At 44.1% G+C, this 72,089-nt stretch overlaps 1 protein-coding gene across 1 annotated transcript; it reads left to right on the top strand.

The window, feature by feature from the left end:
• The first annotated feature begins 28,148 nt into the window (after nucleotides 1–28,148).
• On the top strand, nucleotides 28,149–69,662 carry PRPF3 (pre-mRNA processing factor 3). Its single transcript, XM_040333629.1, has 16 exons — nucleotides 28,149–28,275; nucleotides 33,727–33,902; nucleotides 37,996–38,129; nucleotides 39,841–39,978; nucleotides 45,189–45,269; nucleotides 50,859–51,076; nucleotides 52,622–52,928; nucleotides 53,049–53,215; nucleotides 56,311–56,393; nucleotides 56,482–56,625; nucleotides 57,671–57,770; nucleotides 60,638–60,751; nucleotides 63,037–63,155; nucleotides 64,556–64,639; nucleotides 66,415–66,476; nucleotides 69,193–69,662. Exons 2-16 carry the CDS (start codon nucleotides 33,758–33,760, stop codon nucleotides 69,337–69,339), a joined length of 2,043 nt encoding a protein of 680 aa, XP_040189563.1. The 5' UTR covers nucleotides 28,149–28,275; nucleotides 33,727–33,757; the 3' UTR covers nucleotides 69,340–69,662.
• The last annotated feature ends 2,427 nt before the right edge of the window (nucleotides 69,663–72,089 follow it).

The following is a 72,089-nucleotide window of genomic DNA, read 5'->3' as shown; positions in this document are numbered from 1 at the left end:
GAAGATCGCTCTCTAAAACGGTAAGTACTGCTTCGATTTTAAAAAAACTACCCGATTCCCCTAGACAAAATGAGCCTCAATCTAATGTTAAAAAATTCGGGTGATCTCCCGCTTTAAGGAGGCCTGCCCCCTGTCAATCCAAGTTGGGGATTGGTCAGGGCTCATTAGAACACCCCAAACAGCAACACCTCTCCTCTCCTCTCCTCCTTCCTTTCCAGGAAATTCTAGAACATTCTTGAATGAAGGGGGAGGCCTCAGTAATGCTGCCTGTGAGTCACCAGCTCTGCTCTGAGTTACTCCCAACCCAGATCAAAACACAACCAGGCTTGACTGCCATACTCAGGGCCGGACTTACCATTGGGCTTGACTGGGTTCAAGCCCATGGGCCCCGCCTAATAGGGGGCCCCCTTTAAAAAAAAAAAAAAAAATTTAGAGACCGGAGGCCCCCCAAGCCCCGGACGGCAACCCCCCTTTTTTTATTTATTTTTTATTAAAAAAAATGTTTATTTATATATATATATATATATATATATATATATATATATATATATATATATATATATATATATAATTATTATTATTATTAAAGGGCCCAGAGGTCTCAAGGGCAACCCCCTTTTTTTTAGGGGTCCGAAGGTCCCCCGGGCCCCAGACGGCAACCCCCCTTTTTTTATTTATTTTTAATAAAAAAAAAAAAGTTTTATATATTTTATATATATATATATATATATATATATATATATATATATATATATATATATATATATATATATATATATATATATATATATCTTTTATTATATTTTATTATTATTATTAAAGGGCCCAGAGGCAACCCCCTTTTTTTTATATATATATATATATATATATATATTTTTTTTTTTTTGTTTTTATTTTTTTTATATGTTTATTTTTTTATTTTTGTTTATATATATATATATATATATATATATATATATATATATATATATATATTTATTGAAAGGCCCTAGGGCCCCAGATGGCAACCTCTCTTTTTTTATGTATTTTTTATAAATGTTTATTTTTTTTTTATTAAAGGGCCCAGAGGTTTATTTTTTCTTTTTATTAAAGGGCCCAGAGGTACCCAGGGCCCCAGATGGCTACCCCCTTTTTTTATATATACTGTATATATATTTTTCTTTATTTCTTCATTTTTTTGTAAAGGCCCCCCCGCTTCTCAATTTGCGGCAGCCCCCCCGCTTCTCAATTTCAGGCGGCAGCACTCCCCCCCCCCTCCCCGGTTCTCTGCTCCAGGGGTCCCATGCCTTAAGCTGTGTAAGGGGTAGAGTTGCCACCTTTTCTTCAAGCCAAACCCGAACACTTTAGCGGCACAGGGCACATTTTTTTCATAGAATACACAATAGGATTATAAAGACCTAGGGCACCTATGGGTGCCTCAAGGAGAGTGGTAATGCAGCGCGCTGCGGCAAACAGTGGGTGTGGCCAAACTGCTCTTGCTGATATCATGGCTCCCCCTCAGTGATGCCAAACCTGCCCCCAGACAGCGGCCCGCATCTCCTGAATGGCAACAGATTTTTGTTTGACTACCTCAGTTACTTGGGGAGCCACAGCCCAGTCTAAATAATGTGTTCGGGGTTCAGGCAGACTGAAACCCGGACACAAGATCCCAAATCCGAACTGTCCGGGTGATTCCTGGACAGGTGGCAACCCTAGTAAGGGGCCCCAAAATTCCTGATGGCGGCCCTGCGCATACCTCCCAACACGCACGGATTCTGCGGGACTTTCCTGCACAGACAGCTTCTTCCCGCAGTCCCGCGAAAGGGTTAATTTTCCCGCACTGCAAGAGGAGGCAGCACGGAAGCAGGAGGAACCGGTGTGTGGAGGACTGTGGCTGCTGAAGGGAAGAAAGCCGACAGCCGGGCTAATGACAGTCTGTGGCCCTGGCCGTCGGCACAGGTGAGGCACTCCCCCCCGCTCAACAACTGCAAAACCCCCCCAGGAGGAACCGGAGCGTTGTGTGGATGTCTGCTTAAGGGAGGAGAGCCCCCCCCCCCCGCTCAACAACTTTAATGCGCCCCCCCCGCTCAACAATTATGATCCCCCCCCTTGCTCAACATCTTCGACCCCCCCCCCTCAATTCTCGGCTCCAGGGGGCCCCTTCAACACTCAAGCCCAGGGGCCCCCACCACCCTAAGTCCTGCCCTGGCCATACTAATTCTAGTACACTAGAGGGTGCTACATATGCTCAATACTTTATTTTCTTTGGACGGATCGGTACTTGCTCACCTACCCAAAAAGTTTTGCTATTTTTCCCATTAATAATAAGAACGGCTGACAGAATCTTCCAGTGCCACTAATCTCCTCCAACCAGCTTGTCCCTGTATCATCAAATGAAAAGGCCATGGTGAATAGCAGCTTCATGATTTTACTGTCCTCCCCCGACCTCCTTTTTATTTCTTTCATCACTTTTTACTTAAATAATATTCCTGCAACTATAGCCATTGGCCCGGATTCAGTAAGATTTGCGCATAAATTACGGAGGCACAGGGCAACGATTTTGCCCTGCGCCCCCGCAAATTTGCGCCCCTGCCCTAGATTCACGGAGCAGCAGCTCCGTAAATTGCGAGGGCGCGCCGGCAAAATTGCCCGGCGTAAGCGCGCGCAATTTAAATGATCCCGCAGGGGGCAGGAATCATTTAAATTAGGCGCGTTCCCGCGCCGATCGTAACGCGCATGCGCCGTCGGGAAACTTTCCCGACGTGCATTGCGGCAAATGACGTCGCAAGGACGTCATTTGCTTCAAAGTGAACGTGAATGCCGTCCAGCGCCATTCACGAATCACTTACGCAAACGACGTGAAATTCAAATTTCACGACGCGGGAACGGCGGGTATACTTTAGCATTGGCTGCCCCTACTATTAGAAGGGACAGCCTTACGCTAAAGACGCCGTACGGAAACTCCGTAACTTGCGTACGCAGGGCCCGCGCAACATTGTGAATCGGTGTTAGTGTGCAATTTGCATACTATACACTGAGCACAATGGGAGCGCCCCCTAGCGGTCATCGCAAAAATGCAGCCTAAAATCTGCGTGGCATAAGAGCCTTATGCCACGCAGATTTTAGGCTGCAGTCGGCGTTACGATGTTCCTGAATCAGGAGCATTCGTAACGCCGGAGCAAGTCAGCAATTGCGCTGCGTAACTATGGTTACGCAGGCGCAATTGCTCTCTGAATCCGGGCCATTGATTATAAGGATACATAATAAAGGTTTAACGTTTAAAGTTATTTGTGGGCAAAAAATCTCCCCTTCTATTTATTCTGTGCGAATGGGTACACAATTGAATAATATTAGGCAATTTTTTTCCCTAAATCTAATGTTTTGCATCCATACAAAATAGAGTAAATCAGAAAAAATGCTGCATTATGACCACTAGTTGGAGCTAATGATTATAGTAAATATTTATTTCCAATGGTAATCAGCTCTATCTAGTGGCCATTATGTAGTATTTTCCTGATACACTCTATTCTGTATGAATGAATAACTTTGGACCTGGAGAGAAAATATCCTAGTTCCGTTTTAACCTTCAAAGTTATCCAACCCAAAACGAATGGAAAATGATCATGTTGACAGACACTTAGCGGTCACATGCGGCTAGCATGACTAATTAAATGATGTTTTTTGCAGCTCTCTGTGATGTACAGTCACGTTGATGCATTCACACCTTCTGCATGTGATCTATGTCTGCAAGTATAAACACAATTCTCTTCGTATTACATAAGTTGTTTTCCCCAGCAAACCCCTTACTCAGCATGTTCCCTGCAGTACACAATGGTTCCCATCCTCTATGGTTTTCATGGTAAAATAGCCGATTACTGTATCAATGTCCCATGCTTTGTGTGAGTTAAAGCTTGTCTGTTTATTAGCATGACATGTCTGTACATAACCTACCTTATGATACCTTAAAGCTACTTGAGGCTGCATATCAGGAGTTTGAATTAAATTAAATTTGAGTCAAAACAGCATTAAATCCAAAAACAAAAATTTATTACCGTATCTATGGGCGTATACCGCGCACTTTTTCCCCCTTAAAATAAGGGGGAAATCGTGGATGCGCGATATAAGCCGATACCCGCTTCCCGCGCTCAGTTTGAATGCCTGCGCCGACATATACCGAGTGTAGTACACTCGGCTACATTCGGCCAGGCTCGGCTTCGCTCGTGCTCACGCATAAACGTCACAGAGCGTGAGCACGAGCGAAGCCGAGCCTGGCCGAAGGTAGCCGAGGGTACTGCACTCGGTATACGTCGGCAGAGGCGTTCAAACTGAGCGCGGGAAGCGGCGATTCGACGGGGAGACAGCGCAGGAGAAGTCGGGAGGACACCACCGAAGCCGCAGATGGACGCCGGACCCGACGAGGAGGACACCACCGAAGCCGCAGACAGACGCCGGACCCGACGAGGAGGACACCACCGAAGCCGCAGACGGACCCGACGAGGAGGACACCATCGAAGCCGCAGACGGACGCCGGACCCGACGAGAAGGACACCACCGAAGCCGCAGACGGATGCCGGACCCGACGAGGCCGCCGATGGACGCCGCGCAAGACACCAAAACTGTAAGTACTAAAATGTTTTTTTTACAGGAATGCAGGTCCACATTAGAGGTGCGCGCTATAGGCCGGAGCGCGCAATACCCCGATAAATACGGTATATTGCAGCTTATACTGTCAATTCTGCCGTTTTGGCAAGTAAGAACTTTGAATAATGGAGGCTCTGGACACATGGACAATCTCCTCTTGTTTTCATGTGTTTTCTTGTTGTAGACAAGCTGCCAAACTTAGTTGCCAAAGCTGCTGTCATACAGTCTCTCTCTTAAAGCGGAGGTTCACCCGCACATGACACTTTTTCCCCTTCGCTTCATGCTCGTTTTGTCTAGGGGAATCGGCTAGTTGTTTTAAAATATGATCCGTACTTACTGTTTACGAGATGCATCTTCTCCGCCGCTTCCGGGTATGGGCTGCGGGACTGGGCGTTCCTATTTTGATTGACAGTCTTCCGAGCGGCTTACGACGGTCGCATCCATCGCCTCACGATTTTCCGAAAGAAGCCGAACGTCGGTGCGCAGGCGCAGTATAGAGCCGCACCGACGTTCGGCTTCTTTCGGCTACTAGTGACGCGATGGATGCGACCGTCGGAAGCCTCTCGGAAGACTGTCAATCAAGAAGGAACGCCCGCTCCCGAAGACCCATACCCGGAAGCGACGGAGAAGATGCATCTCGAAAACGGTAAGTACTGCTCATATTTTAAAACAACTAGCCGATTCCCCTAGACAAAACGAGCATCCATTTAAGGGGAAAAGAAAAAAAAAAACTTAATTGGGTGAACTCCCGCTTTAAGAAAAGGTGACCAGATTTTTTAAATGAAATCCGGGGACATATTTTTTCTTTACTAGTAATGGCAACAATCAGCGACTCTCTGCCTCACTACCTGTCAAGTCTTACTCTCCGGGCCCCGGCTACTACTGGATGGGGAGCGGAGGGAGATCACTCCGCCAGGAAAGGCAAGGAGATAGGCAGGTGGCTGGCCAGGATTTGAGCCAAGGCAGAAGAACATGCGAGCGGAGCTGAATGGGCATGCGCCCGAAACTGAAGAAATATTCCCTCCGCTCCGACCAGCAAATGGAAAAAGAAAATATGGACAGCCGCACTCCAAAAAACCTTGATGGTTGTCTTTATTTAAAAAAGTAAAAATGCATGAGAAGTCACAGCACACTACACAAGAGTAAAACAGCCGATGCGTTTCGCACTATAAATTAGTGCTTAATCATAGCTGCTCCGACCAGCACATGATCATCAGAAAGGGGCACAGACAATGGAAAAAATACAACCCCCCTATGCTAGTAGGCACAGCAGAGCGGGGGGGATTCAATTTTTTTTATTTTAATTCTGCATTGACTGTCTTTGAAATTGCCCCTGCCCCTTATTAAATCCAATCTGGGGACAAAACCGGGGACAGACTTGGTCCGGGAACAGTGTCCTCAATCAGGGGACTGTCCCCTGAAACTGGGGATGTCTGGTCACCCTATCTTAAAGCGGGGGTTCACCCGGACATACAACTTTTTACCCTTAGATTGATGCTCATTTTGTCTAGGGGAATCGGCTATTTTTTTTCTTAAATCGAAGCTGTACTTACCTTTTTAGAGAGCGATCTTCTCCGCCGCTTCCGGGTATGGGCTGCGGGACTGGGCGTTCCTATTTTGATTGACAGTCTTCCGACAGGCTTCCGACGGTCGCTTCCACAACGAAATTAGAAATTTTTACGTTGTTTGCGTAAGTCGTTCCCGAATACAGCTGGACGTAATTTACGTTCACGTCAAAAGCATGACGATTTGCCGACGTCATTTGGAGCATGCTCACTGGGATTCAGTCGCGGCCGGTGCATGCGCAGTTCGTTCGGCGCGGGGACGCGCTTGATTTAAATGATACACACCCCCTACCCGCCGAATTTGAATTCCGCCGGGTGATTTACGCTACGCCGCCTCAACTTTACAGGCAAGTGCTTTGTGAATAAAGCACTTGCCTGAAAAACTTGCGGCGGCGTAACGTAAATGACATACGTTTACGCCAGCAGAAAGATCCGCTGATCTTTCTGAATCTGGCCCTAAGTGCACAAATAAATAATAGGTGCCAATTGCAGATACAGGTAGGCCTTAAAGTGACACTAAAGGTTTGAATACAAAAAAAAAAATAATAAACGTCATACTTACCTCCACTGTGCAGTTCGTTTTGCACGGGGGTTACCTTGCAGGCGCACTCCTGAGTCCTGTAGTCGGCGTCCATAGCCGCCGACTACAGGACTCTGCCCCGCCCCTCGCATTATTGGAGTTGATTGACAACAGCGCGAGCCAATGGCTGCACTGCTATCAATCTATCCAATGAAGAGCCGAGAAGACCGAGCAAAGGAAGAGCGCGTTTGCGACGTGGGACTTTCCAGGGTTCAGGTAAGTAAAACATGGGGGCTGGCGGGCCAGTGATCGTAAAACATGTACCTTTACAAACCCATTAAAGCTGGTATAAAACTTACCCTTGGACAAGCCACAAGGCCAACAAAAAAAGTGCCCATGATTACTCTTGTTTCTCATGTACACAAATAACTCTCCTCTAACCATACTGACTTTCTCAGTAAAAGGCTAAGAAAGTCTGGTATAGACATAACATTTCTCGGGTTCAGGTAGTTTTTAGGTAAAGTTATTGTTTATTACTATACCAAAAAAAAAGGTGTACCCCTAGAACTGGCAGACTGAGGTAAAATCTTGTCCATATTAGCAAAATGTTCCTTTAATACATCTATCCTGGAATCAGTCTACAAGGTTCTCTTTTGGCAGTGGTGGGTTCCAGCTGGAATAGCCCATACCAACCTAAATTACAGTGACGAATTAGGATGCGGTCAATGTGGCGATGTACTACGCAGTTGGTAGTCCTGTCAGAAGTTGATGGCATTTAGGTCAAGAACATTTGGCCTCCTCCAAACCCTGTTTCATGTAAAAGTCCCCAAGAATATAGGGATGGCCCTCCTTCACCACACAAGTACAGGCCTTTTTTTTACACTAATAGAAATTTGCCACATGCTTGTTTCCGGCTGTGACGCAAATAATAGCCAAATCCTGGAAGAGGCCCACAGTTCCTTTTCAAAGATCAAAGATTGTGTGAATTCAGTGCTGGATAATGAGAAACCATGAGAAACCTAATGACTTGTAGCACCCTCCTAGGTAGGTTACATAGTTACATAGGGCCAGATTCATGTAGAACTGCGGCGGCGTAACGTATCGTAGATACGTTACACCGCCGCAAGTTTTCATCGCAAGTGCCTGATTCACAGAGCACTTGCGATGAAAACTACGCCGGTGGCCTCCGGCGCAAGGCGGGCCAATTCAAATGGGCGTGTGCCATTTAAATTAGGCGCGCTCCCACGCCGGACCTACTACGCATGCTCAGTTTCGCAATTCCCGTCGTGCTTTGCGCGCTGTGACGTCTTTTTTTAGAACGGCGACGCGCGTAGCGTACTTCCGTATTCCAGGACGTGTTACGCAAACGACGTTAAATTTTAATTTTGACGCGGGAACGACGGCCATACTTTATACAGCAATACGATTGCTGTGTAAAGTTAGGGCAGGTCAAATAATGACTAACTCCGCGGACCAGTTTCAGCAGACATGTTCGGTCGTGTGTACGAGGCCTTAGGGCAGGGATAAGCAATTAGCGGACCTCCAGATGTTGCCAAACTACAAGTCCCATGAGGCATAGCGAGACTCTGACAGCATCAAGCATGACACCCAGAGGCAGAGGCATGATGGGACTTTGTAGTTTGGCAACAGCTGGAGGTCCGCTAATTGCTTATCCCTGCCTTAGGGTTTACTACCTTGTGGTGCACTCCTGACTCCAACAGGGTACATCTGAGCCCTGGCCACAGGTGACCTGACAGTCTGATGTTCACATTGGCAGGTGGGGTTGGGTGGTGGCTTCTGTTAGAACCGGGGAATGATTAGCATTGCTCCATCAGGTTGGCTGTACTGTAAGTGATACTTCCAGGTTCGGATAAAACCCTAGATTATCACTACTGAGGAGAAAAAAGGGAGAGGGATAAATTGGTTCCAAGAGAGGAACAGTCCCTCCTCAGCATCCCTCTTTGTTATCTGATGTTCACATAGGCAGGTGTGGTCAGGTGGTGGCTTCTGTTATACCTGGGGATGATTGGCATTAGGCCATCAGGTTGGCTGTACTGTAAGTGATACTTCCAGGTTCAGATGAAACCCTAGATTATCACTACGGAGGAGAAAAAAGGGAGAGGGATAAATTGGTACCAAGAGAGGAACAGTCCCTCCTCAGCATCCCTCTTTGTCGTCTGATGATCACGTAAGCAGGTGGGGTCAGGTGGTGGCGTCTGTTTTACCTGGGGAATGCTTGGCATTGCTCCATCAGTTTGGCTGTACTGTAAATGATACTTCCAGGTTTGGATAAAACCCTAGATTATCACTACTGAGGAGAAAAAAGGGAGAGGGATAAATTGGTTCCAAGAGAGGAACAGTCCCTCCTCAGCATCCCTCTTTGTGGTCTGATGTTCACGTAGGAAGGTGGGGTCCGGTGGTGGCGTCTGTTATAACCGGGGAAGTATTGGCATTACTCCATCAGGTTGGCTGTACTGTAAGTGATACTTCCAGGTTCAGATGAAACCCTAGATTATCACTACTGAAGAGAAAAAAGGGAGAGTGATAAATTGGTTCCAAGAGAGGAACAGTCCCTCCTCAGCATCCCTCTTTGTGGTCTGATGTTCACGTAGGCAGGTGGTGGCTTCTTTTATACCCAGGTGAATGATTGGCATTGCTCCATCAGGTTGGCTGTACTGTAAGTGATACTTCCAGGTTCGGATGAAACCCTAGATTATCACTACTGAAGAGAAAAAAGGGAGAGTGATAAATTGGTTCCAAGAGAGGAACAGTCCCTCCTCAGCATCCCTCTTTGTGATCTGATGTTCACGTAGGCAGGTGGTGGTTTCTTTTATACCCAGGGAATGATTGGCATTGCTCCATCAGGTTGGCTGTACTGTAAGTGATACTTCCAGGTTCAGATGAAACCCTAGATTTTTACTACGGAGGAGAAAAAAGGGAGAGGGATAAATTGGTTCCAAGAAAGGAACAGTCCCTTCTCAGCATACCTCTTTGTGATCTGATGTTCACGTAGGCAGGTGGTGGCTTCTTTTATACCCAGGGAATGCTTGGCATTGCTCCATCAGATTGGCTGTACTGTAAGGCCCCGTACACACGAGGGGATCTCCGCTGAAAACGGTCCGCTGGACCGTTTCCCAGCGGAGATTCCTCCTCCGGATTTTGATCCGATGGCTTGTACACACCATCGGATCAAAATCCGCACGGAATACTTACGCGGTGACGTGTTGCGCCATCGCCGCGACGATGACGCGGCTACGTGCGCAACGCTGGAAGGTAAGTACTTCCACGCATGCGTCGAATCATTACGACGCATGCGAGGGAGGGGAGCGGACGGATTGATCCGGTGAGTCTGTACAGACGACCGGATCAATCCGCTGGACCCGATTCAAGCGGATAGATTTCTTAGCATGCTAAGAAATTTATATCCGCTTGAAATCGATCGGCTGGAGGAATCTCCGCGGATAAATATCCGCTAGGCCGTACAGACGACCGGATTTGTCCGCTGGAACTGATCCGCGGATCAATCCCAGCCGATAGATCCGGTCGTGTGTACGAGGCCTCAGTGATACTTCCAGGTTTCGATAAAACTCTAGATTATCACTACTGAGGAGAAAAAAGGGAGAGGGATAAATTGATTCCAAGAGAGGAACAGTCCCTCCTCAGCATCCCTCTTTGTTATCTGATGTTCACATAGGCAGGTGTGGTCAGGTGGTGGCTTCTGTTATACCTGGGGATGATTGGCATTGCGCCATCAGGTTGGCTGTACTGTAAGTGATACTTCCAGGTTCAGATGAAACCCTAGATTATCACTACGGAGGAGAAAAAAGGGAGAGGGATAAATTGGTTCCAAGAGAGGAATAGTCCCTCCTCAGCATCACTCTTTGTGGTCTGATGTTCACGTAGGCGGGTGGGGTCAGGTGGTGGCGTCTGTTATACCCGGGGAATGATTGGCATTGCTCCATCAGGTTGGCTGTACTGTAAGTGATACTTCCAGGTTCAGATGAAAGCCTAGATTATCACTACTGAAGAGAGAAAAGGGAGATGGATAAATTGGTTCCAAGAGAGGAACAGTCCCTCCAAATGACAGACAGGTTGGACTTGGAGCAATGCATGTAGACCAACATAATATAATATATTTATACAGACGTCCCCTACGAGGGGGTTCCCTTTAACAATAGATATTGATTTCTGTTTATAACCTAACCTGCCCTGCATCCATATCTCACAGCAAAGTAACCAGCTGGTGATATAATTAAACCTGAGGTGTTAGGACTTGCCTAGGTATGCTTGTGTAGCTGACAATTCCTTGATGTCAATAGTAGTAGCTGACGCACCAGGTCAAAAAAACAATGCCATGATTGCAGCCATCTACTCCAGCAAACAGCGTTATCTCCCAAAGACATCATACAAAGATTGTAAAACAATCCAAAGTATTTGAGAACAATAAGTTGGTGTATATTTGATATTGCAATTTGTAGTAAAAGTCGGAGGTAAGCGTGCCAAAAATGGAGTTTCTCCTGAATGCTATAGGGAGGGTACAATGTGCACATCTTTTGGAATGAGGAAAATTGAGAGTATTTATTTTCTTGAAGTTAAGAAAGTCATAAAAAAAATTTGCATCAATGAGGCATTACAGTGGCATAACAAGGGTCCTCCGTTCACACCTAGGGGATTTTCTGCTCTAAGCCTCAGCTTTAAAAATGCCCAACAAGACAAACCCCATTCATTTCAATGGCCCCTGTTCAAATCTGAGGGCCAGATTCAGGTACAAATGCGGCGGCGTAACGTATTGGCTTTACGTTACACCGCCACAAGTTTTCAGCGCAAGTGCCTGATTCACCAAGAACTTGCGTGTAAACTTTCGGCGGCGTAGCGTAAAGCCGTCCGGCGCAAGCCCGCCTAATTCAAATGGGGCGTGTACCATTTAAATTAGGCGCGTTCCTGCGCCGAACGTTCTGCGCATGCTCCGTTTGGAAATTTCCCGCCGTGCTTTGCGTGAAATTACGGCGCCCCGACGTGTTTGTGACTGGAGACGTGCGTAACGTACTTACGCAAAAAAAAAAAATTAAAATTCGACGACGGAACGACGGCCATACTTTAACATGGCTCGTCTAAAGTTAAGCCATGAAAAAGCAGGCCTAACTTTGCGACGGGAAAAAACGACGAGTGACGACGTAACGCACGCGAGTAGCTTCATGGATCGCCTTTCACCGCTCATTTGCATACCCGACGCTAGAAAACGACGCAAACTCCACCCAGCAGCTGCCGAAGTATTGCAGCCTAAGATCCGAAGGCGTACGAAGCCGTAAGCCTGTCGGATCTTAGCCAAAAGCCGTCGTATCTTGTTTGTGAATCACAAATTAAGATATGACGCGGCAAATTTGAAAATACGCCGGAGTATCAGTAGATACTCCGGTGTATTTCTTCTGTGAATCTGGCCCTGAGTGTTTTGTCGCCTAAAGCAAAACGCCCGTCGCTCCAAAAAGTACAAGAGCTTCTTTTTTGGCAGATTACAGGCGTTTAGGCCACGTGCCCCTCCCCCAAGACTTTCAGGGCAAGCCTAAAATGGTCTTACACCCTACTGGTTAAAGTAAATCCTATACCCACAGTTGATCCAAAGGAGCCCCGCACAGCCGTGCAAAATTCAAAAGTGATGTCTTCTGGTCATGCCCACGCCCGTGGACATACTGGGAGGAGATCAGACGAATTTCACAAAAATTTACTGACGGTATAATCCTGATCCTATGATTAAGTAACGTGTGTTTGTTACGATACGCGTGAGGAAGAGGAGGATTGCTGGTGACTTCATCCGCTCGCGGCCGCAGAGCGGAGACCCGATTGTACTACACGCTGTTTATACAGCTCTGTCTGTAAGGCCTGAATCACACTAGTGCGTTGCGTTTTGGAGCTCCGTTGTCTTTGCGAATTTCTCTATAAGGTGTTCTGCAGATCAACTGCGTTTTAGCTGCAGATCAGGTGCGAATTTGGAGACCTGGGAGAGGGGAGAGGGAGGGGGGAAGTGTATTGAACTGAATGAGACAAATACTGAAGAGAAATGAACACATCTGCAAATTCAGCTGCGTACCCATAGAAGATAATGGGACTGAATTCGCACCTGAGCCGCACCGCAAGACATAAAAACCGCACACGGTTTGGAGGCAATCCGCAGTGCGGATGCATCGCACATATGTGAACCAGCCTCATTGAAAACAATGTATTTTGAAATGTCCTGCGAATTAGATGCGGTTTAAGCCGCACTCAATTCGCATAGGTGTGAACCTGGCCTAAGTGTTTTAACTGTTTTTACTCATTAAATTGTGAATGGTCTTACGCTATGGAAGCCTCCTTGTGTTCTTTTTGAGTGCCATTGCTGGGATCAGGTCTCTGTTTATGCAGTGTAAGAACGGCAGGCTGGCTGTGGGACATCCTTCATTTACATGTTATAAGGCTTACATACAAGCCGCTTCAAGGTAAGGGGCTTGTATTAACTATTTCCATCTTCACTACTGCACTGTGGAAAGGTTTGGAGTCTGTCATTTTGGAAGCACGTTTTTTACTTTGCACTGAAGCACTCATCATGGAATCTTAATAGAAGTGAAGCACAGATGCACTTTATATTCATTCATTCTTTGTTTGATATTGCGTTCTTGACTATTGTATTGGATTGTTTTTCATTTTTCACGTTATTATTGCACTGGACACGTTTCTTTATATATATATATATATATATATATATATATATATATATATATATATATTATATATATTTTCTTCTATTGACATTTCTTGATATTTTTTTTTTTTTAATTCCTTGGTGAATTATATGGGACATTTTTCACTGCAGTCATTTATGGATTGATTTTTTTTCACTTTTATGCATGGATTGGAATGTTATTATTTATATTTCTTCCACTTTTTGATGTTTTTTTCACTTTTATGGATATTATTCATTTATTGCACTATGCACTTTGGATTGGTTTGAGCTCATTTGCATATTTGCACTATATATGTTATATGTTTATGAAGATAGCTACTGCTTGTTAATTTTATCTGAATGATTCCAGATCACTCGCTATTAATATTGTGCGGGTCACTGGCACATTTGTCTTTTTTATCATCATTTATCCACTCTTATTACTCTCCACATTACTCAGTTAATGTTGGGTGGGTATTTGATTTTATTCAGAGTGGACCACATTTTACACAGGAACCAGTGGAGCACATTTTCCTGACAACTTATTCACATTATGGAAATCGTTATTGGTATTTAGTTTTAATTAGATCCTGTTGCAAGCGCTATTACACCCCCCCTTGTCAATAATCCTCGATGACCCAGCGTACTTTCTTTTACATGCAAATGACACCCCCGCACACATATATAAGTAATCAGTCCTTCGCCACCTCCTGGACGCAGCCAAGGCGTGCATTCCACTCTGTTGGAAACCTCCACACTCACCGACAGTTGCTATGTGGCTGCGGAAAGTGGACGAGATCAACAGGATGGAAGACCTAATCCTGACAAATCAGGACAGAAGTGAATCATACTCCCAGACCTGGCAACGTTAGAACATTTTTACATACTCGGAGGAGGGACAGGCCCTCAGGGGAACCCATTAGGGTCTCCCGGGAGGGCAATGCACTAGGCAAACATGGAAAACATGGAAATCGATGGACAGCCGCACTCCGGATAAACTTGAGGAAGTTGTCTTTATTGATAAAAGTAAGACATGTACATCCAAAGATACAGTCACATAAAGGGACAGCCGATGCGTTTCGCACACAATTAGTGCTTAGTCATGGCTCTCCCGCTGGGGGCCATCCCCCAAGGGTGATTGGAACGCCTTGTGGTGCCGGTAGGTCGTATGCACCGCTGGGTAGAGGCGGATGTCCATGCTCGCAAACTCTCCCCCCCCCTTCTTTTCACCTCTGCTGCTCTTGGACAGTGCCTGTAGTCTTGCTTTTTCTTTCTCTGCTTTTACTCCTGCTGTTTTAAATAAAAAAGAGGGAGGTTGGGCCCGCTGGACCATAGTGAACTGACGCGTTTCAAGGGTACACGTTGGACACGCAAAGGCAGACAGGTGGTTGTGTCAGAGACCTGACTGCGACACAGATTATATGTATGTCTTCTGATACCCACACGCCTAGCTTAAACAGGGTTTGTTATAGAGATGTTGCTCACTAGCATAAGTTGGATTCTGCATATGTTTACCCCTGTAGATATTTATCTGTGGATGTCAACCTATTTGTATTGTTACTGTGGTTCATGTGGACCCATTTCCTGTTATGAATAAATAAACAATTAAAAAAATAATTTTTTATTCAAAAGGGACAGAGGCATGCTATGGGGGGGGGGGGGGGGGGGACATTTAAATGGTGGGGAGATTTCCTAGGCACCATGTTACATGTTATGCACCAAATACAGGTGTAAGATGTTGCAAAAGTAGGACTTGCATGCCTAATTTTTGGAGAGTAAGGAAATTGTTTAGTGCCACTTTAAGCAACTCTAGTAGCATCAGTAATGTAAAAAGTATCCATCCTTTACCCTGTCCAAACTATCATCATGGTACACTACTGCCATCTAGTGGCCAAATTGTAAATTGTAAAATACACTTTTCATTGTAAAAAGAACACATTCTGACATTCTGACATTCCTTTAACCACTTAAGCCCCGGACCATTATGCAGGCTAAGGACCTTGCCCCTTTTTGCAATTCGGCACTGCGTCGCTTTAACTGAAAATTGCGCGGCCGTGCGACTTGGCTCCCAAACAAAATTGACGTCCTTTTTTTCCCATAAATAGAGCTTTCTTTTTGTGGTGTTTGATCACCTCTGCGATTTTAATTTTTTGCACTATAAACAAAAGAATAGCGACAATTTAAAAAAAAATATATATTTTTTACTTTTTGCTATAATAAATATCCCCAAAATATATATATAAAAAAAATCATTTTTTTCCACAGTTTAGGCCGATACATATTCTTCTACATATTTTTATCGTGACTGCGACATTATGGTGGACACTTCGGACACTTTTGATGCTATTTTGGGACCATTGTCAGTTATACAGCTATCAGTGCTATAAAAATGCACTGATTACTGTAAAAATTTCACTGGCAGTGGAGGGGTTAACACTAGGGTGCGTTTAAGGGGTTAATTGTGATCCCTCACTGTGTGTGCTAACTGAAGGGGGGGTGGGACTTACTAGGGGAAATGACAGATTGCTGTTCATACCTTGTATAAACATATGAGCAGTAATTTCTCCCCTGAAAGAACCGGGATCTGTGTGTTTACACACACAGATCCCGGTTCTCGCTCTGTCACGAGCGATCACGGGTGCCACGCGGTCATCGCGCCCGCCGGGCCCTCGCATGGGCGCCGGGGTCGAGCGCCCCTAGTGGCCACAGGGTGAAGCGACATAACATGACGTTGTTTTACCCAGCCGAGCCATGTTGCCGCAGTAAAACAGTGGCGGCTGGTCGGCAAGTGGTTAAAGGCCCCCTGCCCGGCTACATGCACATATGAACGTAAGCACACGGTGACTGTGCCTACATTCAAAAACGAATATTGGGAACATATTTTAGGTATCGATATGTATGCCAGAGTGGAACAATAATTCTAGCACCATCCTCCATGGTGAACTCTAAAATGATGAGCTGTAAATGTATGAAAGCATTGCCTATGGACAATCTTGGATACCAAAGTTTATTGCCATTTGATGCACAATTCTAGTCTCGGTTCACACTGATGCGCTGTGGGATTCACAGAAATCCCTGTGCGTTTCCAGCACCGAACCACAATCGCACTCCGTTTATGCGAAACCGCTGTTAACAACATCCCAAAAACAGGTTGCAAAACACAGTGGCCCGGATTCAGGTAGATTTGCCCCTTTCTTGCGGAGGTGCAGGGCAACGTTTTTGCCCTGCGCCCCCGCAAATTTACTGCGCTACCCGCGATTCACGGAGCAGTAGCTCCGTAAATTGCGTGTGCGCTGTGTAAACTTGCCCTGCGTAAGGGCGCCTAATGTAAATGATCCCGTAGGGGGCGGGAATCATTTAAATTAGGCGCGCTCCCGCGCCGAGCGTAGAGCGCATGCTCAGTCGGGAAACTTTCCCGACGTGCATTGCGGCAAATGACGTCGCAAGGACGTCATTTGCTTCCAAGTGAACGTGAATGGCGTCCAGCGCCATTCACGAATCACTTACGCAAACGACGTGAAATTCAAATTTCGCGACGCGGGAACGACGGGTATACTTTAGCATGGGCTGCCCCTACTATTAAAAGGGGCAGCCTTACGCTAAACACGCCGTACGGAAACAACGTAACTTGCGTACGCAGGGCTCGCGCAACATTGTGAATCGGTGTTAGTATGCAATTTGCATACTATACACTGAGCACAATGGGAGCGCCCCCTAGCGGTCATCACAAGAATGCAGCCTAAAATATGCGTGGCATAAGAGCCTTATGCCACGCAGATTTTAGGCTGCAGTCGGCGTTACGATGTTCCTGAATCAGGAGCATTCGTAACGCCGGAGCAAGTAAGCAATTGCGCTGTGTAACCTATGGTTACACAGGCGCAATTGCTTCTTGAATCTGGGCCAGTGCGATTGGCTAAATCCGATGAACACCCATGCGATCCGATTCCAGTGCGGCAAAAAAAGGGGCATGCACCTGTTTCGTACGGGTGCGGTGCAATTTGAACCATATGTAGCGCTACCCCCGAAGGAGCCGCTAAATGATTTGCGACCGGCCTACTTAGTTACCCTGGCAGTGTCTAAGGGCTCTTTTACACGGAGCGGATCCGTATCCCGTATCCGGATCCCGCTGAGCTGTCGGCTGACAGGGCGGTCCCCGCACACAGTGCAGAGACCGCCCTGTCTCTCCTCCGCTCTCCCCTATGGGGAATCGGATGAATACGGACCGTCCCCATCAGCCCTCATGAAATGCATCCCCATCAGCGCTCATGAAATGCATCCCCATCAGTACCCATGAAATGCATCCCCATCAGCGCCCATGAAATGCATCCCCATCAGCGCCCATGAAATGTATCCCGATCAGTACCCATGAAATGCATCCCGATCAACACCCATGAAATGCATTCTGATCAGCGCCCATGAAATGCATCCCCATCAGTGCCCATGAAATGCAGCCTGATCACACAGAGCTCTGTGACGGAGCATGGATTTGATACCCGTCATACTGATTCAATGTACCGGCATGTATCTTGTTTTTTGTACAATTATCCTTTAAGGGGACGTGGTCAGGGGTGTGTCCTATGCCTGTATACTTTTGCTGATAGGTGTCCCTCATTCCCATCTCAAAAAGTTGCATACCCACCGTCAGGACAGAGCTCTGTATTGTTTACATGGGCAGAGTTCCGTCCTGTGTCTCTCCTCGACGTTCAGCAGGTGCCAGCGGACATCCATCGGCCGGCACCCGCTGATTCACTTCTGCTGTGACCAATCACAGCAGAAGCAGCACACTAAAGGCGGGCATGCCCCCCCTACCAGGAAGTCCAGAATCACGTAAATACAGTTGTGCTCATAAGTTTACATACCCTGGCAGAATTTATGATTTTTTGGCCATTTTTCAGAGAATATGAATGATAACACTAAATTTTGTCGACGCTATAACTTTTGCGCAAACCAATCAATAAACGCTTATTGCCATTTTTTTTACCAAAAATATGTAGAAGAATACGTATCGGCCTAAACTATGGAAAAAATGTTTTTGTTTTTTATAGATTTTTTGGGGATATTTATTATAGCAAAAGGTAAAAAAGATTGTATTTTTTTTTAAATTGTCGCTTTATTTTTGTTTATAGCGCAAAAAATGAAAACCGCAGAGGTGATCAAATACCACCAAAAGAAAGCTCTATTTGTGGGGAAAAAAGGACGTCAATTTTGTTTTTGAGTCACGTCGCATGACTGCGCAATTGTCAGTTGAAGCAACGCAGTGCCAAATCGCAAAAAGTGCTCTGGTAAGGAAGGGGGTAAATTCTTCCGGGGCTGAAGTGGTTAACGAAGACTGGGTGCAGATTTGGAAGCCCCGTCAGTGCCACCGGTGACAGCAAGCCACTGGAGGGCTTTGTTTTCAGTTAAAGTGGAGTTTCACCCAAAAATTGAATTTACGCTTTAAGTGTAGGTGACCCCCTGACCCACTTGGCATGTCATTTTTTTTGGGGGGGGGGTGGAGCCGATAACCTGTTTTAGCGGGGCACCCAGCTCCCACTTCCTTCTCTGGCTCCGCAGCGCCGGAAAGAAGATCACCCCCCGACAGCCGGGGATGACGTGGTGCACGTGAGGCACGCACGCCGAGGGAGGAGCAGCCCGCGCCACGGACCTGACCTGGTCACGGGGGATGGACGAAGCCGGAAGATCTGAGGATGCACCAGCGGCAGAGGCTACGACGCAGAGTGGGAGTCTGCTGAGCCGCTAGACTGCCGATCGTCCGAACTGCTCTCCCCCGCTGCTCAATTGGGATCCCCCTCTCCCTCTTCCCCCCCGCCCCCCCCGAAGGAGATAACGGACCGAGCGGTATAGGGAGGAAGGAACAGGAGCTGCAGATCTTGGTGGGTGCTCCTGGCTCTCGGCCCCCCCGCGGATTCCGACGCCTCTCCCGGCTACCATAAGCCTTGAACAGCATTCAGGTAATATCTATGCTTGTACATACACTGTATCGCGGAAGTAGCCTGTATAGGCAAATTGAGCAACGGGGACAACCTGCAAACTGAGGGATCGGTAAGAACTGCAGTATACCACCGCTGCCTATGTCTTCTTATTTCTCATGTCAGAATGCCATATGAGATAGCATGATATCAGAATAACCTCCCAACAACTCAAGTATTTAGTTGACAACTTACTAACCAAGTTACAACTTTCCTCTACATAAATTCCTCCACCATATTAATGGCTAGCTGTTTACAGGTCACTTCGCTATAAATGCTGACGGTGCCCGTACAGGGAAGGGGGGTATTGTCAGGTGAAGCATACCTTGGGATCTGCGGTCTGGCCCTTTCCAATGCTTTTATGCGCTGACTTATTCAAGAGGCATTTGTAACTCGAGACGCATTGCGTCCTTTCCTGAGAAATTACAGTGTGACAGGGTCGGACTACTTGCGGGAAAGCTTGACTCCATGAGATATATCTCATCCACCCTAGCCCACGGCATATAAACTCTTTAGCCCAGTGCGCGGGGTAACGGAATCGGATGGATGGATAATAAGGCGAGAACGCAGTGAGAGGAGAGAGTGTGTGATTCTGAGGCTGTTCCTGTACGCGCAAACCCTTAAAGGGCACTAAATTACCTGCATCCACTCATAAGCACATAAAAATTTCGGACATACTCCAACCATAGCAAGCTGTTGCCCAAGCATTCCTCAGTATCCCCAACCCGGGTGGATACCAACGTTAAAAGGGGCATTGCCGTTTCCTCAGGGTTGAGGCCAATGGGCAACGGGACTAAGCCTGCCAGGTTGTTTGCAGCAGAGTGCTCCGCCTGGTGGTGATAAAACCTATGAGAGAGAGGATAGCATTAATAGCCCAAGGCGTGGCACTCTTTTAACTGCGTGCATTCTGGAGACTGGGTCCCAGAGTACTCTAGGTACTCCGGTGGTTACATTTAGAAGGCTCAGATTGATAGCACGCTTAAAACAGAGGGTGGGTGATCTTCCCCTTTGTTCACGGTCCAGCGACACGGGATGACTTTTTGACCCCCTAGAACCAGAGCGTAAAACCCTTTGAAGGAGAAGCTATCACTCCTCGGTCTTGCTTTCCCTCCCAAAAAAATAAAAACTACCATCAAAAAAAAAAAAAAAAAGAGGGGGGAGGGTGATCACCTGCCGTCCAAACTGGGGAAGCGCATTAGAGGGACAAAGAAATACAACATGAATAAATCTACAAGGGGGGCCGCCCCGAAAATCCCTAAAGATAACCCCCCCCACTAGTACGATCAGACACTATATGACCCCCGATGGGAGTTCTAAGAGCCCAGGTCTGTTAAAAAAAGCTGAAAAAAACGGGACAACTAAAAAGGGAGTAGGGGGGGTGGTTACCCCAACGGTGGATACATCAATAGAATGTGAACATGAAGTCAGTCAAATGGACGACCCCAGACTGGACACCCATATCCCCACAAAGGGGGAACTAGATGGGATGCTAAAGAGATTGGAAAACGCGATAAGAGAAGAAATTAGTACATTAAGAAAAGATTTATTTCATATGTTGGAACGGGTAGAGGAAGTTGAAAAAAAAATGGAAAAACAGGATCTAGAATTAAACGAATTAAAAAACCAACATCAGACTATGAAACAAAACCAGAGGTGGCTGCAATACCGCTTAGAGGACCAAGAGAACCGGAATAGAAGACAAAATCTAAGAATATGAACCATCAAGGAGGAGAAAGGTGAAGATTTGAGAAAAATCCTTAACGACCTGTTTCTCCCCCTCCTAGATAATGGCATGGAGGGCCCCCTCAAAATAGAACGGGTACACCGTGTAGGAAAGATGAGAGAGGGAGGAGGCAAATGGCCCAGGGACATTATCGTGAGGTTCAGATATTTCGAAGATAAAGATGAGATCTGGTCAAAACTGAGAAGAAAGCCCCCTCTATGCTACGACGGGACTGAGATCCAGATATTTACGGACCTAGCCTGGGAGACCCTGGCCAGAAGAAGGTACCTTAAACCCCTTCTGGAACAGATGCGCCAGCTCAATATTAATTATCAATGGGGGTTCCCGGCATGTCTGATAGGCCACAAAGAGGGGGTCTCAGCGAAGTTGATATTTCCTGAGGACTTGGTAGGGTTCTGTCGCAAATTGGATATGCCCGTGCTGGAGATTCCTGGCTGGGTTGAATAGTCAAATGACATAGATTCCTCCTCTAGGTGTTGAGAGAGGTTCGACTTAGGGCGATTGGGGGGGACGGGGGGGGGGGGGGGGGGGGGGGGATTGGGAGGGGGAGCAAGGAGGGCAGGTCCGTAACCCTACCCATATAAGATCAACCCCCAGAAGAATACCCTGAGGGGAATATGGGAGGGCGGGGCGTTGGGAGGCCCCACCTCATCCACGAGAACCGACGGGTAGGGGAGATCGAGGATCCCTACGGTTCAGAGGCGATGTCTAGGCCTGGGTGGGGGGGGGAGGAGGGAGGTGGGCGGGGTGGGGGATTAGGAAGGGGAGAGGGCACTTCCCTCTCTCAGAAAGGGGAGGGAATAGGGAACTTGGCTCCCAGGGGATCTCTCAGAAAGCTGGAGGAAATGTTTTAGTAATAGGAAATGGCAGAAGTAAAATTTTTATCTTACAACGTGAAGGGATTAAATTCAGCCGTTAAAAGATTGAAGGTCTTAGCCGAGATTGAACAATATAGAGCGGACATAGTTTATATTCAGGAAACTCACTTGACCTTAGACTCAAACATCAAGCTATACTCCCCTAGGTACCCTACTTGGTTCTATGGAGACGCCATCTCCAAACGTTCAAGGGGAGTAGCAATTGGGTTCACAAGAGAGCTTGGGTTCACTTTGGAGGCAAGGATGACAGACCCTGAAGGGAGATTCTTATTTTTAAAAGGAAAACTAGACAACACAGTCTATACTCTAGCAAACATCTATGCCCCAAATGTACACTCAACCCAATACCTAGGTAAAATCCTGGGGAAGTTGAAAAATTTCTCAGAAGGCCATATCGTTCTGATGGGTGATTTAAATTTTGCTATTAACCCGATGGAAGATAGTACGTCCCATGGGAGGGAGACAACAAATGCCCAGTTACAAAAAATAAAGCACAAGATCCACGATAGTCAACTGGTGGACGCTTGGAGGATTCTCCATCCTAATGTACACAATTATACATTTTACTCTCCCCCCCACGGAACGTACTCTAGAATTGACTACATCTTGGTTGATCATAGGTTGCTGGACTCTATCATAGAGACGGACATTGGAATCATGACTGTGTCAGACCATGCCCCAATAACCATGAAAATTAAATCATCTATACAAAAGAGTCAACGGCCTGAATGGCGCTTAGATGACAACCTGATCCGGGATGAAGGAGGGGCAATTGGGGTAGAAGCAGAACTAAAACAATATTTCCTTATTAATGATACAGAGGGGATTTCTAGTGCCACCCTCTGGGAGACACACAAAGCATACATTAGAGGAATTCTAATTGCTGAGGCCGCAAAAAAAAAAAAAGAGAGAAAATGCAAAATTAATACCTTGATTAAAGACATAGAGACCTTAGAACGGAAACATAAAGCACAGGGCTCCAAAGAAACCTACCACAACTTAATTTTAAAAAGAGACGCACTTAAGGAGATTATGGAGCAAGAAGCAAGGAACAAACTTAATTGTATCGCGAGAGAGAGGTATATCTGGGGCAATAAACCCAGTAAGCTTCTAGCTAAAATGGCCCAAAAAAAGAAAACTAGAAATTACATCGAAAAAATCAAAAGGAAAGATGGAAATTTTGCTTATTCAACCAGAGAAATCGCGGATATATTTAAAAATTATTACGAGGAATTATACACAATAAAACACCCAGGCTGGCAGGCAGGGGAAAGAGAGGCTAAGACCCGAGATTTCCTCGACAAAGCAGGACTACCCAGACTAGAGGAGATAGAAAGCCTTAACATGGACCGTCCTATAACTGAAGAAGAAATAAAAAACGCCCTGAATAATACGACGGGAGGAAAGAGTCCCGGCCCGGACGGTTTCTCTGTCATGTACTATAAAAGATTTAGTGATATTTTGATACCGAGGTTGTGTAAATATTTCAACGGGTTAGGGTCCGAATTTGAGACTAGCAATGAAGCAATAGCCACCACGGTTGCAATTATTTTGAAAGAGGGGAAAGATCGTTCAATCTGTTCGGGATACAGACCAATCTCCCTGCTAAATACCGACATTAAGCTTTTTGCTAAAATCCTTGCGGAGCGCCTGAAAGGGGTTATGCACTTTTTGGTGCACCCCGACCAGGTAGGTTTCGTACCCAACAGAGAGGGCAAAGACAATAGTTTAAGGGCAATCCTCCTGCTTCAGACCATAAGGCAGAATGCGCCCCCAGGTCTATTCCTGTCGGTGGATGCCGAAAAAGCGTTCGACAGGGTAGACTGGGGGCTCATGATGAAGACCCTTACTACCATGGGAATAGGGAACAGGATGGCCCGCTGGATTAAAACACTCTACCACCACCCCACCGCAAAAATTAAAATCAATGGTATGTTATCGGAGCCTTTCGAGATGAAAAATGGGACAAGACAGGGGTGCCCCTTGTCCCCCCTTCTTTTCATCCTATCTTTAGAGCCTCTACTGGCTACTATCCGAAAAGACCCAGATATCAATGGGGTCAGAGTAGAAGAGGAGGAACACAAATTGTCGGCCTTCGCCGACGATATTTTATTCTATGTAACCAACCCGGTTAAATCCATCCCAAAGCTTTCCAAAGTATTGCAACAATATGGCGCCTTTTTCAAACTTCAAAATCAATGTAATCAAATCAGAAATTTTGAACATTAACCTCAATAAAAGGGAGGTGGGCCTGGTCAAGGAAATCTGTGCGTTCCCCTGGACTAAAGAACTAAAGTATCTAGGTATTAAACTAGCCAACACGGTGCAGAAGATGTATAAAATAAATTATGTACCCCTATTAAACGAGATTAAAAACGAACTAAAAAAAAACGGTAAATAAACCTATATCATGGATCGGACGTATCAACATGTTGAAGATGGTAACAGTCCCAAAAATACTATATACATTTTTATTAATCCCAATTGCTCTTCCTCAGCAATTCCTGAGAATCCTGAACTCCCTTTTACTAAACTATGTTTGGAAAAATAAAAAGCATAGAATATCCCTCTCTATCCTTAAACAGGGAAAGTTACTCGGCGGTCTGGCAGTCCCGGATATTAAAAGCTACCACAAGGCGGCGGTTCTGTCTCGAGCTGTAGAATGGGCCCGGGGCAGGACAGACAAAAGATGGGTGCAAATCGAACAAGCACAAACAAGTAAACACTTGAATAATATTATTTGGATTCCCGCACACTATAGAGCACTTGATCACAAATTACACGACATAACACGAGATACGTTACGAATGTGGGACAGGACGCAGTCACAATTAGACGGGAAATTTAATTCCCCTTTAATGAATCTGAAAGAAAATGCTTATTTCGCACCGGGGGAATATAAAATTGGTGGAAATTGGATTAGGGGGGACACTGTTCACCTGGGGGATATTGTAAAAGACGGCGATATAATGTCCTATGATGATTTGGAATCTAGAACGGATTACTGGAATCTTGATAGGTGGCATTATTCCCAGCTGCACCACTTTGCGCAGCACCTCCATCACCCATTACGGACGAAGGAGGAGCTGACCCCACTTGAGAAGATATGTAAATCTAAAAATTCGAAGGGCACCATCACCAAACTATACGGGATACTGGTTAAGATAGGTTCACGGGGAGAAGCACCATTTCTGGAAAAATGGGAAAGGGAGCTCGGAATTCCGAGAGGGACAAACACTTTTCAGAGGGTTATGCAATTAACCCACTCATCAGCAATAGACATACGAACCGCCGAAGCAAATTATAAGTGTATCTCAGGGTGGTATATCACCCCGGATAAAGCTAATAAATTTAAAGCAGAACAGACCGCAGAGTGCTGGCGGGGATGCTTAGAAAGAGGTACGATGGCCCATTTATGGTGGCAATGTCCGAAAATTCAAACTTATTGGGACACAATATTAAGTCAAATAAAGGTCATCACTGGTAATGAGCTAAAGAAGGACCCCTGGGTAGTGCTCTTCCACTGTAGCCAAGAGGGGGTTAAAAACTATAAGCAGTCCTTACTCCCCCACTTGTTAAATGCAGCCAAGAGACTCATACCAAAAAAGTGGCAGGAGACCGAAAGTCCTCACATCTGGAATTGGATAGACGCCGTCGAGGAAACGTTTAGGTTAGAAGAGCTTAAGGATTGCCTTTCAGAGACGCACAGGGAGTTTAGGGAGAAATGGAAAAAATGGAAGGAATACAAAAAAACATGGAGCTATGCAGAGAGGGTTAGGGGTCATTAGAAATAGGGTTTATTTAAGCAGACCAAAACAACACTTATCACTTCGATAGTCATCTCCAAATCCTATTCACATATTATTTTCTTTTTCTCTAAAGAATCCAATCTTATATTATTTTGGATAAAAAGAGCGAGATCCCTGGGAGCCATGAGGGCAGGGGGGGAAATGTTCTAACTGGTCACTGTCGACGTGCCTAAACCATCCTGGCTGGGGGGTATTGGCCGAAGTGCCACGATCAAGGCCTTATTACCCTAGCGGGGAGGTGATATCTATTTTGTGTGCACATGACCATAGTTAAAAAAAAAAAATAAAAAAAAATAATAATATTTCAGAAATATATACCACATATGATGCAACCCACAAATAGAGACGTAAGAAGCATCAAATCATGAGCTGGTCTCTTGAACTTGGTACTAGCTGAGGTGGTAAAAAAAAAAAAAAAAAGAAGATCACCCCCCCCTCCTTTCCTGCAATCTTCTGGGACACATCACAGGTCTCAGAAGATTGCCCAGCCATTCACAGCGTGCAGCGCGGCTCGTGCATGTGCAGAGAGAGCACAGCCGGGCACCTACAGTTAGAATGCCGGCGCCACGGAGAGGAGCGAGGCTTTGTGCGCCTGCATCGATGGACCGTGGGACAGGTGAGTGTCCGATTATTAAATGTCAGCAGCTACACTTTTTGTAGCTGCTGACTTTTAAATGGGTGGAACTCTGCTTTAAGTAAATGTGCTAGTATGAGACGAATACTAGCACATTATGCTCTTACATACCTCCCAACTTTTTAATAAGGGAATGAGGGAGACCTATTAGCAAAGGTAGGTAGGGATATTCACAAATGCAGCAATTTAGAAATTGGAAGACAGGTTTAGCACTGAAAAACACTTTTTAACCACTTCTAAACCGCCGTACGTCTTTATACGGCCTAACTTTAAAGATTGATATCTCGGTAACGGCAGCAGCTGCTGCCACAACCGAGGTATCAATCTTTAGTGTCAGCGGTTCTGTTAACGATAATGGCGGTCTCCGCAGCGGATTCGCCGCGAGATCGCCGTTATCGGCGGCGGGAGAGGGCCCCCCCCTCCCGCCGCTCTTCCGCGCCTTCCGCCGCTTACCGTAGCCGTCGGTAGCGGCGGAGGCGATCGGGACCGTTCGGCTGGTGACTGGGGACGAGACTGAAGGAAAAATCTCCTTCGCCCGTCCCCATAGCTCTGCTGGGCGGAAGTGACGTCAAAACGTCAGTCCCGCCCAGCCTCTTAAATGTCATTTGAAAAAATGACATTTCCAAATTTTTTATTTTTTTTTGCATTTTAGTCTAAATATGAGATCTGAGGTCTTTTTGACCCCAGATCTCATATTTAAGAGGACCTGTCATGCTTTTGTCTATTACAAGGGATGTTTACATTCCTTGTAATAGGAATAAAAGTGATAATTTATTTTTTTTCCCAGTGTAAAAAATAATAAAATAAATAAAAATAAATAAGAAAAAAAAAATGTTTTTAAAGCGCCCTGTCCCGACGAGCTCATGCGCAGAAGCGAACGCATACGCGAGTAGCGCCCGCATATGAAAACGGTGTTCAAACGACACAAGTGAGGTATCGCCGCGATAGTTAGAGCGAGAGCAATAATTATAGCCCTAGGCCTACTCTGTAACTCAAAAAATGCAACCTATAGAATTTTTTAAACGTCGCCTATCGAGATTTTTAAGGGTAAAAGTTTGACGCCATGCCACGAGCGGGCGCAATTTGTAAGCGTGACATGTTGGGTACCATTTTACTCGGCGTAACATTATCTTTCACAATATATAAAAAAATTGGGCCAAATTTATTGCTGTCTTATTTTTTAATTCAAAAAAGTGATTTTTTTCCAAAAAAAGTGCGCTTGTAGGACCGCTGCGCAAATATGGTGTGACAAAAAGTATTGCAATGATCGCCATTTTATTCTCTAGGGTGTTAGAAAAAAATAAATATATAATGTTTGTGGGTTTTAAGTAATTTTCTAGCAAAAAAAATGTTTTAGTCTTGTAAACACCAAATCTGAAAAACACCCAAAGTAGAGAAGTGGTTAAATAATAAAAAGTGCATTTTATATACAACTTTATAGATCAGAATAAAATGAGGGACAAATGAGAAGGAATGACGGACAGAGGGACATTGCTCCAAATCAGGGACATTTGGGAGCTATGCTCTTATCTTGCAGGGAGAACATTTTTGGGGTTTTCTTTAATTTTTTTTTGCGGTTTACTGCCGCTTTTAGTATAGAAATAGGTCAATGCCATTGTTGTGTATGTGCGCGTCTGCGCTTGTAAATAAAGTTATTTCGAAAACACCGAGCCAGCGTTTTCGGTGACGTAGGGGTCGCCGTCGCGTCATGCGGGTCATTGGGAAGCGCCAGACTGCATGCTTCCTGGACTTCCGGTTCCGGTCTGACGTTGGCTCTCCGTAGTCTCGGTGGTGGTGGGCTTTTTTTTTGGCGGTAGGGGGAGGACGGCGCCCTGGTAGCGGGTGAGTGGACTTGGGGGGATGTTTACAGGGCTTACTGAACCGGTGTGGGCGGCAGAGTCCCCGGGGCTGGTTTGTAGGTTGCCCTCAGGAGAGGAAACGTTGGTGTGTATGATGAGGGGGGGTGGCTGTGTCCAGAACTTTGGAGAGCCTTGACAGGGGGGGTCACCTCTCCCTCTGGATGAATAGATAGAGCCCCCCCCCCCCCCTCTCCTCTCATACATTACACACGCACACTGCCATCATCTTCTCATACACAACATTACACTTCTCATCTGCCTGACTGAAAGTTCACTTTTTGGTTTATTTTTCTCTTTTGGATGAAGTTAGGCAAAGTTTATGGGGGGGGGGGGGGTGTCGGTAAATCAGCTATTTACTCCCCCTTTAACCACTTCAATACTGGGCACTCCCCTCCCCTTCCTGCCCAGGACAATTTTCATCGCTATCGCACTTTGAATGACAATTGCACGGTCATGCTACATTGTACCCAATCTACTTTTTTTTTCTCCACCCACAGTTTGGTGGTATTTGATCACCTCTACAGTTTTTAATTTTTGCAATATAAACAAAAAATAATGGCAATTAAAAAAAGCAAAAAAAAAACTTATGGGCACTGGCAGGCGGCGCTGATGGGGTGCTACTGACAGGCGTTACTGTGTAGCATCTGATGGGGCACTGTCGGGCATTGCTGATGGGGCACTGTCGGGCTTTACTGATGGGGCACTGTCGGGCATTACTGATGGGGCACTGTCGGGCATTACTGATGGGGCACTGTCGGGCATTACTGATGGGGCACTGTCGGGCATTACTGATGGGGCACTGTCGGGCATTACTGATGGGGCACTGTCGGGCATTACTGATGGGGCACTGTCGGGCATTACTGATGGGGCACTGTCGGGCATTACTGATGGGGCACTGTCGGGCATTACTGATGGGGCACTGTCGGGCATTACTGATGGGGCACTGTCGGGCATTACTGATGGGGCACTGCCGGGCATTACTGATGTGGCACTGCCGGGCATTACTGATGTGGCACTGCCGGGCATTACTGATGTGGCACTGCCGGGCATTACTGATGTGGCACTGATTGGCACTTTGAGCAACTGTTGGGCATTACTGATGGGGCACTGATTGGCACTTTGGGCTACTGATGGGGCACTGTTGGACATTACTGATGGGCCACTGATTGGCACACTGGGCATTACTGATGGGGCACTGATTGGCACTGTCAAGCATTACTGATGGGGCATTTTGGGGCATTACTGATTGGCACTGCCGGGCATTACTGATTGGCACTGCCGGGCATTACTGATTGGCACTGCCGGGCATTACTGATTGGCACTGCCGGGCATTACTGATTGGCACTGCCGGGCATTACTGATTGGCACTGCCGGGCCACTGTTGGGCATTACTGATGGGGCACTGGCACTTTTTTGGGCACTGACATACATTTTTTTGGCACTGAGTGGCACCTTTTGATGGAGGTTGTGTTGATAATCAATGTGCTGATTATCAGCATAGACCCCGCCCCCACCGCTAGGGAGAGTTGCGATTGGCTCTTCCTGTCCGCATGAACCGAGGACAGCCGTTTACCGGCACTTCCTGGTTTACGCGATGATCAGCTCCGATTAGTTACAGCTGATCACGTGGTAAGAAGCCTCTGTCAGAGGCTCCATACCACAATCGGAGTTGCGGTGTGTCGGACTGATACAGCACCTCCGATCGCTGTGCACCGGCTCTGATATCCTGATGATGTCCGGTCAGGATAACACAACCACTTTGCCGCCGTCATTCTGCTATATGGCGGGCGGCAAGTGGTTAAGCTGCAGCGGACAGCAGTGTTTGTGGCAAGAAAGCTATCAAACATGTTGCACTCACTGGGCACCAAGCCTGACCCAACTTATTCATGTAAATGGAGAAGTGCAGGAGCTGTGTTGCCGTTTCGCAAAAAATGGGCATAAAACAAGCGGTAAAGAAGCGACTTGTCACCTCTGGATTGCTCTTCAGAGAAGTGGTGGAGTAAACCGGACGATTTACCAGTTACATTCCTGGCACGTGCCAGAAATGTAACGCTCCCATTGGTTGTGCTCTCAACCAAACTGTCATAGCATCCAATGGCTGGTGTCGTCGCTGATCACATGTGCAGCATCATGGCAGTTGTAGATTAAACAGAAGCCAATATGGCAGCTTCCTTGGCTGAAAACGATAGGGGGGGAGGGGGGGTTTACTTACACTTTTAGGGGCAAGTTCACACCACATGCAGTTCAGTGGGGGGTTTTTTTTCTGTATCAAAAAGGCATGGAAAGTAGGTTATATGGTTTTCAATGGCATAGTTTACACCAGTGCTTGCATGTCCAGTGTGTTCCAGTTCCAGAAAAAAACGGAAGAACATGCTGCGTTTTTCTTGCACTGGAATGGAATGCTGTAAAACGCATCAAAAACGCACTGGAACACACATGTCCTTATGTAAGGTTAAGAAAAGTTTAAAGGGGGAAAAAATGCACTGAACTGCATCAAAAACGTGCATGCAAATGGTCTCTATGGTGTGAACTGGTCCTAAGGCCCCTTTCACACCCCCCTTTCACACTTGTGCAACTTGTCCTGCGACTTGGGACTGCTAACTCTCGTGACAATTCGTAGCCCATGATTTTCCATAAATACCCTTCATATCTGTGCGACTTAAAGTGGCACTGACTTAATAGTCCCTGTACTACTCTGGTGTGACTTTGATGCAAGTTCAGGTTCAAAGACCTAAAGTCTCCCTGAAATCATGGCAAAATTGCGCAACTTTGAAGTCGCGGTAGTGTTCAAGGGGCCTAAGGCAATCGCACTTGTTGCGCCGACCTTGGAGTGCAACTCTGATGATACTTTGATACGACTTTGTCTTTGACCAATGATAGAAGACAACTGTTGCATTGTAGAACATGCAGGTGCGACTTTCATGCAACTTTTGAGGGTTATCATTGAAGTTTATAGTCTTCAAGTTACATGAAAGTCAAGCCAAAGTAGTGCATGGACTACTTTGAAGTTGCTGCAACTCTAAGCCGCTTGTATAGGAATGGTTATCATTGGGGAACGACTTGTACGACTTTGGACATCAAAGTCACATGACAAGTGTGAATGGGGTCTAAACCCCATTAGCAAACATTTTATTATATTACAGCTTACCAATTCTTAGATTTGTGTTTTTCTAATTTGATTTAGGGCCAGACCACACCAGACACGGTTCCGTGCCCTTTTTTTCTGCACTAAAAATGCATGCATGCTGTTGGGCCCCCCCCTCCTCTGTCCCGCTGTTGGGGCCCCCCCCTCCTCTGTCCCGCTGTTGGGGCCCCCCCCTCCTCTGTCCCGCTGTTGGGGCCCCCCCCTCCTCTGTCCCGCTGTTGGGGCCCCCCCCTCCTCTGTCCCGCTGTTGGGGCCCCCCCCTCCTCTGTCCCGCTGTTGGGGCCCCCCCCTCCTCTGTCCCGCTGTTGGGGCCCCCCCCTCCTCTGTCCCGCTGTTGGGGCCCCCCCCTCCTCTGTCCCGCTGTTGGGGGCCCCCCCTCCTCTGTCCCGCTGTTGGGGCCCCCCCTCCTCTGTCCCGCTGTTGGGGGGCCCCCCCCCCTCCTCTGTCCCGCTGTTGGGGGGCCCCCCCCCTCCTCTGTCCCGCTGTTGGCCCCCCCCCCTCCTCTGTCCCGCTGTTGGCCCCCCCCCTCCTCTGTCCCGCTGTTGGCCCCCCCCCCTCCTCTGTCCCGCTGTTGGCCCCCCCCCTCCTCTGTCCCGCTGTTGGCCCCCCACTCCTCTGTCCCGCTGTCGCCCCCCCCCCCCTCCTCTGTCCCGCTTACTTTAATGGGATGGCTGGTGATGCGGCAGTGACACAACAAGGTTGAGGGATGTGGCGGCGGCAGGTAAGTGGATGCCCGCTAACAGGTGCTGCCATGATGGATCTGAAATGACAGGTGCTCTTTAAATGTAGGGACTCCTTGCTGGTAGTTAGAATCTTTAATGTTTACAAGCAAAATGAAGGTTTCTTATTTAGAATAATAAGCTGTCGGGTTAGTAAAACGGTGATATCAGAACCGGTTCAGTCATACAGTTTGTAATGTACATAGATTTGCAAAACAATGGGATAAAGGAGTCGTTTTATCTCATGATTACTGTGAAATTGTGTGAATGAATCAATGCAGTGCATGTTATCTCGGCTTGTAAAGCTTGGATTCATTGAATGAGTTTACAAAAAATGTAAATATTGCAGAATATACAGATTCATGCTACATAACTAAGCTCCATTTCATGCTGAATAAACTAAAATATTAATGCATCTTAAAATGGAAAACTATCTTCAGATTTTTACTTCAAAAGCATTTTATTAAAATAAAGTTGATAAAGATCAGAAAATATGATTTAAAACAGGGGTTGACAAATTTGCTTGGAATCTAGGAGCCAGGTAAAAAAGTTAGGAGCCAGAAAACGCGCCCCGTCCCGACGAGCTTGCGCGCAGAAGCGAACACATACGTGAGCAGCGCCCGCATATGTAAACGGTGTTCAAACCACACATGTGAGGTATCGCCACGATTGGTAGAGCGAGAGCAATAATTCTAGCCGTAGACTTCCTCTGTAACTCAAAACATGCAACCTGTAGATTTTTTTTAAACGTCGCCTATGAAGATTTTAAAGGGTAAAAGTTTGTCGGCATTCCACGAGCGGACGCAATTTTGAAGCGTGACATGTTGGGTATGAATTTACTCGGCGTAACATTATCTTTCATAATATTAAAAAAATGGGGATAACTTTACTGTTGTCTTATTTTTTAATTAAAAAAAGTGTAATTTTTTCACAAAAAAAGTGCGCTTGTAAGACCGCTGCGCAAATACGGCGTGACAGAAAGTATTGCAACGATCGCCATTTTATTCTCTAGGGTGTTAGGATAAAAAATATATATAATGTTTGGGGGTTCTAATTAGAGGGAAGAAGATGGCAGTGAAAATAGTGAAAAACAACATTAGAATTGCTGTTTAACTTGTAATGCTTTACTTGTAATACCAATGGCCACCACCAGATGGCGCCAGCTCACATCTGGTGGTAATAACTTGTAATACCAACGGCTCACCACCAGATGGCCCCAGCTCACAAAAAAAAAAAATTTTTTTTTTTTTTTTTTGCCCCCCTTCCAATCCAAGTCGCCAGGACCCTATTTCTAGTCGCCATGGCGACCTGGCGCCCGGGATTTGTCGAGCCCTGATTTAAAAAATAAATAAATCCTTGATTTCAGCCATACAGATTGTAGGGCTAAATGCACATCACACAGACAATGTATGTGATCTGTACAGCAATGTGGTGCGAGTCGCATGCAATGTCTGTGTGAACCCAGCCCAAAATCATCCATGTTGATTGGGAGAGTGAAGTTCCATTTTAATAACCAGAAGAGAAGCTGCAGCCGCAATTCAGAGCGATCTAAGCCCCATTTGTTTTTCAGCTATTGGATAAGCATTCCGCCTCCTGTAAATATGTCTCTTTCTAAGCGGGAACTGGAAGATTTGAAGCCATGGGTAGAGAAGACGGTGAAAGGATTGGTGGGCATCCCAGAGCCCACTTTGGTCACGGCAGCCCTGAACTGTGTTGGCAAAGGAATGGACAAAAAGAAAGCGGCTGGTAAGTCTTCTTTTATTGGTATACTTTTAGGTCACACCAAATGCGGTGCGGGAAACACACATTTCCCACATAACGCTGGAACACACCACCTCCTGCAGATGCACATGGGTGCCATTAATTCTTACGGCATCCCCACACATCTTGCAAATGTTTGAGGCCATCAAACCACATGGTACCGCAGTACGATGCGGTTTGGTGGTTCGTGATTTTTAAAAGCTGCACCCTGCCATACTTTTTGTGCATTCGGCAGCCCATTGAAATTAACAAAATCACATGCGCTTGGTCATAGCTTTTCACCATACCATGCTAAATTGCGTACATTGTGATTGACATAAAGTGGTTAAGAGCAGCTCCAGGCATCATCCCAGTGTTTTTTTTTTTGGAGGCAATTGGCTTTTATGTAAAGGCTATCCTAGTGGCTGATTTGCCGCTGGATGGCTTTTACAGGTGGTGGCTAGCCGATGCCTCTCTGTCATCTACCGTTCCACCGGCAAGCCCAGAAAGAAGCCAGCGAATGGAATTCCACATTCCTGCTGCTCTTACAGTAAAGGGCCCTCTACGTAGTTTAAGGTTAAACCTCTTTTCTTAAAGCGGAGGTTCGGCCAAATTTTTTTTTTTTAAAAAGCCAGCAGCTACAAATATGCCAGCTGCTGACTAAAAAATGGACACTTACCTATCCTCGACATTCCAGGAGCATGTGCAATTTCAAGACGTGACATGTTGGGTATCTATTTACTCGGCATTACATCATCTTCTATATTTTTACCAAAACAATGGGTGTTTTGTGTACATTAAAATTAATTAAAAGTGTTTTTATTACAAAAAGCGGCAGCGCAAATACCATGTGGCACAAAAAGTTTCAAATCCCACCATTTCTTCTCTAGGGTCTGTGCTAAAAATATACAGTTGCAATAAGAAGTATGTGAACCCTTTTTAGAATGATATGGATTTCTGCACAAATTGGTCATAAAATGTGATCTGATCTTCATCAAAGTCACAATGATAGACAATCACAGTCTGCTTAAACTAATAACACACAAAGAATTAAATGTTACCATGTTTGTATTGTAAACATTCACAATGCAGGTGGAAAAAGTATGTGAACACCTAGATCAATGACATATCCAAGAGCTAATTGGAGTGAGGTGTCAGCCAACTGGAGTCCAATCAATGAGATTGGAGGTGTTGGTTACAGCTGCCCTGTCCTATAAAAAACACACACACCAGTTCTGGGTTTGCTTTTCACAAGAAGCATTGCCTGATGTGAATGATGCCTCGCACAAAAGAGCTCTCAGAAGACCTATGATTAAGAATTGTTGACTTGCATAAAGCTGGAAAGGTTTATAAAAGTATCTCCAAAAGCCTTTCTGTTCATCAGTCCACGGTAAGACAAATTGTCTATAAATGGAGAAAGTTCAGCACTGCTGCTACTCTCCCTAGGAGTGGCCGTCCTGTAAAGATGACTGTAAGAGCACAGCGCAGACTGCTCAATGACGTGAAGAAGAATCCCAGAGTGTCAGCTAAAGACTTACAAAAGTCTCTGGCAGATGCTAACATACCTGTTGGCGAATCTACGATACGTAAAACACTGAACAAGAATGGATTTCATGGGAGGATACCACAGAGGAAGCCACTGCTGTCCAAAAATACCCATTGCTGCACGTTTACAGTTTGCACAAGAGCACCTGGATGTTCCACAGCAGTACTGGCAAAATATTCTGTGGACAGATGAAACCAAGGTTGAGTTGTTTGGAAGAAACGCACAACACTATGTGTGGAGAAAAAGAGGCACAGCACACCAACATCAAAACCTCATCCCAACTGTGAAGTATGTTGGTGGGGGCATCATGGTTTGGGGCTGCTTTGCTGCGTCAGGGCCTGGACGGATTGCTATCATCAAAGGAAAAATGAATTCTCAAGTTTATCAAGACATTTTGCAGGAGAACTTAAGACCATCTGTCCACAAGCTGAAGCTCAACAGAAGATGGGTGTTGCAACAGGACAACGACCCAAAGCATAGACGTAAATCAACAACAGAATGGCTTAAACAGAAGAAAATACGCCTTCTGGAGTGGCCCAGTCAGAGTCCTGACCTCAACCCAAGTGAGATGCTGTGGCATGACCTCAAGAAAGCGATTCACACCAGACATCCCAAGAATATTGCTGAACTGAAACAGTTCTGTAAAGAATGGTCAAGAAGTGTTACTCCTGACCGTTGTGCACGTCTGATCTGCAACTACAGGAAACGTTTGGTTGGAGTTATTGCTGCCAAAGGAGGTTCAACCAGTTATTAAATCCAAGGGTTCACATACTTTTTCCACCTGCACTGTGAATGTTTACATGGTGTGTTCAATAAAAACATGGTAACATTTATTCTTTGTGATATATATATATATATATAAGCAGAGACACGAGATGGAGCTCTGCCTATGTAAACAAGGCAGAGCTCTGTCTTGAGCGCAGGGATGGGAGTTTTTTTTTTCTCTGCAAAGTAGGGAATAAAATCCATTGCATCCCTTAGTGAAAGCAACTTGCATAGTACACAAAAAACTGTTTAGACACATTTAACCCTTTGAACGCCCTAGTTTAGCCCCTTCCTGGGGCGGTGCGCTTTCAGGACATTAGAAAAAGTCCTGTAAGCAGCATCTTTGGGGCGGTTTGCCAGCGCTGTATACACCACTCCACTCCTAAACCACCCCTGCCCATTGGAATTCATGGGCAGCACTGCCGAAGCGCCTGCAAAGTGCTTCGCTACACGCACGGGCACTTTTAACCCCTTCTAGGGGGTTAGCAGCCCCCGCTCCAGCCTGAAAAGCGCCAATATAATGGCAGTAAAGCGCCGCTAATATACTGCACTTTACCACTACCACCCCGGTGTAAAAGGGCTCTTGGAGCTGCGTGATTGTATTATTCATTTGTTCGCATTAGCAGCAGAAACAGCCAACCTGGTCACATATCTCTCCAAACATTATTGCTGGTCATAAGTGATTTGGGCCGCGTTCTCAAATGTGCGGCGCTGGGTTTGTGCCTGGGGTCCGGTGCATGGCTTATTTGTTTTTAAGGCACAATTATTTTCTTTTTTGTGCTCAATCGGGACTCTTGATTTCACTGGCTATGTACATAAATTAATCAGCCATAACTTTGACCACCCATCTATTATTGAGTAGGTCCCCCTATTACTGCCAAAACAGCCCTAACCCGTCAAGGCATGGACGCCACTAGGCCTGTGAAGATATACTGTGGTATCTGTCACAAAACCGTCAGCAGCAAAACCTTTTATAGGGGTTGTAAACCCTCAAGGTTTTTCACCTTAATGCATTCCCAGCAGAGCATTGTCCCAAGCATCACACTGCCTCCGCCAGCTTTCCTTCTTCCTTTAGTGCATCTTGGTGCCATCTCTTCCCCAGGTAAGCAATGCGCAACCACCGGCCTTCCACATGATCTGAAAGAAAATGTGATTTGTCAGATCAGGCCTCATTCTATTGCTCCGTGGCCCAGATCTGATGCTCACATGTCTATTGTAGGTGCTTTTGGCTGTGGACACGGGTCAGCATGGGCATCCTGACCGATCTGCCGTTAGGCAACCCCATACACAACGAACTGCGCTTAACATTTTCACTCCTTTCAACTTCAGGGACAAAATGTTTACTTGCCGCCTAATATAACCCACTGACTTTTAGATGCCATTGTAATGAGATGATCAATGTTATTCATTTACCTGTCAGTGGTCATAATGTTATGGCTAATCTTGTAACCTTTAGGTCTACTACTCACTAGATAGTGAAGCAAGGCTGGGGACGATAATGCCCAGAGCTTTACCTAATATAAATGCATATATGTTCTGTGTCAGGATCACTTTGTGCGATTAATCGACTAGATCCGGGGAGGGCAACCTGGGGCCCTTTCAGCTATTGTAGAACTACAAGTCCCATCATGCCTTTGGGAGTAATTGTAACTGCCAGCCTTGCAATGCCTCATGGGAAATGTAGTTCCACAACAGCTGGAGGGCCCCAGGTTGCCTACCCCTGAAATGGATCATATAATTATTTGTCTCATTGGTTAAGCAGTTTCTAATATCACCATTCTCCTATAGACCACTTGAGGCCGTTCCTTGATGATTCCACGATGCGTTTTGTTGACAAGCTGTATGATGCTGTCAAGGAAAGCCAAAGATCTTCGAGGCATTCAAAATCGAGCAGTGAGAGAAGCAGAAAGCGAGAAATGAAGGTATGGGGTTTACTGGGATCACATTTACAAAGAGCTGATGTCCATTGAAGCAACATTGTTACAAAAAAAACTTCAGGTACTGCCACACCCAAAGGCTGGGCTGTTCTGGCAACGTTTTGGGCATTTCCTGGGCATGTTGGAGCTTGCTGGCACCTATTTGCCTCCTGCATGTTCCATTTGGTTAGGGATTGGCAAATAGAAATATCTGGGAGGCGTCAAGGTGTCAGACCTTTCCGGGTTCTACGTTTTCCGATTTTGTGTGGATGGAATCCCTGTTGGTGTTTTTATTTATTTTTTCCCCTCCAGCCAGCTGGCTGAGTGAAAAAAAAAAAAAACTCTACACGGCCAGCTGATGTCCTCTGACATGTTTTTTATTTATTTTTTAAGAAGCTTTTCAAATGATTGTCGCCCTTCTCTTTACTACTTTTGTGCCAATACGTATTGAAGTCCCAGCACCTCTTGGATTTATCTCCTTGAGTTTTCAGAAGGTGGTCACCAATGGTGCCTTATTTCTCTTTGGAAATGTTTACACCTTGGCACATTTCAGTTAGCTAATATACCCCTAAATAAGAACCTAACAAGCCCTTTTAGCTTTTTTGGTGCCCTAAATAATAGAAAATGTTAGGCTTCTTAACCGCTTGCTGATTGCCTCACGTAGATATACGTCGGCAGAATGGCACGAGCAAGAAAAGCAACGTATATATACATGGGGCTTTAAACCTGCCCCCTAGCAGGACCCGCAGACTCTATCCCGCGATCAAAACACGGAACGGCAGAATGGGGGGGATGTCTTTGTAAACAAGGCATCTCCCTGGTGATATGTCACTGATCGTCTGCTCCCTCATCGGGAACAGCGATCAGTGACGTGTCACTCGTAGCCACGCCCCTAACAGTTATAATCACTCCCTAGGACGCACTTAACCCCTTCCCGCTCCCTAGTGGTTAACCCCCTTCCCGCTCCCTAGTGGTTAACCCCCTTCCCGCTCCCTAGTGGTTAACCCCCTTCCCGCTCCCTAGTGGTTAACCCCCTTCCCGCTCCCTAGTGGTTAACCCCCTTCCCGCTCCCTAGTGGTTAACCCCTTCACTGCCAGTCACATTTATACAGTAATCGGTGTATTTTTATACCACTGATCGCTGTATAAATGTGAGCGGTCCCAAAATAGTTTCAAAGGAGTCCGATGTGTTCGCCATAATGTCGCAGTCACCATAAAAATCGCTGATCGCCGCCATAACAACAAAAAAATAATACAAATTTCATAAATCCATCCCCTACTTTGGAGATGCTATAACTTTTGCGCAAACCAATCAATATACGCTTATTGATAAAAATGTCGAAGAATAAGCATCGGCCTAAACTGAGAGAAAATTGGCTTTTAAAAAAAAAAATTAAATCGGGGGATAATTTATTATAGCAAAAGGTACATAATGTTGCTTCTTTTCAAAATTGTTGCTCTTTTTTTGTTTATAGCGAAAAAAATTACCGCAGAGGTGATCAAATACCACCAAAAGAAAGCTCTATTTGTGGGGGGGGGACGTAAATTTTTGGGAGCCACGTTGCACAACCGCGCAATTGTTAAAACACCACATTGCTGAATCGCAAAAAGTGCTATGGCCAGCCAAATGGTCCAGGGCTGAAGTGGGGGGGGGGGGGGGGAGTGATTTCTCAGTTGTAAGAATTTGCTGGATTCACATGCGTGTTTTCCTATTTCAGGAAGTGTTTGGAGATGACGACAATAGGGATTCTTCTCATTCAAAGAGAAAACGGACGCCACGTTTTGAGGAAGTGGAAGATCCAGAAGTGATCCCAGGTCCCCCATCTGAGAGCCCTGGTATGCTGACCAAGATGCAGGTAAGTGCGTGTGTGGAGAACCCATGGCGAAGATTTACTATCAATTTTTAGTAGGCAATTCATTGAAATGCTTGCAACTCGCTTGAGAGTTTATTGCAAAATGAAATTATTCTTCTACTTGAGGTTTGTGTGAGGATGTCTAATATGTGTCATGCAGTAGGCGTGCGTGCATGTATATTTGTACTTCCTATATATTTCTGGAGTCTTAAAGTGGAGGTTCACCCGGAAATAAAATTTTTTAACCTTAGATTCCTGCTCATTTTGTCAAGGGGAATCGGGTAGTTTTCCTTTTTAGAGATGCATCTTCTCTGTCGCTTCCGGGTATGGGCTGCGGGACTGGGCGTTCCTCTTTTGATTGACAGGCTTTCGACGGTCGCATCCATCGCGTCACGATTTTCCGAAAGTAGCCGAACGTCGGTGCGCAGTATAGAGCCGCACCGACGTTCGGCTTCTTTCGGCTACTCGTGACGCGATGGATGCGACCGTCGGAAGACTGTCAATAAAAATAGGAACGCCCAGTCCTGAAGACCATACCCGGAAGCGGCGGAGAAGATCGCTCTCTAAAACTGTAAGTACTGCTTTGATTTTAAAACAACTAGCCGATTCCCCTAGACAAAATGAGCATCAATCTTTCGGAGATTTATTGTATAGAAGAAACGTGAGCTCAGTTGAAAAATCAACACCACATCCCCAATATGAAACTAGAGAATATAGAAGTATAGTAATGGGACTTTGAGCCTACGTTCACACTTCTGCGGGATTGAAATCCTGTAAGTTCAGCTGAACTCGCATGTTTTCATACCTGCATGTCATCCCGACTTTGGGGGTAATTTCAGAGACATCTGTGCGTGTTCCTGCACAGATGTCTAGTCAAATTGTACCCAAAGTCACCAAAAGTAGTACAGAAACTACTTGAGAACCAGTGCGGCGCCGCAAGGTTTGCGTCGCACCGATTCGGGCAGTGCCAATGACGGCAAGAGCTGCCGATTCGACATGTCATATTGCATCATTGTCGACCTAGGCTCGAGGTGTTGATACCTTCTCTCAGAATGATTACCAGTATACAAACATTTAATAAAAAAAAAGTTTATTTTAAAATTGGGTGTTGGGTTTTATGTACCCCTAAAAACAACATCTTCCACCTATATCCCAGATAAAACACCACTGTAAATAGAGGTCCTTCTTTATGGATATTAGAAGAGTGAAATCTAGTTGATATACAATAAATCAAAAATGATTTCCGCATGTGGGATAGATAACGCTCCCCAACCCATTTCGCTTAATCGCCTTCCTCGGGGATTCAGAGGGTGCAGTTAGAGAGGGTTGAGTGAATATAAAGCACAACTTGTCTGCACATTTTCCCAGTGTGACCCAACGCAAGGCAGGTATATGATGATATTCAAGAGACACTAGGAGGTGGATGCAGCTATAATTTTTTAGCTGTTGGTCTGTCAATTGTACTTGTTTGTTAGATTTTCTGCATTAGCATGTTTACTTGAAATCTGAAGTTTACTGTTGTATATAAAGAACAGAAACCAGTGCAGCGCAAACCAATAATAACATTTTAAAGTGAACGAATAAATAAATGAATGAACAGGTCCACAGTAGAAAGGTAGTCCACAGTAAAGAAAAAGATCCAACGATCAGATCTTTTAGGGATCTTCACCACGTGAAAAAGGAGACGGAGACACCTAAAACTGAAAATGTGTTCCTCCACCAGTGTAGATGGGTACTCTCACCTTAGCACAAGACCACTGTTTTACCAGATGGTCATAAAAGCATGAATGACACAGGGAGCTGGTGATGCAATCGAATCCTCATGTAAACAGCCACAGCATATGGTCAGGAACATATAAGGAGAAAGACAACAATCTAAGAGCCTCCGCTGGATCAAAGCTTTTTAATTCAATAAAAATGTACAGGCTACTCACATTTTAGCCGATTCAAACAAGCAAATAAACGACATTGGCAGTAGAAGAGTTCCTGGGACACAGCACCGAGCGACGTGTATTGAGCTCCTGACCCCCGGACGCGTTGCGTGAAAACACTTCCTCAGCAGGGCGGAGCTGAACACGTCGCACGCTGGATGTTTTATACACTGCCGTCGTCACGGCAACCCTTGTCCAAACAGACGCGATCTTGCGGCACGTCCCGCGCTGTGGATGGACAACTTTATTGTTCTTAACAAAAGGACGGGCGGCTAGTGTGGAAAAATGCTAGCGCCATCTTGTGGCCAAAAAGGAGTTTACCTCCTATAGCACATAATATGTAAACGTTTAATTCAAAATTGAAATAATAATTAAAAAGAGAAAAAAACCACTCTGCAGTATCTCAAGAACTCTGCTAATAAAATACACATTACAAATATACCCCCCTAATCAGAATACATTTCACATGATGAATACATTTGAGAAACACTGCTCTAACTGCACTGAGTCCCTGAGGAAGGTGATAAAGTAGTCGGGGGGGGGGGGGGGGGGCTTATCCTTCCCATATGTGGAAATAACTTTTCATGCATTATATATGAACTAGATTTCACTCTTCTAATATCCACAGGGGTGTTTTTTGTCTAAGATATGGGTTGGGGAAGCTTTTTCTGTTTTTAGGGATACTTACCCCACCATGTTACCCTTTTCATGAATTTTGTAATCGGAAAACCTTTTATTTAAATGTTTGTATACTGGTAATCCTGAGAGAAGGTTTCAACACCTTTTTTAAACTCCCATTTTGTATACTTTGGTTCTCAAGATATTGTACCTACAGGTAAGCCTACCTGTAGGTAAAAATCACGTGGCTTTACCATTGCTTTAAATTCTATTACAAGGGATTTGACAAACCTTTTATAAAAGTACTGTTTATAGTGACATCAAGGGTCTAGTAACTCAAACAAAAGCAAAGAAAAAATCCTTGGGAAAAAATTCCAAGCTCTGCTTACCAACCAGCCTGCGACCAACCAGATTAAAGGAGGTACATTTTTTTTTTTTTTCCTAAATGGCTTCCTTTACACTAGTGCAATCCTTCACTTCACTTGCCTCCTCCTTCACTTCACTTGCCTCCTCCTTCACTTGCCTCCTCCTTCACTTGCACTTTTAAATGTCCTTATTTCTTCTGAGAAATCCTCACTTCCTGTTCTTCTGTCTGTAACTGCACACAGTGATGCAAGGCTTTCTCTCTGGTGTGGAGTGTTGTGCTCACCCCCTCCCTTGGACTACTGGAGAGTCAGGACGCCCACTAACACACAGCTCTTTTCTCTATCTGCAACGCAGAGAGTGTCCTGACTCTCCTGTAGTCCAAGGGAGGGGGCGAGCACGACACTCCACATCAGGGAGAAAGCCTTGCATTACTGTGTGGAGTTAGACAGAACAGGAAGTGAGGATTTCTCAGAAGAAATTAGGACATTTAAAAGCAAAATGGAAGGATGAGGTAAGTGAAGGAGGACTGCACTAAGGTAAAGGAAGCTATTTGGAAAAAAAAAATTGTACCTTTACAACCCCTTTTAACCTGTCTAACAATATGCGTTTAAAAACAGGAGTTTAGTTGCACAAACTTGCAAATACATGCGTAAGCTGCAGGCCCTGGCAAGGCACCCTGTGATCTGTAGACTCTAACATATAAGAGCCTCCATCGTGGAGCATTCTGATGAGATAGGTGAAGGCAGATGGACTGGAGGGAGCCCATCCCTCCTTGAAGGTACATGGGCACAATGGCTGCAGAGGTGTCGATGCGTTGCCTGACCAAAAATCAAGCATACAAAAAAGTGTCCCTGGCCTTTGCAGCATGGAGCATTGGAAGGCAAGGAAAAATCAATGTCTGTTCAATGTGCCCCTGTACCTTTTTAAGGAAGGGTGGGCTCCAGTCCATCTGCCTTCACCTATCTCATCAGAATGCATGTGCTTCCACTGTGGAGCCTCTTATAAGTTAGGGTTTACCGATCACAGGGTGCCTTGCCGGGGCCTGTAGCTTACGCATGTATTTGCAAGTTTGTGCAACTAAACGCCTGTTTTTAAACGCATACTGTTAGACAGGTTAATCTGGTCACAGGCTGGTTGGCAAGTAGAGCTTGGAATTTTTTCCAAGGATTTGTCCTTGGCGTTTGTTTGCGCATTGTCTTCCAATGCCCCTTGCTACAAAGGCCAGTTATAGGTGAGGGCAGTGACCGTTGTTTGCATCAGTGGTCTAGGAGCCTGTAAGACTGCACTTGCATGGGTATTTAGCCACAATGCGACTCCCTGCTGCTGGAATTGACAGCTGTGAGCAGATAGCTGCTGATCCTGTACATTGCAATGATGAGGCGGTTTGCACAGCCAGCAATTATCTGAAATGATCTCATCTGGACGTATTTTAAACCTGTCATTGCAGTGTATGGGCTCTGTGGCCTCTGCTATCCGCATGTTGCTGGGGTTCGCACTGTGGCAAAATATTTGTGTGATTGTAGCCTGATGTCACCTCCTCTACCTCCAGCCCATTCAAATCGGGAATACAGCTTCTATTCTACTGCTTACCTGATGCTTCAACCAGGATTTGACAGCTATTAACCTTACGATGGAATGGCACCTGCTGACAACAGCTGTTCATTTATTAAGGATCGTCTGAGGATCATTTCAGTTTTAAGTCGCTGAAGTGAGAAATGGACTGGTTTTGAAGCGGGGGGGGGGGGTGTGTGTGTGTGTGTAACATGCTGGTATTGAGTTTGTTGAGTAATTTTTAAATGCCCTAGATTTAAAAGGAAATTATATATATATATATATATATATATATATATATATATATATATATATATATACATACACACACACACATATACATACACACATATACACACACACACACACACACACACACATACATACACAATCAATATATATATATATATATATATATATATATATATATATATATATATATATATATATATATATATATATATATATATATATATATATATATTGATTGTGTGTGTATGTATATGTGTGTGTATATGTATGTATATATATGTATGTATATATATATATATATATATATATATATATATATATATATACATATACATATATACATATATATATATATATAATACACATATATATATATATATATATATATATACATACACACACACACACACACACACACACACACACCTTATTTTTTTTTTTTTTATGTGATTTGCTTAAGTTACTCTCAATAAAGTTGTCTTTCTTGTTTTGTAGATTAAACAGATGATGGAAGTGGCAACCCGACAGATTGAAGAGAGGAAGAAACAGCTGAGCTTTGTCAGTCCTCCAGCAGTGGTATGTCTGGGATATATATTTTGTTTTTTTTGCAGTCACTGTCATGGCTTATTGTATGAAAATGCTACAAAGCATAGTACTTACAAAGTGCTCATCGGGCAATTCGGTCACTGTATGTGACTCATTTCTCAAAGGATACAAAGGTGTTTAATGAGATTTGTATTGATTTCATACTATTTTCGCACTCATTTGTATTGGTGGATACTTCAAAAAGTCTCATCAGTTTTTCCTTTACCTTTAATCACTTTCCATCTATCAAATCTTCTTCCCTTGAGAGGGTTTGCCAGGAAGGGGGATGAGTCCTAAGGGGCCCAATGAGAGCTGGAGGTGTGTGTGTCTGTGTAAATCCAGGAAGTGAACAGGCAGCGGCTTCAGCTGCCCACAGTTAAAATGGTTGCAGCCAGACTTGGTGGAGGGAGATTTCTGCAGCACATTTGGCAAATACAGAAGCACAGTATATATAAAATAATATGCAAAGTGGTTGGAGGGAAGCTTCAGAATGGCAAAGATGTTTTTTTACAAATTTTGTGAGCAGACTTCAGTTCCTGTTTAACCTTGACCCTTATGTAGCACTTTGTTTTGTATTTTAGTTGGCATTGAAGCTGAGCTACTGTGGTTGACAGCATGCTTCCCCCCCCCCCCTGCTATTTGACCACATTGCTCTCAAAGACAAATGTGTAATGAGTGGTGATTTAACAGCGCTCATTTCGGGCAGCAGGCACATAAGCAACATTATTTGGCACAGCCAGGGGAGGAATCGGCACAGATTATAGGAATGCCAATAGTAAATGCTAGTAAACATTCCCCTGCACATACAATTTTCAGTCAGCTTTAGTGGGGCTGTGTGATTAATCAGCTGGCTGCTAGTAAAGAGCCACTGCACTGTGTATCTTGAACGTACAAAAGTAAAGGATTAGTCAGCACTAGCAGGGTTATGAATGGATATATTTCCTAATGGAATGCGTGCAATAAAATGAAATCACCATGGGACACTTGGCATTCATAAATATACAAACCAGTCAGTGTGTGGAAAGCAAAGTGAGAATCTAACAGAGGGAACTTTATCACTGTGCTGTTGCTTCTCCATAGGAACCCCCATAAATTGGGCATCAGCCTGGGGTGGAGCTGACAGCAAGAACTGACAAAGGTGTTTTTAGTGCCAACCACAGCATGGAATAACTACATACACTTGGCACCCTGGGGTATTCAGCTAGAATTTTTAGGTTGTGGCGCTACTTCTTCTTTAAAGGAAACCTGAGCCTTTTTGTTCTGAAATTGCTAGTCTCCTGGCTGTGATGGATGATGTGATGGTTTTAACACTTGCTGAAGCACTAACCTGGGACAAGTAAGCTGTTTACGGGCTTCACTGACTTTATTCTTGTTCGGGGTCACAGAACCTTGACATCAGGATCAGTGTGTTTACTAGGCAGCTAGCATTTTTCAGGAGGAGATCCGCAGTCTGGCAGAATTGGTTTAGTCAATCATTTGACTGATTAAAGGATCATCCTGCAAGCAACCCTTTTTCGGCCGATATTTTTCGGCGGCTGAGTTTTCGGTGCACCATTAAATAGATCTGAATTTGAGGAAGATGTAAAATTATTAAAGCGGTGGTTCCCCCTTTAAAAACAACTTTTTTTTTTTATTCCACTGGCCCCCCACATTACAATCGAATTAAGGCTATTATTTTTTTTTTTTGCTGCTGTACATACTTTGATACAGCATCTTCACCCGTGCATCCGGGTTGCGAGTCCCGCGGGAGTGGGCGTTCCTCACATGTGTTTGATTGACGTTTTTCGGAAAAACGAGCTCCCCCCTGTCGCGTAAGCCGCGTCACGGTTGGCGAAAGGAGCCGAACGGCGAGTCGGCGCTATACTGCGCATGCGCATCGCCGTTCCGGCTCCTTTCGCCAATCGTGACGCGGCTTACGCGACGGGGGGAGAGCTCGTTTTTGGGAAAACCGTCAATCAAACACATGTGAGGAACGCCCACTCCCGCGGGACTCGCAACCCGGATGCACGGGTGAAGATGCTGTATCAAGGTATGTACAGCAGCAAAAAAAAAATGGCCTTAATTCGATTGTAATGTGGGGGGCCAGTGGAATAAAAAAAAGTTGTTTTTAAGGGGGAACCACCGCTTTAATGCATCTCTGAAGTCATTAATACATTAAAGGAACACTAAAGGCAGAATTTTTTTTTTTTAAATAACAAACATGTTATACTTGCCTCCGCTGTGCAGTTCGTTTTGCACAGAGTGACCCTGAATCCTGTCTTCTGGGGTCCCTCGGCGGCTGTCTCGGCTCCTCCTTGCAAAAGCTTTCCACGTTCATGCGAGCTCTCTCGCATGGTGGAAAGCTTTTGCGAGCGCGCTCCCGTGATACAGCGGCGGGCATAGCCACCGACTGTATCACTCGGCCCCGGCGCGCCGCGTCATCCGCTGTGATTGACGGCAGCCAATGGCTGCGCTGCTATAAATCTGCCCAGCCTAGCCAATCAACGGCCAGGCTGGGAACCGAACAAGATGACAAGCACGCTGTCAGATGTTTTTTTACCTTAATGCATAGGATGCATTAAGGTAAAATAACTTTTACCTTTACAACCCCTTTAAAGTAGAATTCAATGCGTCAGTTTTTTTTTTATTCGTTTTTTTTTTTTAGTGAATGTATTCTTAGCAACTTTTTAAACATTCAGCAGTACATAATTTCCTTATCTGACCGCAAATATTTAGTACACACATCTGTTGGATTCAGGTTGCACAGTGCCCTTTACTCAAATATTTAGGTTGGGGTGCACGTGCCCTGTGCGCTAGGGACACCACAGGCTCCAGACACTTTCAGTGACTTAATGGGAGGCGGGGGTGAAAGGGAGTGACTTGTCGCTGGAGCTTTCTGTTGGAACCTACCGGGCCCTCGCCATGTGAAGACTCAGGACTGGCCTGTAACATTGCCTCAGGAGCTGGACCCTGTATTGGCGTTTAACCTGTTACAGTAGTAAAGTGAGATGTAGTTAGTTGCAGGGTGCTCTACAGGTCGGCAGTGTTGTTCAGCACCTGTGTGACCTAGTCCTTGAAACCCCCTCAGTGGAGGAGGAATATGCCTTACCAAAGCAGGGAGTTTCCAACTGGTGGTACCCTGTAGAGGAGGAGCTCAGAGACCGGGGATGGTTGGTCTAAGGCCATGGCCTGTCCTTGCTGGGGTAGTTTTGAGACCTAAAGGCTTCCTCTCTTCCTAAAGTTAAAGTGGTTAAGCCACCCCCATTACTTGTATCATCTCTGTTTTTTTGAAGGTCTAAAGTACTGTTTTCTTTCTTTCTTTTTCTTTCTTTTTCTTTCTTTCTTTCTTTCTTTTTTATATATATATATATATATATATATATATATATATATATATATATATATATATATATATATATATATATATATATATATATATATATATATATATATATATATCTCTGCGGTCATGTGATCCCCTCTGCTCTCCTTTCCTGGAAGGAGCTGAGATTCCCCTCTGACTTCAGCTGGCGGTCACCTGATCGCAGAGCAGCACTGTGAAAGGAGGTATTTAGGATTATAATAGAAAAAGAGAAATATGGACACACAGTACTTTAGATAGCGGGGGATATAAGTAATGGGGGATGTATTGCAGCAAAAATAGTGTCAGGAGGGGCAGGGAGCAGATCGGCTCTCACTACACCGACTGAGCTGGTAGGGAGGGTGCAGAGACTGCGAGCTGACTGAGGCATGTAAACTGACCAAGGTATCCTGAATCAGCAGCCATAATTACCATGGTTTGTTCACTAGGAGGGATGCGGGATTGGGCAGGATCAACCAGGTATTTTAGCACATAGAAGGGACAAATTACACTGCAGAAGCACTATGCTGTTTATTCATGCTTTAGAGTAACTGGAGCATTTCTTTTCTTAAAATTTTTTTATTTTTTTTCTTAGGGGGGGGTACAGCTACTTTAACTTTTCTTTTCACCTCAATTGGGACATTGTCCTGCCTTCTCATTGACTGGTTTAGAAATCATCCTTAAAGGAGTTGTAAAGGAAAAAAAATGTTGCCTAATATTAATGTCTGCAAGGTAGACAGAATAGTGTAATGATTCTGTTAAAAAACTAGTAAATACCTAATAAATTCCTTCATCTATATCACCTCCAGCGTTCTAGTTTCTGTTCTCTCATTCACTTCCTGGTTTGCGGCGCTCGTTCATGTAAGAACTACATTTCCCAGTATGCATTGCGGCACGCCCAGTAATTCACACCTCCTTGAAGTCTCTAACATGTAGAGAGCGTCCTGCCACACAGATGTAGTTCCCAGGAGGGGGCGAGCACGTTACTGACCACCGCAGTAAAGCCTCCCATCACGGTGGTCAGTAAAATCAGACAAGCAGGAAGTGAACAGAACAGAGAAGAAATAGAGCAACTTCTGAGCAAAAACGAACAATGAGGAAGTGAAAAGAGGAATGTCTGCCGGTAAAGGATGCTTATTATGAAAACATTTTTTTCCTTTACAACCCCTTTAAGAGCTTTCTCTCCACTGTTTGAATGTGGTGGAAGCAGTTTACCTTTTGGAAACTGCTTCTATCTGAAACTTGGATCATCTTATTTTCCTGTCGTCTGGTTCTCACAAGGGGTGCCTTGTGTCGTGTCTCATTCTGTGATTTCTAGGGGGATTAGGCAGGGTATCGAGAAGACTTTGTGCCTTGAAGGATAGGGTTCCTCTCTTTACAGTTAAGGTTTACTTGACTCATTCAGTCTGTACCTCCTAGCAGAGTGGACATGATTTAAATCACTAGTTAAAGGCTTGATTTTAAATCATAATTTTTAAAGCGCAACTGTCTTCTCTGTCCCGCAGCAGCTCCTCTGACCCGCTGTTGACTCACCGACCGTTCCATTCACTTTAATGGGATGGCTGGTGATGTGGCAGTGACACAACAAGGTGAGGGATGGGGCGGCAGCAGGTGAGTGGATGCCCGCTAACAGGCGCTGCCATGATGGATCTGAAATGACAGGTGCTCTTTAAATGTAAGGACTTATTCTTGCTGGTATTTAGAATCTTTAATATTTGCAAACAAAATTAAGGTTTTCTATTTAGAATATTTTACCAAAAAAGAAGGAACCACCTATGGGACTTTTAGGATAGTATATATGGGGGGGGGGGATTACTTTTGTTAAAAAAAAAAAAGATTTCAAAATGTAGTCCATTGAATCATAGGTATTTGAATAAAAAACACAAACCATCATATAATAAATGTACAATAGTGTGAAATAGAAGGTGGTTGGCCCCAGATTGGTCTCATTTAAATACGCACTTAGTCATACAGTGACCAAATGACTCCTACTCCCAACATGTTTCGGAAATACAGGATCAATTCCTTAATCAGGGTATAATAGAGACAGAGTATACCGTCTAAAAATATAAATAAAATATATGTAATATAGTAACATCGTGGGGTTTACAAAATGTATCATACATTTGTAAACCGTATCTTTCTATATTACATGTATTGATTTAATTTTATATTTTTAGCTAACTGTTTGCTTGGAGTTCGGCTTTAACATTTTTGTTTTCCTTTTTTGTTTTGCACAGTCCAAAATTTCATCCTCCCAGCCTGAACGGTCTTCCATTGGTAACACCATCCAGCCATCCCAAGCTGCTACATTCATGAACGACGCAATTGAGAAAGCCAGAAAAGCGGCTGAACTTCAGGCCCAAATCCAAGCCAAGCTGGCATCAAAAATTGACCTTTTAGGAACTGCCAATATGGTGGGCTTGGCTAACTTGCACGCCATGGGAATTGCTCCTCCGTGAGTACCAGTTTGTTCTTCCTGTTTCCTGATATTCTAAATGTAAACACTTTAAAAAGGCATTTCACATCCTTCATAATTGATTGGCAGTATGTAACCAGTAAGCTACAGAGCTATAGCTTTTGTGACTTAAAATGTAAAGGTTATATGGATATATATTGGGGGCAAATATTAAGACCCCTTTTACATTGGTGCCGCTCATTTTAGCAGTGCTTTATTGCTGTTTAAGCGCTTTTCAGGCGATTCCAAAGCAATTCATTGCAATAGGGAGGGGCATTTTTGAAATGCTGTATACTCCCATTTTTCCCCGAAGATGCTGCTTGCAGGACTTTTTCTAACGTCCCGCAAGCACACCGCTCGGGTGTGAAAGCACCCATTGCAATGACTCAGAGGCAGTTTTCAGGCGCTTTACAGGTGCTATTTCTAGCGATTAAAATGCCTGAAAACTGCCTCAGTGTCAAGGAAGTCTAAAGGAGAAAGTGCAGCCAAAACTTCAGTTAGTTTTTCACTCTTGTGACCTGTTTCCAGCAGATAGGGGGCTGAAGTACGCTGCCTGCTGATGTCAGAGCCGGGCCCAGACTCGGGCATCATCACGACTATAGAGTCAGGACCGACACGCGGCTCAGCCTCTCGGTGAGCCGCTGAGAGCCTGAGCCGCCCACTCCCAACCCCTCCACAGCCCAGCTCTCCAGTGAACACGGGGGGGGGGGGGGGGCAGAGCATAGAGCTGTGAGAACTCAGCTCACAGCTAGAGGTGCGGGGGGGGGGGGGGGGGGGACTGATGCTGCTTCCACCTAGGTAAGATATAAATGTGCAATAACCCCAAACTTCTCTCTTAAAGCGGAGGTCCACAGAAAGTTAAAACCTCCGCTTTTCAGAACCCCCCTCCGGTGTCACATTTTGGCACATTTCAGGGGGGAGGGGGTGCAGATACCTGAATAATATAACCCACGCCCCTTGCAGTCCCCCCTGGCTGTCTTCTGTGAAACACACAGTTCCCAGAACACCGCGGATACGCAGTGTCAATGAAGCCGCAACGATTCACTTCCTGATTCCCTCACTGAGGATGGCGGCAGGGGCAGTCGAGAGACGAGCGATTGCCTGTCTTCTGCTGCCGACATCACGGGTACCATGGACAGGTAAGTGTCCATTTATTAAAAGTCCGCAGCTGCAGTATTTGTAGCTGCTGGCTTTTAATATATATATTTATTTAATATATATATATATATATATATATATATATATATATATATATATATATATATATATATATATATATATATATATATATATATATATATATATATATATATATATATATATATATATATATATATATATATATTGTGTGTTATTGCGGTCACTGACCTCAATGATGGTGGTATTGCGGACACTGAAACCAGTGACGCGTTATTGCGGTCACTGACGCCAAAGATTACTCCAATTTGAATTAAGCAGTCGATTTTCATGTTACTTGATGATTTGAAGTATCTTACTTTTAAAGCTGTGCAGGATTACTCATTTATGTGTTGTTGTCTCTTATAGGAAAGTAGAGTTAAAGGACCAATCAAAACCCACTCCTCTTATTTTGGATGACCAGGGCCGCACGGTAGACGCCACAGGAAAAGAGATAGAGTTGACCCATCGCATGCCTACTTTAAAAGCCAACATCCGAGCTGTGAAAAGGGAACAGTTCAAACAACAGCTGAAGGAGAAACCTTCAGAAGATTTGGAGGCAAACAGCTTTTATGACCCTCGCGTTCAGTTCACACCCGCACAGAGGCCGAAACGGGGCTTTAAGTTTTATGAAAAGGGGAAATTTGAGAAAATAGCTCAGAGGCTGCGGACAAAGGTACCTACGTTTTTTCCTTTTTCCTATACTTTTACCTATACTGAAATCGCCCTCCGTCCTGCACTTTATACATAGATGGTTGACATGTTACTGAAAAATCTCACCTTTTGCGTTAAACAGGCTCAGCTGGAAAAACTACAGGCGGAAATCTCCCAGGCTGCCAAGAAAACTGGCATCCAGGCTTCCACCAGATTAGCACTTATCGCACCCAAAAAGGAGCTGAAAGAAGGAGAAATCCCAGAGATTGAATGGTGGGACTCCTTCATCCTTCCCACCGGCAGTGAACTGTAAGTGATTGGTACACAGACGCTAAAGACATTATGTTGTATTGACCTCCACATACTGCCATTGATCCTGAACATGGTTCTTTCCCAGTTCATGCAAATCATTTGGTTTCATTACAGTTGGCTTACTTGGAGTAAATGTTGGGGCATGTAGTCGTATCTCCTGAACAACTTACTTGTTCAAAGTCGGTGACTTGAAGCGGAGTTTCCATCCAAATTTTTTTTCCCATTAATCTGCATATTATACATGGGGGGGGAATAAAACATTTTACTCACCTGAAAATACCTGTTGCTATGTGGTCCTACGAAATCTGCCTTCTGAATTGCCTTGGCTTGTGTCGTCGCCTCCCTCGGCTCCACAGCTCGCTACTGCTCCTGAGTAATGTGTGTCATTTCCCAGGATACAGTGCGCTTCCCCTAGGTCTAGAATCGCAGTACTTCAAGGCAGGAAGCGACGTGATTCAGTGAGTATCTTGGCGCCATTTTCAGAACTGGAATAGCCCTTTGTTATGTGTGTTTGGCCACAGTCACATGCACATTGCAGGGTAACAAGCAGTTTGTACAACATCACGAATGCTATCTTCTCTCCTATCCATAGTTTAGCTTCCATGGCATCCAACACTGTTTGTCTTCCTCATTGCCATCACAACGGGGCGGGCACTTCCGACGTCGCCGCCCGTTGTGATGACAACCCAAAAGGTTTACGGCGCTGCGTTGTGCTTTTACTGCACGTGGGACGAGTGGTTCATGATGGTCCCGCTCGTCACCGCTATCCAGGAAGTAACTGCTTGTGCTTCACATGCCCACAAGCAAAATGAGAACTTCCTCAATGATTTAATATGTCTCTTTCGTAAAAAAAATCGGGCGATCGGTGGGGATTTAGGACGCAGTAAGTCTATTTATAGGTTACATAGAGCTGACTGATAAAAGAGATTATTTAAAAATATTGTAAATTATGATTGGAACCCGACTTTAAAGTATTTGTAACTCCTTTAAAAAAGGGACAGAATTCATTTATTTTTTAAGCATTTTTTTTTACAGCACAGTGCTTGTGCTGTGTAATTTGGCCCCTTGTAACACCTGAAATACCTGGCTGATCTTGCCTGGCTATGCCCTCCCCTCTGCAAACTGACCATGATAATCATGGCTGCTGAGCCCTGACACCATGGTCAGTATACATGCCTTCGTCATCTGCTGTCTCTCCTGTCCTCCTCCCTCCCCTCCCTGCCTGCCAGCTAGTGATGGTGCCCGCAGTGTGTGTGTGCCCGCAGTGTGTGTGTGTGTGTGTGTGTGTGTGTTATAATTAAAAAAACACCCGTTATATACCTTATTTCAGAGCGATGCTCACGTGACTGGCCGGCTCTCATCAGTGGGGAGATCTCGGCTCTGCTCGCTGCAGCTGTCAAACGGGGAGAGGAGAGAGTTGGCCTGTCACGTGAAATAAGGTATAAACTGCATTTTTGATATATATAATATAATATAATATATATATATATATTCTCCCACACAGGATTAGGAGATAGTATACAAGTGTTAGAGTGGCTTAACCACTTTAAGGGCATAGTTGACCTTTTGCAAAAAAAAAAATTATAGATGTAGCAACATTGGTAAAATAAAAAAATTAATTGTATTTACTTTTTGCATTGAAACCTGCAAAACATTGCAACTGCAATAATCGCATTGCAACTGCAATAATCGCATTGCAGGTGCAGTGCACAGTCTTTTGTAGACTTTTCCCTAGAAGGTACATACCTTCTGTTATGGAGCTGAAGGAATTTATACAATAGACTACACAACAAGTATGTTGACGTGGTCAGTTGAGACCTGGAAATCCCTCCTACTGCAGTGGCAGATGGGACTTGTAGCCTTCTGTTCATAGATCTCTGTGAAAAGTTGACCCGGCTGGAAGAGAACTCTACAGTGACAGTCTCTAAGGCCGGCTATAGACAAAATTATTTTCTTTCCTACAACCACCTTGATTCTCCGATCAGCAGACAGTGCTGACAGGGGAATCCTTCCCACGGAGCCATTGTGTTTTCTCTGCGGGGGAAGCCATTGCCGCCGGGAGGACACAGTGCTTACTGCTAGCGACTATAACACCAACTAGGAATCGCATGTAAAATTCAGCAGGCTGGTTGTACCCAAGTTGATAGATTTACCTTGGGTACATTCAGCCAGCCCATACATGGTTAGAATCTCTGCCAGTTCTTACTGAACCGGCCAAGATTCAAACTGTCTATGGATGACTTTAATCTATGGTGCTGAACTTGAGACCCTTCAGCACCTGGTGTACTGCCTTCAGGTCTTTGGTGCTTTACTCAAGCTCTTAGTGTAAGAAAATTATTTACAGTTGCTTCTTGTAGTTTTAAATAGTTTGATTTATTTCGGCCTATCCTACTTTTTTTTCATTGTTCATCACTTTTCTTGTAGACCCTGACTGTCTTCTGTTGCATGTTTGCAGTCTCGTTGTCTTCTGTTGCATGTTTGCAGTCTCGTTGTCTTCTGTTGCATGTTTGCAGTCTCGCTGTCTTCTGTTGCATGTTTGCAGTCTCGCTGTCTTCTGTTGCATGTTTGCAGTCTCGTTGTCTTCTGTTGCATGTTTGCAGTCTCGTTGTCTTCTGTTGCATGTTTGCAGTCTCGCTGTCTTCTGTTGCATGTTTGCAGTCTCGCTGTCTTCTGTTGCATGTTTGCAGTCTCGCTGTCTTCTGTTGCATGTTTGCAGTCTCGCTGTCTTCTGTTGCATGTTTGCAGTCTCGCTGTCTTCTGTTGCATGTTTGCAGTCTCGCTGTCTTCTGTTGCATGTTTGCAGTCTCGCTGTCTTCTGTTGCATGTTTGCAGTCTTGCTGTCTTCTGTTGCATGTTTGCAGTCTCGCTGCTTTCTGTAAAATTATTTATACTGAATATTATGTAAGGTCCATTACATTTTTCCCAGGACAGGTTTTCTTTAGGCAGTAGAATCATTTTAAGAGAACTGATTTATTATTGGAGCTTTTTACCACTCCTTTTTTTGCAGTAAAGACCTTGAGGTGGGTACCATAAAAAATGTAGGTATTTATTCGTTTTTTTTTTTTTTTTTTGTTTTAATTTTTCTTCTTTAGGAGAACAGAGGCTTTAGCAAGGCGGGAAGAATTTCATGGAATCACAAATCTTGTGGAACACCCGGCACAGCTTAACCCACCAGGTACAGTCGGTTAGCCAGCTTTCCTCGGCTGTGAAGTTGCTCTAGGATGATTATCTGTATCTTAATACACTTTGTGTCATTATCTCAGTTGACAGAGATGCTCCAGTGTCTCTCGGGATTTACCTTACCCAAAAAGAACAAAAGAAATTGCGGCGTCAGACGAGGAGGGAGGCTCAGAAGGAGTTGCAGGAGAAAGTAAGATTAGGACTTATGCCTCCACCAGAACCCAAAGGTAAGTGGCAGTGTAGATTTTATGAGCTGCTTTGTGTTGATACTGTCCGTAAAAAATTATATATATATATATATATATATATATATATATATATATATATATATATATATATATATATATATATATATATATATATATATATATATATATATATATATATATATATATATATATATATTATTTTTTTGTAAAATCGTAAAGTGTTTTTTTTTTGCTAGCTACCATAACACCGGTATCCTCTTCTTCAGCGGGCAGTCCGCTACAAGATAAAAGTGGTCTCTGCGGTGGATACGCTGCAAGATTACTTTTATCGGAGGCGGGAGAGGGGGCTTACCGGAGCCGTTGGCAGCAGGGGGGGCAATTTGGTCTTCTCAGCTGCTGTGTATGGAGACGAGTTAGGGGAAGATGGCCCCCACCCGTCTCCATATCAATACAGGGCGGAAGCAACGTCAAATCGTCACTTCCGCCCATACGTCTTAAAGGGACTTTTTTTGTTATTTTTTTCAAAAAACATTTTTTTTTATGCATTCAAGTTCAAATATGAGATCTGAGGTCTCATATCTGAGGTCTTTTTGACCCCAGATCTCTTATATAAGAGGTCCTGTCATGCTTTTTTCTATTACAAGGGATGTTTACATTCCTTGTAATAGGAATACAAGTGACCCAATTTTTAAATTTTTTTTATCAAACCGTTTTAAAATCAATTTTTTTTTTTAATGTGCCGAGCTCACGCGCAGAAGCGACCGCATCCATGAGCAGCGCCCGCATATGAAAATGGGATTTAAACCACACATGTGAGGTATTGCCACGATCATCAGAGCGAGAGCAATAATTCTATCCCTAGGCCTCCTCTGTAACTCAAAACATGCAACCTGTAGAATATTTTTTTTTTTTTTATTATTCAAGGGTAAAAGTTTGATGCCATTGTACTCAATGTATGTGTTCGAATAGAGCTCTAACTAGGTCCCAGTTCCTGTGATTTTTTTTATTTATAGACACGTGATCTAGGCTCACAGTTGATCTCCCTTTATTTTTTGTTTTTCAGTAAGAATATCTAATCTAATGCGAGTTCTGGGAACTGAAGCTGTCCAAGACCCTACAAGAATAGAAGCCCATGTCCGAGCACAGATGGCAAAGCGACAGAAGTAAGTAAACCTATGTATTCTTTCTGTTTCTTGTTTTAGGACCAATCAAACCAACAAATACACCAATACACTAGATCAGGAATCTTCAAACTACGGCCCTCCAGCTGTTGCAGAACTACACTTCCCATTAGGCACTGTAAAACTCTGACATACACAGACATGACAAGGCATGATTGGAATTGTAGTTTCTGAACAACTGGAGGGCCATAGTTTGAAGACCCATGCACTAGATGATCTATAGCCACTACACATTCCAGAACTGTAATGTGTAGTGACAGCATGTTACCTTAATTGGAACTACGTAGCAGTTAGAGGGGTTGGGAGAAACCATGTTGCACTGGTGTGTGGGTGCTTACATCTGTTGGCTTTTGTTGTGGTTACAGCAAAATACTTGCTGTAAGTGCCTAAAGTTTTAGCTGGGATTGGGCTTGTAAAACTTCCATGATAGTCTAACATTACCCTGTAAATGGCAACGCTGCTGTTCAATTTCATTGTAAAATGAACAGCGTCGCACTGTTACTGGGAGTGAGGTGGTTCCACCTTAACAAAGCTGCTGCCATACTAGTAGAGTATGCACCAGTCTTTAAGGACCCACATGATGAGCTTGTGGAAGCCCTCTCTAGAGGTCTGTTCTTGCTAGCATTACATGTTCTTCAGAACGCATAGAGCAAATGACTGTACTTTTAAAACATTTGTAAAAGACTGCTGGTGGTTTTTAATCTCATCTCTAAGTTTAACATTTGTGGACACTTGGGGCAGCTTGCATCTCAGACATGTGGCCAAAGAAGGTGTTACTCCAGGGCTACTAACTGGAACTTCATGCCCACTCCTTGGTTTCTCACACGTAAACTTTCTGTGTCCACCGCACAGATTAGCAGATCTCCATTGAGCCCTCTCATGTCATCTGGACCAAGGGGTGATTGCCTCAGTTCCAGTGGCAAAAAGGTTTCAAGGATTTTACTTCCAAACTGTTCTGTTTCCAAAGCCATAGGGGCAGCTGTCTCATATTGGATCTCAAAGCTCTGAATGCCTTGATTTGAGCTTAGAAATTCTGCATGGGATCCACCAAGTGTGTCATTGCCTCCCTTCACCAGGCAGACTTTCTGGCTTCTGTGGACATTAAGAGCACATGCCTAATTGGGCACATTTTCTTGTCTGCACTTTGGGTGGTTACCAATGTGCTGGGCCCTGCATCGACCCTACTGCATTCTCATGGCCTCCCCATTAAAGAATACTTAGTCATGCTTCGGTTGTATTGGCCTGGGCTCTATTGGACAAACTTGGCTTTGACGGTCCACATATTACAGTGGTTCAGACGGATTCCTGAGGCTGGGTTCACACTACTACACTACTTTCATCCTACTTTGCTCTGTGTTCAATGTTTCCCTATGAGAGCGTCTTGTAGCATCCTACACAAGTCGGTCCGACTTTGAAAATGCTCCCTGTACTACTTTTGGTCCTACATTGATCCTACTTCAGGCCCATTGAATATCATTGAAGTCGGACCAAAGTAGTATCCTGTTCATGAAAGTAGGATGAATGTAGGACCAATGTAGGATAAATGTAGGACCAATGTAGCAGAGCAAAGTAGGATGAAAGTAGTGTAGTAGTGTGAACCCAGCCTAAACCATCATAAATTGTTGCAGGAACTGAGTGGAGTTTTGAGCGTGACTGAGGTTGTGGACAGGTGTCTATTATACTGATAAGTTCAAACAGGTGCCGTTAATACAGGTAATGAGTGGAGGACAGAGGAGCATCTTATAGAAGAAGATAAAGGTCTGTGAGAGACGGAAATCTTGTTTGTAGAAGAGACCAAATACTTATTTTCCACCATAATTTGCAAATAAATTCTTTCCAAATCAGACAATGTGATTGTCTGGATTTGTTTCCACATTTTGTCTCTCATAGTTGAGGTATACCTATGATGACAATTACAGGCCTCTCTCATCTTTTTAAGTGGGAGAACTTGCACAATTGGTGGCTGACTAAACTTTTTTGCCCCACTGTAAGAGACATCAGTTCTGGTTCATTCACAGATGTCTATTGAAATCGCCCACAAATTCACCAAAAGTAGTGCAGGAACTACTTTTGGGAATCGGTGCGGCGCCGCAGAGTTACCGTCGCACCGATTCGGACGGTGCCGGCAATAGGCAACATGCTGGATCGGCCCGATGTAAACTGCTTGGGTCCCATCTAATTAAACGATACAGAGTTCAGCTGGGCTTTAATACAGTCTAAATGGATTTCTTACCCTAAGGGCCCTTTCACACTAGCGGACTGTATGTCCGCATTTTCATCCGTCTGTTTGCGGATGAAAACGGGACATACATGGGTCCCTATGTGATTACGGGTGTCAGCGGATGAACATCCGCTGACACCCGTAATTTGTCCGCCTCCGCAAAGATCCGCATTTGCAGACGGAAGAAATCCTATTTTTCTTCCGTCTATCTGATCGGATGAGCGCGGACATACGGTCCGTGTTCGTCCGATCCCCCATAGGGGAGAGCGGAGGGGAAACGGGGCGGTCCCTGCACAGTGTGCGGGGACCACCCTGTCAGCTGCCAGCTCAGCGGGGATTTTACGGAGGATCCCCGCTGAGCAAAGCGGACACACGGAGCGGATTATTACTGATCCGCTCCGTGTGAAAGGGCCCTTACTGAATTTCTTGGAACTGATTGCCAGAGCTGAGAAGACCACAAAGGATTTTGTGTTGAGTACAAAAGTCCTACTTTGTTTTGGCAACTAACTGATGGCACCAAATTTTTTTTGTTGGATAGGTCCTTTTTATTAGGTGATATTCCTTCGAGGACTAGAGCTTTGCATCCTGAACCTTTCCAATCATTCTTGCACTCCCTCTCTTTTTACAGGGCACACGAAGAAGCCAATGCAGCCAGAAAACTAACAGCAGCACAGAGGAAAGAAAAGAAAGTAAAAAAATTAAAAGAAGATATAACACTAGGAGTCCATGTCTCTGTATATAGGTAGGCTGCACCGATCTTTGCTAGGAAAACTTGTCTGTAAATGATTAGACTGTTCCGGTATAAAAACCTGGAGCGTGTTTGTTTATTGATAAGAAAAAAAACTTAAAAGCAATATTTGGGGATTCATTTGCTACCCCCTTCTTTTTTTTCTTTTTTTTTTACTTTTGTTAAATCGGCCTTGATCATCCACATTTAAAATGGAATTTCAACTCGTAAATTTAAAGTAGGAATGGGAATAATTCATTTGTCCTGCTTTTATACTGGAATAAAAAAAAATGTCAACAGGCAGGCTATTACAGAAGAGATATACTATGTTTCTTCTGCAGTAACAAAGTCTTACCTGCCTGTTTGCCATCTTATAGGTAGTATACACAGAATAAATATTTAGGAAGGGGCTTCCTTCCTTGAAAACTGCACCTAAAATAATCAGTAGATATAGGCATTTAAAGTAGATGACATTTTGAGATTTACCCCTGTAAATGTTGAGTTTGGACCACGCCTTATTGATTTGTTAGGTTGCACTTAACATTAACCAGTTGCCTACCAGCCTCTGTCGTATGGCGGCAGGTTGGCACGTTCCCGCTGTAGCTGTACATCTGCTCCTTTAAGTGCCCTAGTAGGCACGTGTACACGCTGCACGGCAGGGACTTTAATGCGCGTGGCCTCCAGATGCGATGTCCGCTGGCCACCTGTGATGGCCGGCCTGAGAGACAGAACGGGGATTTGTGTATGTAAACATACATCGTCTACTAAGTAGGAACAATGATCTGTCTCCTCCTCTAGTCAGTCCTATCCCCTCAGTTAGAAACACCTCTAGGGGAACATACTTGCCCCCTAGTGTTAAACCATTACCTTACCAGTGACATCTACACAGTAATTTGTGCATTTTTAGAGCACTGATCGCTGTATAGATATCAATGGTCCCAAAAAAAAGTGTCGGATCTGTCCGCTGCAATGTCGTAGTCCCGCTAAAAAACGCAGATCGCAGCCATTACTAGTAGAAAATAAATAATAAAAATGCCATAAATCTATTCCCTATTTTGTGCAAACCAATCAATATACGCTTATTGCGATTTTTGGTAAAAAAAAAATGTTTAGAAGAATACATATTGGTCTAAACTGAAGTTCTGGCACGATACGCCAGACCTTCAGAATGCATGCGCCGCCGACGTCAGGGTGAATATCTCCTAAACTGTGCAGGTTTACGAGATATTATTTTTAACAGGTAAGCCTTATTATACAGGATGTTTACATTCCTTGCAATAAAAATAAGTGATCCAAAAATTTGTGTAAAAATTAAAGTGAAATAAATTAGGAAAAAATAATTTTAAGTGCCCTGTCTCTCCGTGCTCGCACACAGAAAAACTGTTCAAACCACACGTGAGGTATCTCCACAATCGTTGGAGCGAGAGCAATAATTCTAGCACTCCTCTGTATCTCAAAACTGGTAACCTGTAGACCTTTTTAAAACGTCGCCTATGGAGATTTTTAAGTGCTAAAGTTTGTCGCCATTCCACAAGCAGGTGCAGTTTTGAAGAATGACATGTTTGGTATCAATTTGTTTGGTGTAATATTATCTTTCACAATATAGAAAAAAAATTGGCCTAACTTTACTGTTTTCTTATTTATTTTTTATATTAAAAAAAAAACTTGCCTTTGTAAGACCGCTGTGCAAATGCAGTGTGACATTTTTTATTCTCTAGGGTGTCTGGAAAAAAATAAATATGATTTGTGTGTTTAAAGTGGAGTTCCACCCATAAATATAACATTACATCAGTAGTTTTAAAAAAAAATGTCATTAGTCCTTCAAAGTGTTGTTGCTAGGCAGAATAGTTAATCTTCCCTCTTCCTGCACCTAGGTGCTTAACCTACACCGCACAGACTCCTGGGAATGTAGTGGGTGTAACTTTCCAGGAGTCTGTGCACTCCCCAGTCTCGAAGAATCGTGTGACTTGGACAGTACAGGTGCTGAAACCTGATCTGAAAACTATTACATTGCTTGTGCAGCACTGAGCATGTGCGAGATCTGCAAGGCTGAAATTTAGGAAGTCATACAGTCTGGCTTCATGATGCCCACACTTAAGATGGCCCCAGTCAATTTCTATTTTATAAAGTCTCTAAATGCTGTAACAACCTAACAAAACGGACCTTAGTTTACAGACTAACTTTACTAGAATACATTAAGCTTGTGTATTACAGGGGTATTTATATTTAAAAAGTGAAATTGTGGCCGGATCTCCGCTTTAATACATTTTTTTAATATAGCGCTTGTCTTTCTGTTCCAGAATCCGCAATTTAAGCAATCTTGCCAAAAAATTCAAGATTGAAGCCAACGCCAATCAGCTATACCTGACGGGAGTAGTAGTGTTACATAAAGATGTTAATGTCGTTGTAGTAGAAGGAGGTAAGAGAAACCATATTTCTAAAACTTGTCATCTCTTAAAGGGGTTGTAAAGGTACAATTTTTTTATTTTATTTTTTTCCCATAAATGGCTTCCTTTACCTCAGTGTAGTCCTCTTTCACTTACCTCATCCTTCCATTTTGCTTTTAAATGTCCTTATTTCTTCTGAGAAATCCTCACTTCCTGTTCTTCTGTCTGTAACTCCACACAGTAATGCAAGGCTTTCTCCCTGGTGTGGAGTGTCGTGCTCGCCCCCTCCCTTGGACTACAGGAGAGCCAGGACGCTCTCTACGCTGCAGATAAAGGAGCTGTGTGTTCGTGGGTGTCCTGACTCTCCTGTAGTCCAAGGGAGGGGGCGAGCACGACACTCCACACCAGGGAGAAAGCCTTGCATTACTGTGTGGAGTTAAAGACAGAAGAATAGGAAGTGAGGATTTCTCAGAAGAAATAAGGACATTTTAAAGTAAATTGGCTTTTTTTTTTTAAACAATCGGCCGATTAATTAAAAAGTGCCAAAAATCAGCCGCTATATCAGTCTAGATCTAATGCCGCGTACACACTATCATTTTTCGGCATGAAAAAAAAAGTTGTTTTTAAAAAATGTCATTTAAAATGATGGTGTGTGTGGGCTTCACATAATTTTTCGGGTTCTGAAAAACAACAACATTTATTTTTATTTTTTTCAAACATGCTGCATTTTTTAACGACGTTTTAAACAATGTCGTTTTTCGGGTTGTAAAAAATGATCGTGTGTGGGCTAAAACGACGTTAAAAACCAGCGCAAGCTCAGAAGCAAGTTATGAGAAGGGAGCGCTCGTTCTGGTAAAACTAGCGTTCGTAATGGAGTAAGCACATTCATCACGCTGTAACAGACAGAAAAACGCGAATCGTCTTTTACTAACACTGAATCGGCTAAAGCAGCCCAAAGGGTGGCGTCATTCGCATGGAACTTCCCCTTTATAATGCCATCGTATGTGTTGTACGTCACCGCGCTTTGCTAGAGCATTTTTTTGAAAACGATGGTTTGTGGGCAACGTTGTTTGATGAAGTTGGAAAAACTTCGTTTTTTTTCTACATGCCGAAAAAACGTCTTTTTTTTTTTTCTTTCATGCTGAAAAAGGATCGTGTGTACGCGGCATAAGGGGTAGATCTGAAATGAGGAGAAGATGATTTTGTCATCCAGTCTTGTGCAAGCTAAAATTATGTTTATTTTCCCTGCATGTCCCCCCTCAGATCTACAGTGACTGCACTTCCAAGTGCACTTGTAGTGCAAAGTGGATTTCCCCTTCGTAAATAATCCCCATAGGGTTGTTCCCCTGTACAGTCTGACTCTTGTTATATCATGGATTTCTATCACTGTTAAATTCCTACTACAAACCTGTTTTTAATCCTTATTTTTTAGGACCTAAATCTCAGAAAAAATTCAAACGACTGATGCTCGCTCGAATAAAGTGGGACGAGCAGGCAACAAACTCTAAGGCAGATGGTTAGTATGATGATTGATTTTTAAACACATTCTTCTGTAAGCCCATGAAGATATCATCACACATCTAACAATTGCCATGATGACATTTGTGGACATTTTGGATCTTATATAGCTGAGGATTTCTAAGCCCCGGACACGTATCGGGACTTGGAACCTTAGATTACCAATAAATATACGCTTATGTTTTTTTATTTTGACAAAAATATGTAGCAGAATACATATTGGCCTATATTGAAGATATATATATATATATAAATTGTGACGGTATTAGAATGATATCCCCGTCAAGCATTCCCTTCTTCCATAAAAGAAAATCACAGAATCATCCACACATGAGCCAAGGCTTAATGCTGGAACAAGACAGACTTTAATGGTATAACACACAGCTTATATGTAATTTACAAAGCTGTTACAATGACAATTTCCGCCCCCTCACACTGGGGCTTCCATACAGATTATTAGGCAGACACTTCGGAGCCGACCCTGAAAACACATTTTCTTTAGATAATGACATCAGTGAAGGTAATTACTAGTTGTAACAGAATACGTTATCTAGACAGCTTGGCCCCGCATATAGAAGAGATAATTACCACAATGAAGCAATAAGAATAATTAACATGAGCCCCTTCTAATCACAGTAAACACAGGTCTCCTTCACACACACAATAGATCAATTAACATTTCAACAGCCTGTTAGCAGAGGAGTGAGTCACACCTGAAATCACCTTCCCTCTAACACAGCATTAACCAAGCAGGGAGAATTAAATTGAAGCATATAGGCAAAAAGTCCTTATATATATATATATATATAGTGTGTTGATCTTCTGCCCGCATCCACTATCCTAATTTGAAAACCGTGCAGCCATTTGTTCAGAGTTTTGTGAATGAACTAATTAACAAGTTGATCCAGGGAACATCTGATTGCCTCTCGGGGGGATCGGGAAGGAATTTTTTTTTCCCCTTCTGTAGCAAATGAAATCGTGCTTTGCTGGGTTTTTTTTTGGGGGGTTGAACTAGATGGATTTTTTTTTTTTTACCTGATTATGTAACAAGTTCCATTGTCCACGGCGGCCGATGTCTTGCAGTTTGAAATGAACTGAGGGCACTGGTGAATGCTGTCCATTGATCCTTCATGCAATTCTGTAACTTTCCTGCCTGTATGGGAGGTATGGGCAAACGTTTTTTACAGGCTCCAGTGTAATATAAAGTGCAGATTTTTTTTTTTTATTAATTTTTTTTTTTTTTTTTTTTTTTTTCCTTGTAAAAAAAAATTGTGCTTTTATATAAAAGGTGAACTTATCCTTTAAGATTTGCTGGGACTATCCCTACTAACTTGGAGGAGCTCCAGTCTGGACAAAATAATAAGTCGGCAGCTATAAATACTATAGCTGCTGACTTTTAATATACAGGCACTTGTCCTGGGATCCAGCAATGTCCGTACCCCAAGATGATGATTTTTCAATCAGCTTCGGCTGAAGGCGACTGCATCTTAACTAAGGGAATCGTCCGTGAAGCCTTCAGTTTTCACGGCCAATTACTAATTGGACCCACCATCTCCTGGGACCTGTATGTGTCACATATGCAGCAATCTTACCTGGAAGTGCCTGTCAAAACCAGGTACCCCCCAAAAAGTGACAAATGTGGGGGGGGGGGGTGGGTGCAAACAAGCATAGCTTTGTTTTCTGGGTGGAGCTCCGCTTTAACCTGCTTGACATATAAAAGGGTTGGTTATTGGTGCCCTCTAGAATTAAACTTTTTTTTTTTCTTCTTGACAGCTAATGATGATTCAGATGAAGAAACTGTAAAGAAATCCAACAAGTGCTCTTTAGTATGGGAGGTGAGTAAATGCTTTTACAGTACCTATCAGCAGAAGCCTCTCTGCACCAAGTAATCCTTATGTGAGTTTATTATTAAAATAATGATCTGGTGTCGGGTCTCCAGTTTTTTGCGCTGTAGTCTCTATTTTATATGGTGCTCAACGCTGCGCACAGAACTATATTACATTAGTCCCTGTCTATTATAGTGGAGGGACATTTGAAATAATAATCAGGGCCCTGGGAACCTCTGCTAAAAATGATTAAAACTTCAGCTCATATTTTGTTGGTTGCACCAGATTAGCAGTCAGTGAGAAAAGAGCTAGATTGCACTGATAGTCAGTGAGAAAAATGCCCATAACAATGGTGGTTGTTATTGGGCTCCTTTTACATTGGGGGAGAGTGAGAAGCATGCTTCTTGGCTTGATGATCAGTAGGAAGAATATTCCCTTTCTAGACAATGAACATGATCAATGGTGTCGGTTTCTTGCCTGAGAAACAAGAGGAAAAGCTCCAATGGCCTTCTTTCCGAAGGTGTGTACAGGTTTCATGCAGATGGTGTCGTTGCTGCAGTTGGAAAAAAGTGTTTTCTTAGAAAAGCGTGCAAAAAAAGTACTGTACTTAAAAAGTAAAAACTGTAAGCGTGCATTTAAAAAATATATAAAATTGGCTTTTTGTTTCTGTTGTAATAACATTAGATTTATATTTATATATATATATATATATATATATATATATATATATATATATATATATATATATATATATATATATATATATATATATATATATATATATATATATATATATATATATATATAATAGAGATATATAAATTTATTCACTCACACCCTACTTTTAAGTACACAATAGGCTTTATTTACTAAAGCTGGAAAGCGCAAAATCGGGCTCAGTTCTGCATAGAAACCAACAAGCTTCTAACCCCAGCTTCAAAAGCTCCTTTCAGAATTCACCTTTGGTGGGTTTTTTCTTCCTGTAATCTCTTCTCTTCAAATACACCTGTAAACACCTATGATTGCATGGTCACATAGGCTAACATTGAGTACTTTTACAAGTATAAATAACACTGAACGCCTGTATAAGTGGTATTTTTTGAGCTCCGGGTGCATGAGGCCTTACTAACCAGCATTTAGGGGTCTCGTACTTCCTGATTCTTTATATTGTTAAACAAATTGGAAGAAGTGGGAACTCTGGTACAAAAATCAGACCTAAAGTTACACACTGAAGAGCTCTAAAAACTGATTGGAGGGAAGGGACACCCCCTTTTCACACCACACAAAAGAACAGTGCTCGGGCAGTCTATCATCTGCAGATCCCTCCCTGTCACTTCTTTTCAGGAAAACTTTTCAGATGTGGCTCATGCAGATGGCAGAGGAAGGAAGGAAGGAAGCAGCAGACAGAAATTACACTTGGTGCTCTTAATTGCCCAAGCTGGTCCAAACAACCGATTTGCTTTACTAGGTCCTCCATTAGCGGGAAGCACTATATGTGCTGCATGTAACTTCATCTACATACAATACACAGTGTGGGCTCCGTCTGAGAGACAGACTTCCCATCTCGCACCCGAAACAAAACAGTCTGACTGAGAGACACAAAGCCATTCATAGGCAGCTTTGTAATCTGTGAATGAAAACGAAGCTTCCTCCTAAGTGTGTGATGTCATCAGCCCACCCCTTTCTCTCAGCCAATCAGAGGAAACTTTGTATACATTCAAAGATTACAAAGTTGCCTATGAATGGCTGAGCGCCAGACTGTTTTGTCCTGGGTATAAGACGCGGGGGGGGGGGGGGTCTGTCTCTCAGAAGGAACCCAGCACTGTGTACTGTATGGAGCTAAAGTTACCAGCTTTACATACAGTGCTTAGAGACACTGCTGCACTTTGTGAAGCAAATAGTTTGGACCACCTTGATTCAAACAAACTATTTAAAGTGACAGGAACCATGGACATTCGCTTTAAATGTATTCCCGAGAACAAGTATCCTAATTCCAACTGGTATCCGCATCACTCTGCCGTCATTGTACAGCAAGGCTGGAGTGTGAGAGGAAGAAACGACATAAAGAGACACAAAATATGCATAAAGAAACCTGCAGAGTGATGCTGTCCAATCACAAGCTGGGGATGGGCGTAAGATGATCTGGGTTCAGAGGAAGTGGGTTAAATGAGGCTGGCCAAAGATCTAGAGCAGTGGTCTTCATCACTGTCCTCAGGGCCCACTAACAGGCCAGGTTTTATGTATTACCTTGGGGAGATGCAGACTGAATACTGCAATCACTGAGCAGCAAATGATATCACCTGTGATGTATTTCAGTTATCTTGCAAACCTGGCCTGTTAGTGGGCCCTGAGGACAGGGTTGATGACCACTGATCTAAAACATGAGTGCTCAACCTGTGGCCCTCCAGCTGTTAAACTACAAGTCCCATGATGCATTGCCAGGTTTGCAGTTACAAGCATGACTCCCAAAGGCAGAGACATGATGGGACTTGTAGTTCTGCTACAAGTACAGCTGAAGGGCCACAGGTTGAGCACTCATAATCTAAAAAAAAAAGTGTTGGAGAAATTTTTGGATTAATGAATGTCAAAGGTGGTGGTTGTGGTTGTTGTTTGTCGTCCCCCCCCCCCCATTTTTATCATCATGTTGATTTCTCTCTTGTATTTTGGATGGTGTATTGCTTTAAATTCTCTTGCCAGTGATAAAATACGACTTCCTGATTTCTAGGGAACGGCCAAAGACCGCAGCTTTGGAGATATCAAATTCAAACAGTGCCCCACAGAGAACATGGCCCGGGAACATTTTAAGAAGCACGGAGCGGAACAATACTGGGACCTGGCCCTGAGTCAGTCAGTACTGGAGACCACGGACTGACCTCTCTCGGCTCTGACCCACGCTGCACTTCCCGCTACTGAAATGTAACCTCGAACTTTGGACACCAACAGATCCCCTGAACTCCTGAGCTGTGTGTGTTTTCACAACACCGGACTCCAACCATTACCCACATCTTCCGAATGACCGCAAACTCGCCTCTTTGTAAAATCCCGCTGCGGAATGGACATCAACCCCACAACTGCTTGATTTGTCCAAAACACTCTACATTTTGGGGCTTTTCTAGTGACAAACGTGGTTAATGGATCTCCAAGCAAAGCAACCTACCTGGAAAACGTGTTTTTCACCTGGATATTAACAAAGAACTCTGCTGTAATCTTTCCTTAGATAACTATAGGAAATGAGCCTCTGTTGCCCACAGCAGCCAATCAGATTTTCTGTGTTGGCTTGAAATTGAATGCCAGCTGGTGTGGGTAGAACATGTTCTCTTTCCTTTAGTTTTTATACATCGGGCCTATTCGGACCACAGTCTTCATATTTAACAGCAAATGGGTTACTCAACTCGAGTTCTAATTAAAAGGTCAACTATTGCAATTTTTTTTTCCTATTTAGGATTATGCATTCATAATCGGCAGTCACTTTTTTTAATTTTTTTTTTCATTTATCAGCAAATTGTATTTACAGCTCATCAATAAATACAAATCTAGTAATAGGCCCTGGAGCACACCATGCCTGGTTTTTGTTTTTGTTTGTCCCTCTTACCTACTACCTAATGCAGTGGTTCTGAACTCCTGTCCCCAGGACCCACTAACAGGCCAGGTTTGCAAGATAACTGAAATACATCACAGGTGATATCATTTGCTGCTCAGTGATTGCAGTATTCTAGTCTGCATCTCCCCCAAGGTAATACTTAAAATCTGGCGGGTTTAGTGGGTCCTGAGGACAGGAGTTAAAGTGACACTAAAGGTTCCCCCCCCCCCCTTTGTTCTTAAAAAAAAAAAAAAAAAAATCATACTTTCCTCCACTGTGCAGTACGTTTTGCACAGAGAGGCCCCGGTCCACCTCTTCTGGGGTCCCACAGAGGCTCCTCCCTGCATTAGATAACCCCCTCCTGAGGGGGTTAACTTGCGGGCGCGCTCCCGTGTGATAGGATGCATTAAGGTGAAAAAAAACGTAGGTTTACAACCCCTTTAACCACTGACTTAATGGCATGTTCTTACTTGAACACTCGGCAGATGGCGGTAAGCCGTTGTGCACTTGCCCTAAAGTGGTTTGCTGACACCATCTTTACTTAAAGCAGGCCTTCATCCAAAGGGGAGGTTCCACTTGTTTGCATCCCCCCTTCCACTGCCACATTTTGTACTTTCTGGGGAGGACTGGGTACCTGGTTTTTGACAGGTACCCACTCCCACTTACGGTCAGATCGCCGCAGCTAGCTGAGTTGGAGGTTTGACCCTCGTTCCTCCCAGACCCCCCTCGGCGGAACCATTCACAAATGCGTAATAGGAAACTGACTCTGAAGCTGCAAGGCTTCATTGCTGGTTTCATTACCTAAGATGCCGGCGCCTGCACCCAAAGCCGATGGAAACGTCTGTTTGGGTGAAGACATTGCGGGCTCCCTGGACAGGTAAGCGTCCTATTATTAAAAGTCAGCAGCTACAATCTTTGTAGCTGTTGACTTCATTTTTTGGAGCTCCTCTTTAATTTCTATCTTTATGAGCTCCAAGCCACCCTATTAAAGTGGACCTTGCACTAGAACAATGGTTCTCAACCTAGGGGTCTGGACCCCCTTGGGGGTCAAATGACAATATGCCAGGGGTCACCGAATCCTGGGCTGTTCCTGAAGCCTGCACCGCTTTCGCAGCCGTTGGAGAGAGAAAAGAGAAATAAAGGAGATCAAAGAGAGTGGTACATCCTAAAATGTACCATAAGGGGTTTAATACTGTATGAGTGTATATATAATATTTTTTTTATTGATAGTTGATTATGAATGAATCCTATTGTGCTACGGGAGTAAAAAAAAAAGGGGGGATTTGTCCTCTAAATGACCTGAAGCAAATTGGTGACCTTCTGAAGGCAGAGGACTGAAATTGGGAGACTCTGGAAAAAGCTATTCAAACATGTGAAAACTGTTTTAGCTTCAATAAAATAGGGACACGTTTTGGTTATGAGCAGAGTTGAGCCTAAGGAGCCTTCATTAAAGCTCAGTTGAACCCACTTAAATTATTGCTGTATAGCAATCAGACTGCGACTGCAGTAATAACTTTACCACTTTTTTTTTTTTTTATCCGCTTTTACAAGGGTTGTAAAATATCTTGTGGTGGCAGCGCTAGAAGAGTCGCAGTGGCTCGCGCACACAAAGCGGCGGCCCAACTCTGGTGGTACAGCGAGTCTCCAATCAACACTTCTCAGGGACTGAGATTGCTGATTAGAGGGGTTGGACTGCTGGAGAGTCGGGCCGCTGCCTTGTATATGGGAGCCACGGTCTGACTCTCCTAGCACTAGACAGTCAGACCGTAATCTGTTAACTCTTGTCACAGATTATAAAAGTGTCTATTACTGCATATGCAGCCTAATTAAGAAGGTTGATTTGGACTTTAACTTTTATTCAGCAGACTAAACCAAACCTAGCATTATTTTTTTTCTGGAAGAAAAGATATCAGTTTTGAAATGAGGCTTGGTTTTTTTTATTTTATTTTTTTCAATTTTTTTTTCTTTCTTTTGGACAACACAAGCCTTATTTGCCATACTTGAAGTTAACTGTATTGTTTCATAGAAACCTAATAATAAAA

Source organism: Rana temporaria, chromosome 13, assembly GCF_905171775.1.
Source record: "Rana temporaria chromosome 13, aRanTem1.1, whole genome shotgun sequence".
In the NCBI taxonomy this organism is placed as follows: Eukaryota; Metazoa; Chordata; class Amphibia; order Anura; family Ranidae; genus Rana; species Rana temporaria.
Note: the sequence above shows the minus strand (reverse complement) of the source record. Positions and strands in the feature narration are given on the sequence as shown.

Bases quoted from the DNA above. Each gene is read 5' to 3' on its own strand.
- PRPF3 (XM_040333629.1), top strand. From the start codon at position 33,758: ATGTCTCTTTCTAAGCGGGAACTGGAAGATTTGAAGCCATGGGTAGAG. The intron at 57,771-60,637 runs GTAAGTAAACCT...CTCTTTTTACAG, and splicing joins CAGATGGCAAAGCGACAGAA to GGCACACGAAGAAGCCAATG. The intron at 66,477-69,192 runs GTGAGTAAATGC...CCTGATTTCTAG, and splicing joins AGTGCTCTTTAGTATGGGAG to GGAACGGCCAAAGACCGCAG.